The sequence below is a fragment of the Peromyscus maniculatus genome, chromosome 13 (genome assembly GCF_049852395.1).
Source record: "Peromyscus maniculatus bairdii isolate BWxNUB_F1_BW_parent chromosome 13, HU_Pman_BW_mat_3.1, whole genome shotgun sequence".
Lineage (NCBI taxonomy): Eukaryota > Metazoa > Chordata > Mammalia > Rodentia > Cricetidae > Peromyscus > Peromyscus maniculatus.
Window position 1 is genome coordinate 53,403,994 of NC_134864.1, and position 72,089 is coordinate 53,476,082.

General features: G+C 42.4%; 1 protein-coding gene, 1 long non-coding RNA gene and 1 pseudogene across 2 annotated transcripts; all 3 read right to left on the reverse strand.

The window, feature by feature from the left end:
• Window positions 1-13,878: 13,878 nt before the first annotated feature.
• Cd28 (CD28 molecule) lies at window positions 13,879-43,795 on the reverse strand. The gene is made up of 4 exons (XM_076550272.1): window positions 43,638-43,795; window positions 24,950-25,306; window positions 22,806-22,921; window positions 13,879-18,146 (listed from the first exon to the last, which is right to left on the reverse strand). The coding sequence occupies exons 1-4, from the start codon at window positions 43,693-43,695 to the stop codon at window positions 18,018-18,020; spliced, it is 660 nt and encodes a 219-aa protein (XP_076406387.1). The 5' UTR covers window positions 43,696-43,795; the 3' UTR covers window positions 13,879-18,017.
• An 11,964-nt stretch (window positions 43,796-55,759) lies between these two features.
• On the reverse strand, window positions 55,760-65,019 carry LOC143268369 (uncharacterized). Its single transcript, XR_013044224.1, has 2 exons — window positions 64,633-65,019; window positions 55,760-56,044 (listed from the first exon to the last, which is right to left on the reverse strand). It is a non-coding gene; the product is annotated as an uncharacterized LOC143268369 (long non-coding RNA).
• Window positions 65,020-71,295: 6,276 nt separating this feature from the next.
• LOC143268370 (small ribosomal subunit protein eS6-like) overlaps window positions 71,296-72,089 on the reverse strand; it is a 3,273-nt pseudogene continuing 2,479 nt past the window's right edge.

Sequence of the window (72,089 nt, forward strand, 5' to 3'; positions counted from 1 at the left end):
CACTGACTCTCCCTCTTCTAGCAGCCCTCAACTGTCAATAGCTTTCATACCGAAAACTTGAACTGGCATGATCTTGTGCTGGTAACTACAATTGCTGGGGGTTCATGTGAGCGACAGTCATGCCACATCATGCCAAGAGGACGGCATTTTAAAGCACTCCCCCATCCTCTGGTTCCTCTCCTCTGCACTGTTATCTGAGCCTTGAGCAAGTGGGGTTGATAAAGATGCCCATCAATGGCTGGACACTCACAAGAACTTACTTGTTCTCTGCACTTTGAGCAACAATGTGTCTCTGCATTAACCACTGTGCATTGCAATAAAATTCTTCTCTGACAAAGGTTGGAAACAGAATCAATCAATGGATATAAACAAAAACATCCAGAAGGTAGTTTGGCGACACAACCACTTAGAAAACACTATCCATGGATTCTCCCCTCAGGTGAACAACTCCCCTTATTGGATTGCAAGACCATAGGTTCCCAATAGCTTCTTCAGGCACACCTCACCTTGCTTTGTCCCTGCTCTGGCCCCTCATTTCCCCATCCCCAGCACCCCACGACCTGCTTGAACACCTTTACCCCCGTTATTCTCCCTCTCTGGTTTCATTTCACCCATATTATGGTAGTCTTCCTCCCCAAACGCATCACTCCCCACCCATGGCCCATTTCTAGTTCCTTCGCTTTCACATGTGTTTAGGCTAAATGCACAAAACAAAAGACAATAAAATAGAAACCACACATTAGAGAGAACATGTGAGGCTTATCTTGGAGGATCTGAGTAACTTCATTCTGAATAATTTCTCCATCCATTTACCTGCACACTTCATGGATTAAATTTTCACTAGAGCTAAGTAATATGTGTATTTGTGTATGTGTACCATGTTTTCATTAGTTCATCTGTTCATCCATGAACCTTGACACTGATTCCGTTTCCTAGCTATTGTGAATAGAATAACAATGTACAGGGACAGGTGAGGATCTCTGTAGTAGGATATGGAGTCTTTATGTATATGTGCAGGAGTAATAAAGTTAGGCCATATGATAGACGCATTTCTAGGTTTTTTTGGTTTTTTGTTTTTTTTTTTAGAAAACTCCAGATAGATCTCCAGACTACACTGGTTCACACTTCCACCAACAGTCCATAAGTATTCCTCTTTCTCCACACCCAGGCATTTGCTGCCATTTGTGATGGCCATTCCGACTGGGATGAGATAGAATCTTAAGTAAGTTTTAATTTGTATTTCCCTGATACTTCAGTCCAGGACTCCAAACACAGAGAGTAGCGCTGTATGCTTTAAGGCTGAGTCTTCCCATCTCATTTAAACCAATTAAAATAACCCCTCACACAGGGCTGGAAAGATGGCTCAGTGGTTGAGAGAACTTGCTGCTCTTGCAGAAAATCAGAGTTCGGTTCCCAGTGCTTGTATCAGGTGACTTCACAACTGTCCAGCTCCATGCGATCCAATACCTTCTCCTGGCAAGGTCAGCCTCCAACTGCAAGAAGTGATTATGGCAATAATAATAGTATGTGGCCATTGTCTTGTGCCGTAAAGTTTAGGATAGTTTGTCACATGTCAACAGATAAAGGAATGGAGGCCCAGAGGAGAGGAAATCCCATGGGGCTGAAGAGATGGTTCAGTGGTTGAAAGAGAAAAGCGGTCTTGCAAACTCCAAGTTCCCAGCACCCACCTCAGGTGGCTCACAAGCCTATAACTCCAACTCCAGGGGACTCAACACTCTCTCTGGCCTCCTTGGGTACCTGCGCTTACATACCCACACCCATACATATACACATAAACATCATTTAAAAGAAAGCAAGTCTTTAAAAATAAATAAAATCCCTTATATCTTTTAGCATTATTTGTAGGGATAGACAACCACCCCCACAAGAAGCCACTGACCCCTCATTGAGCGTGTAAAGAGAATACAATACAAGTTCTAACTATTTTTTTTTGTACCTCTATGCATTTTATACCAACAGAAGAATAGAAGATGCTGATTTCCAAAACACAAGTCTTTAGTCCATTCCTTTTCACCTAGTTTATAGCACTTGACTTCTCACATCCTCTGAAGTTCCAATTTGTGGTTTCAAAAGTTAGTACATTATTTGCAGGAGTTCTGTTTGGTATTTGGGGGACATTATACAATAGTAAATATTTTAAATAACTCCAAAATGCGTGCGCGCGCGCGCGTGTGTGTGTGTGTGTGTCTGGATACAAATGCATGCTGCTGTGTCCATGCCATTGTGTAGCTATATTACCTAGAGAACACACTCTGAGATTCTGAAATTTGTTTGTGTTTTTACAGAAGAACATAATCAGAAGATAAGGGTGGAAGGGGAAGCAGGAGTGAGCGAAGGAGAACTTGAACTCTGATGTAGTTTTAGTTTAAACAGAAGCCTTGGTGGATACTGAGTGGAAGTTCTGCAATGGGGAAAGATGCCTCTTCTCAACTGCCTCACTGGTGGTACCCCCAAACTACCCAGCCATTGGACAGACACTATTTCAGGAAGAAGCCGTGACCTTAAGTGAGGCAGCTGCCTTCAGAAGAAGACAGTTCCCACAGAGGGACTCATTTGTGAACCATCAGGAGCGAACACTTTGGCAGCTGCAGGAACCACTGCCTTGGTCTACAGGGAATCTGAATGCCACATCCCAGTGCAACCACATCTACATCAGCACCCAGCATACCAAATGGCAGAATTGCAAGTATTTCCACTTTTATAAGACTATTAATCGTTTACTTCAATCACAACACTAAAATAACTTTAGCTTTATGTTATTTTTTTTTTAATTCTCAAAGGAAGGTCTGTGAGAATGGCACTTTCATAGTTGGAAAGAAATACATACCAGACAGAATTTTGGCTCCAAACACAGAAGCTACAGATGATTTTAATTCTATTGGGTCCTAGAGACATGTCATCAAATATGCATATTGTATGAAAATAATCAGTGGTAATAAACAGTATTTTACAGATCTACATGACGTCAAATATGCAGGTAATGATGCTGTTGTATGAAAATATTCAGTGGTTATAAACAGTATTTTACAGATCTACCGGAAGATAGAAATACTGATGGAACATGCTTCAAAGATGGTCTTGCAACTTCTTTGAATGCATGATTGGTGCTATGTACTACATCTTTGTGTTTTATCAGAAATTGCTGTGTTGAACCTTTCCCCGATGATATGATGATATCAGCAAGTGGAGCTTTGGGGAGTCACTTGCTCACAAGACTAGGGCCTTCAGGGTGGGATTCGAACCCTCATAAGAAGAAGCTCCGGACAGTGTGCTTCCTCTCTCTTGGTCTTTTGCCATCTGAAGACACAACAAGAAGGTGTCCACCAGCAGTCCAGAAAGTGAGCCCTTACCGACACTTCATCTTGGACTTTCCAGCTTGCAGAAGAGTGAGAAAAAGATGTCTGTTCATGGTAATTTGTCTTGGCAGGGTAAACTAAAGACAGAAATCCAACGAAATATTACTAAGGCAATTAGATGGAACCTAGACAGATGTAGGATGCATTTAAAGTATAGTTACCTCAGCTCTAGTTGTTTGGTATGAACTTGTTAGTTATTACAAAAAGAAGCAGATCTGGATCTTCTGTGTTTAAAAACTAAAGTACCTTTTTAGTTGGAGTAAATAAGTTTTCCATGAAAAGAAGCTACATGTGGAAAAAACACATTATTAAAATGGCCTTTCAACAAACATAGGGAATTAGAACAAAAAAAATATTTGCATGGACATGAAGGAGCAGATTCGCCTTTAGATAATCTAAAACTCATTTCTCTAGCGACTATTTTCTGGCCATCTGAGAGGAAGACAAAAATCTCCATCAAGACAAAGAACCATGGTTAATGTTATAGTCACTGATGCACACATTATGTTTAAAGTCTTTTTTTTTTTCAAATTCTATTTGCGGACATTCTTTTTTCTAGTATGTATCAGTTATACAAAGGAGTTTCATTATGACATTTCCATGGAGTGTAACATTATGGCATATGTATACCTTAAACTTTTTAAACATTCGCTAACCATGCAGAAAAGGATACAAACTTAATATGTATAGCTCAGAAAATAAGTAGTAACCAATACTGAGTTCAAGAAGCCAGGCGTTATACCTTCCTTAATTGTATTGCTCTTCCAATCACGTCAGACCATTAACCGATGACCTGGACATGTGTGGTATCTATATCCATTTATTATTTTCACTATATTCACTTATTATTAATTCATTAATATTTTGCCAGTAGTCTTACTTTGCATCTATTTTTGTCACTATGAACATATATTGTCCATGTAGGAGAATATATCGACAGTTTGCTGTCTTCTGTTTGTCTATGTAGAGGGTCCCCATGGATTATTCTTTAGATGTCACAGACTAGAGTTGAGTCTGCCCCATCATCTTGCTGTGCTGGTGCCCTCTGCTCACAGCCTCCCCAGCTCCTCTGCATCCAGCAGGCTTAGGCATAGAGAAGCTGTGCTGTCCATATGTTTCCCACCCACCCCCTGGTCTAAATTTGGTTCATACAGCTACTCTCTCACATAAACCCAATTTTCTTTGGTAACACCTACCACAGTCTATAATTACATACATATGCATGAGTTTGTGTGTGCATGCTGATCATCTTCATCGGCTTAAGAGCTCCATAAGGTGAAGGAAGTCCCCCGTTCTCTTACCATTTTCTACCCAGCATGAAGCTCATCCAAGGCATTCAGTGGGTGTTTAAGGAAGAAAGGAAGGGGAGGAGGAAGGCGGGGAGGATAAATGAATAAACTATACCTTGGTGACCGACTCACAGATCAATGCCTCCCTAGTCTCTGCTCATCCTGTGTTCCCCAACTCTGTGTCCCACTGACCCACAAGGCATCTGTAGCTGTTCCCGTAAGTATATCAATAGCCAAGTGAAATTTCTCATTTTTCCTCCATCTGAACTCAGCTTTCTCCTTGTGCATCCCTGTCTCGCAGTGTGAAGCACCACCTACCAGCTCCGCAGCCAGAATTCAGGAGTGACCTTCCCGCCCGCTCGCTTTGAGTGAGCCAGCCCTCACCTTTCCCTCAACCATGCTCTTTCCCATTCACCCAATCCTCCAACCCGTAGCCTCGCCGGTCTACTGCACCACCTGCCAAACCTTCTTATACACACTAGCCAAACTATCCTTCCCAGACACAGATCTGACCAGGTCCCTCTGTGCTTAAAACTCTTCCGGAAACTACATGTGTGGGAGTTAGGCAGAAGCCTTCCATAGTAGAGAATCAATCCATTTTGTTAAGCTTGACAAATCAAGGGATATAGACATCCTCAGAATTACAGAGGAATAGGAACTATTTTTAAAATGATAGCTTGTAAAGGACAAAATTAGAGAGAAGGAGACATTTTTAAAAAGAAGATATTTAGTTTTTATTTTCTTGGTTCAAATCAGTTGCTGAGTGAAGCCTCTTTGGTGACTGTTGGGCTAGGCAATGATCTATGAGTGTAGCAGAGTATCGTTAGGAATCATTTGCCTGCCCCCCCTTTTTGTCAGTAATATTTGGTTCTCCCCTAGCTCTCTGGGCTGTCCAGCCTCTGGGCCCTGCCCCTCCAGGCATTGCCAGAGGTGGGCTCTCTCTCATAATATGGGTTTCAAGGTGGACCAGTCATTGGTTGGCCAATCCCATATTTTCTGCACCACCTTTGTCCCAGCATATATTGTAGGCTAAAGGGTTGGAGATATCAGGAATACAAGGAACATACCTAAATATAATAAAGGCAATATACAGCAAGCCAACAGTCAACCTCAAATTAAATGGAGAGAAACTCAAAGTAATTCCATTAAAATCAGAAACAAGACAAGGCTGTCCACTCTCTCCATATCTATTCAATAGAACACTTGAAGTCCTAGCTAGCGCAATAAGACAACTAAAGTAGGTCAAGAAGATGCAAATTGGAAAGGAAGAAGTCAAAGCATCACTATTTGCAGATGATATGATAGTATACATAAGCGATCCCCAAAATTCTACCAGGGAACTCCTACAGCTGATAAACACCTTCATAGAAATGGCTGGATACAAAACAAACTAAAGGGAAAAAAATCAGTAGCCCTCCTATATACAAATGATAAATGGGCTGAGAAAAAAATTAGGGAAATTGCTCTCAGCATTCTTTAGCTGCCTGTAGATCTTTGTGTGGAGTTGAGGCCTTGTGAGTTCCTCCCACCCCCCAATACATAGTAGCATGTTGTAGTGGGTAGCTGTTCCAACTTTGACCTGGAAGTACTACCAGTAGTAGTACTTCCAGGCTTCTGGTAACTGCCACACCTACCTATGACCCACCCCTGGGGCAGGGCTGAGAGGGGAGCCCCTAAGACCTGAGATCCAGATGTGCCAACCCTTTTGGTTCCTTATGATTCTGGATGCTGGATGGTAGACTGGGCAGAGTTCTCCGGAGAACCCCACTGGACTGTACCTCACCTCCCCCGGATCCTGTAACCAACCCCTTTACGGGCTTTAAGCTACCCCAAAATAAACCTCCTTTTTAACAAAGTGGAGTTGCCTTGTTAATCCCCACAATAGCATGTTTGGTATTGTTCTTGTTCAGCTCATATTTAGGCAGTCATGTTGGTGAGACATTATGGGCATAGCTCTCATGAGGAGACACAATTTCTTAGCAAACTCCCTGTTCCTTTGGCTCTTAAATCTTTCCATCCCCTCTTCCACAATGACCCGTGAGCCTTAGGTGCAGGAGTTGTACTGTAGATGTATCAGATGGTCCGAGGCTCCACAACTCCGCCCTTTGATGGGTTGTGGTTCTCTGTTGCAAAGAGAAGTTTCCTTGATGAGAGGTGTATTCTAAATACATTAGGAGAAAACTAGGGATTATGCTGGGTTAGTAAAGTAGTGGTGATGGTGGGTTTTAAGAGGAGAAAACCCGAATGATTGCTTGAATCCTCTGCTCTTCTTCAACGTATAGTAACCTCAGCAATGTTTCGAAGGTTAATTCCTCTAGGAGTCCAGATGCCCCTTGAAGATACAACAGTCTAAAAAAAATTTAAAAAAAAAAAAAAACATTCTTTTTTCCCCAAACATGTCTTTTAAGAGCAAGGGAAACCAAACCAGAGGTCATTGGGGCACACCCTCCTTATTGGTTAGAGTTGTATCATGAGTCTATGCATGTGTCAAGCAATCATGGATAAGAAGTTCACTATTGCTCTGGCTTAGTGGACCATTATCCACACCTTGGAATTCCTGGAGAGCATACAGAGGGAAAATAATACAGTCAGAGTTCTGTTTGTTACCAAGTTAGAGCAGACAGATTTCGATTTTGAGTGCCTGAACAATGTCCTAAGATAAACAGTATTAAAATACACTTTGACATTTTAAGAAATTGTAAATTTTATCAGTAGTTTTCAAGTTTCCCAAGACTTTTCATAATACCTAGTTTACCAAAAGACAAAACAGCTTGTGTGTGTTTTTCAAATGAAAGGTCGTCCGTTCATTTATTCACCTCTTTCTTCTTAACAGTTTGTTCACAGTTAAGAGGTTTTGAGCACCTATATATTATACTCAAGACATAACCAACTGTGAAGAATCTGAAGGGATTGTGTCAGTAATCCCTAGGATGGTACTGTCAAGCAGCTTATTATTAGGGAAATGTTGAACTTTTAAAAAACAATGAAATAGTTTTTTATGCTATTATGTGAAGGTGACTTTCAAATTAAGTCCACACCAGAAAACCCACAAGTGTCACAAATATTTCTAGTCTAAATCCACAAATAATTCACTATTTCTTTAAGAAAAAGTGATTCATAGTTTTTAATTAGTGAATGTAATGTGTACAAGAAATTGTAGGATTATTCAAATAGTCCCAGCTGACAAATCTCAAATATGTGTGTGTGTGTGTGTGTATGTGTGTGTGTGTGTGGTGTGTGTGTGTGTGTGTGTGTGTGTGTGTGTGTGTGAGAGAGAGAGAGAGAGAGAGAGAGAGAGAGAGAGAGAGAGAGAGGAGAGAGAGAAAGAGAGAGAGAGTCATATTATGAAAAAAACAATTGCAGTATAGAATATGAAAAGTATTAGGCATAGAAATCACTTTGTCTAATCCTTTCATGCACAAGTAAGAAAAAAATAGAGATCTACCATTATGCCACAAAACCTTATTGTGAACAGTAAGTTTCAAGGGCCAGTCCAAGAATTAACCCCGAACTTGGTACTCTACAGGACACAATTACTCTTATTTTCCCTCTGAGAGCTAGACTAGAAAGTTTATTTTTGCGTTTCTAACCTTACCAGATGGTGCCAAAAGCCAAGCCATGGAAAGAGAGCAGAGTTAAGGGCAGGGGAGGTTTTAAAAAAACAAAAAACAAAAACAGGCAAGGGGTGTTTATAGTCCTCAGGACCCCTCCTTTTTCTGTTTGGTTTTCAGTGGTTTTCATCCTAGGTCATTTCCATTTGAGGATGAGAGTGTACCTCAGTAACCAAATGGCAGGAAGATCTCACTAGGCCCCATGTGAAGCCTGGAAGATAAGTACATTCTCCTTTCATAGCTTCCTAAGAGGGGGGCTGAACAGATTGCAGGCTTTCCTATCCCTTCTCTAGAGGCCCCTGTGCAGGGAACATACATGGTAATAACATACACAGTGAACAACATACACAGAAACCCTACACTCTATGTAAGGAAAGTCTTGGAGTGCCTGAGGCTCTTCACCCAGACTTTAGCTTGAATGTGTGTGTAAAGCCAGGATACGCCCTTCTAACAAAGGCATGTCCACTCCTGGTATTCTAGACTGTTGGCATAATAAATCTTAGGCTTCTGACCTTTGGGTGGCAATTTCCTATTCTTGGCTGCACAAACGAAGCTGAATCTTACATTTGACCCTATCTTTAAAATGTCCAGATGGTATGAATGGGTGTACGGCTCAGAACTCCCCCATAGGCTACACGGTTTCCAGAAAGAACTATTTGTACCTTGGGTGTAACCAGCAGCTGTAGGCAGGCAGGGTGGTGTGGTGATAAGAGAGGGCAAAGGTCAAGCCAGTGCCTTTTTGATCTATGTAAAACTGATTTTACCATTTCCCTCAAGCCAGTGCCTTTTTGATCTATGTAAAACTGATTTTACCAGTTACCTGTGAAATGCTAAGACTTAGTTTGGCCTTTGGCGGGGGTGGCGGGTGGGGTGACTGTTCCTGGTCACCTATAAATAGTAGCTAAATTTAGATTGAAAAAGTCATGGAAAGGGGTGGGAGGCCAGTCCTGAGGCAGCTGCTGCTTGCCACCCCACCCACTCTACACTGGGGTGGCGCGTGCTCCATATGGAAGGATTCGCAGGGCAATCAATCTTTTTCATTACTTTGGACAAGGGCCATATTCTTCCCCCTGCCGACTGTGAATAAAAATTTACTTTGTTTCCTTGGAGATTACAAGGATTTGATGGTTAGGCAAGGAGAGAGAAGAGCAAAGGAAATGTAACAGTAACTCCCGAAATTTTTAGGCTTTTAGCACTAATTTCTGGAGGACTCTCTCTCGTCTTGAGAGAAATTCTCGTTCCCTTGACTTAAACTTCCTGTTTCCTCTCCCCAGGACAGCTGTCCCTGAGGTGAAGCTTCTCCTTCATTCTCGGCTGAACGACACCCTTCTCTCTAAACAGTTACGCGGACACTCACCACTCCGAAAGGTCTTTACACAAATCTAGACCGCTCCCTTTCTAGGTGGTGGCTGGCATTCCAAGATAAGCTTGAAGCTTAAAAATGCTAGCTTGGTTCTATCTTAGAAGCCTACAGGCCAAGTCTAGGCGCTGTCTGACTTTGTACAGCCCATGAGCTTAAGAATGGATTTTACATGTGCATATGACGAGCAGGAGAGTGGAGGACTCAAGGAAATTATAACATCTGACAAGAAAATTCTATGAAAATCAAATACCAATATCCACAAATAAAGGTTTGCTGGAAAGCAGCTAATCTTCTTATTTACATATTTTCAGACTACAATGACAGATTGACTAGCAACAAGAAATTATACAGTTACCAACCCTAATATATGTACTATCTGTCTCTTTACAAAAAAAAACAAAATCCAATTCCTGGTCTAAGAATGTAAAGATGTTAGAGATATTAAACAAAAATATTTCAGGCAAACCGGGAAAGCAAAGGCTAGCAAGTGTATGCACAGGATCTGAGCCCTACAGTCACGACTAGGTGGCTGCCGTAAGGAGCAGAGTATAATGAACGGGGCGTGGGAGGTGAAAGGCTATAAAGCTATTCTCTGTTTGGTACACGCAGAGATCAGAAAAACAGTGTTGCTCTCTATCATTTCTCCCGTACCCAGCTCACTTTTCAGTACCGGGAAGTTGTTGAATGAAAGAAGAGGAAGACTGAAGAGAAAAAGCCGAAAGCGGATGAAACTTGAGTCGCACACTGTTGGGAATGAAAGAGCGTCCCTGTGACAACCTCCAGTTAGTCTACTCTGTATGACATACATCACGGGTTCCCAGAAGTTAGCAAAAATCCCCACTTTGGAAGCCAGCATATCCAGTGCTCAGGGTGTGCACCAGAGATTGAAAAAAAAAAATGTCTCTAAGACTCTCGTTAACTTCACTGATGCTAATTCAACCCCACCTATTGAACCCCTTCCCACCCACCCCCTCCCTCCCTCCCTCCCTCTCTGCTTGCAGGTGACGCCCACACATATCCTTCAGCGTTGGCAGAGATGCTCACTCAGATAATGACTGGAGTTCATGCTGCACATTTTCATCTTCGTGTATCACCGTCACCTTGTAAAACCACAACTATAGGAAAACAAAGCTGTTTGCTGCTCTTCTGCCTCAACTGACATTTCCACCCAGCTCACAGTTTGCCCTTTGGAGACAAAGGAGATTATCTGTCACCGAGATGCCTTTGCATAACGAAGTCTCCTTTCTACAGCTTTTTGCCCTCCTTGAGTTTGTAGCCCATCTAGTCCCTTCACAGAGTTCAAGTGGGCAAATGAAGAAAGCCCGGCCCAGCCTGTGCGAAGCAATGATCTGATCTTTGATTTGGCCCCAAGAATGAGGACAGCTCAGGAAATCTGGTATAAACTTGGACACCCCCCCCCCACACACACACACACATACACTCTAACTTTCAATGCAAGTGATTTCAAGCATTATGTCCAATGTCAACCCTGAAATGAGCAAAAGGCACTTACACGAGTGTTTCACATCCTGCTCTGGACAGAAGTCTAGAGTTTGAAGAGCCAGAAGCCCGTGAATCTTAAAACAAAACAAACAAAAACAAAAACCACACCTTCCTTTGAGCATTGCCAGATGAGGAAAAGCGTGTTCCTGAAGCACCAAGCTCCCAAGTACCACTGCCGGCATGTCCATGGAGCCTTAGTTGAGGGGAACTCACAGAGCTTAGGAGACGCACACTCCCAGCAAGTCTCTTCTGAGTTGGTCCCTGGACCATCTGTGTGCAGCTTCTTACTGTGGAGGTTAGACCTCCATTGCAATGAATCTAGAAATTTCTTTGATTTGTCTTACCTATTCATTATTTCTGCTCCAAACACAATGAGAGAAGACAACAGGTACCGCTCAAATAGGAATGTGGGTCTAGGGAGGGAGCCCAGTCAGGAAGGGACCATCTGCCCAAGCACAGGACCTGAGTTTGGATCCCAAGCATTCACATGAAGAGGCAGGCATTGTGGTGCTTGCCTGTCATTCCAGGGCTGGGAAGGTGGAGGCACGAGCTTCCAGGAGTTAAGCTGAGTTCCAGACTGAGTGAGAGTCTGTCTCAAACTGTAAAGTGCAGATCATAGAGGAAAATCTCCAACATCAACATGTATATGCGCATCCATGTGCTTTATGCACTCACACACACATGCAAGTACATGAAGATGCATACACATATTACTCTCCCCACTCTGAAAGGAAATTGATCTGGGCTGGGGATGCAGCTCAGCTGGCTGTGTACTTCCTACATGAAACCCTGGACTTCATCCCCAACAAAGGAAAAGAGTGCACTTGGGGTTGTTGATGATTGTAAATCATCATTTGTACAGTTAAGGCATGGCAGAGGGATCTGTCTGTTAACTGTACTTAACATCATTTGTACATTTGAACAGTTAAGGCGTGGCAGAGGGGTCTGTCTGGTGAGGTCATGAAATCTGTATTGTGTTCCACCTTGAAGAGGAGTGTGAAGGCACTTGAACTTTTCTTTTCTTTAACAGAAATGGGTTATACCATTTTCAGCAGTACAATAAAGACATCCTTACTGAGATTTGTGTAGTCGTTGAATTTTTCACATACACCAGTTTGGTACCTTTCCAGTTGCTCTGATTTCCCTGTTGAGACTAGCTAATTCCAGTCTTTCTTGAATAGGAGCAGGCATGGGAGCTCATCTTTTCCACGCTTTTTTACATTTAATAAGTCTCATTGCAACAAAAAGAAAGTGCATGTTTAAAGACGAATTAATTATACACTCTTTTGATTCCATGTCATCTTTAAAGTAAACCATGAGGCCAAATAGAAACAACTACATAGATTATCAGGTATCAGACAAGCTCTTCTGTCTGTGGTTCAAGGGCTTACTCCCCACACACGATTCTCTTCCTCCCCATACCGCCCCCCCTGGTGACATGTGTGTTACACACTGGTTTGGTATAAATTTTCAGCTTGCTACAAGTGTTATCCGTTTGTTGTTCTCTTGTGTTGAAGCTGTTGCAAGGCTTTCAAGCACCCAGTTATGTCATGAACGTGACAGGTGGATATATTGACATTTTCTGTCTTCTCCATTGTTCGAGATCTTTTTGGATCAGAGCCCAACAAGGCATTTGTAGACTTCATTGGGATAAAGTCACTCCATAAAAAAAAGAGTAGCAATTCAGTTGTAGGGCGAATTTTAACTACAAAAGCCATATTTTCAGAAATCATAAGCTAAAGATAGGTCTGAAGCATTGACAAAATGCTTCCCCCAGAAAGCCTGGGTTTTAAATGAAAGATCTCAGTGCCAGGCATAGGCTACAAATTATTAGTCAGGGAGACTACAGGGCTCTGTAAAGCAACACAGGCTACTGTCATTGCTCTGGGTTGCTCACCTTAACCGCATGGTAAAGCCCTGTTGCTGAAGATACAGCATGCTTTGATTGCAGAACAGAGAAATCAAGCTAGAACTGAACTGAGAACTCCTTTCCAGCTGGCTAACTTTCATAGTGCTGAGAGGTGCTTTTTAAGGCCACTGGAGTGGGGCAGGGGAGGGGATATAAATGGTCTCACCTAGAAGTGGACCCTGAAGGCCACAATGTCAACCCGCCAGATGAGATGTGCCCACAGATGCTAGACTGGCACAAAGGTTATGGGAGCAACCAGCTACTTTCTGGTTAGATTTGAGCCCTACTCCATAGGAGGGAATTGATGCCTGATACTGTAAACCTGGTCCATATAGCTCATAGGTCATAGGTCATAATAGGGAAATGATTACTGCTGTTTTTCTGAATGGATGTGTCAGACATGTCCATTCAGACACTGCCTTCTAAATATTTTTAACCCTAGATTACTGCTGCTCTCAGCTCTGGCCAAACAATGCAGAGATTCCTGGCTGGTCATATTGGTGAGAATAAGTGACTGTTGGGTCCTCGAACCCAAATCGGGAACATTCATATCAACCTTTCCCCCAAAGCTCAGGGGGTTTCACAGAAGAGGCAACTAAAAGAATGTAAGAGCCAGAGAGTGTAGAGGAGCACTGTGAAATGCTGTGTTCTAGACGTGGCGTTGATCGCGTGAACCCACAGCAGCTATGGTTACCTGCACAAGACCCGCACAAGGTCAAGCTAACAAGATTGGCAAGCATTCCAGCAAGTGGCAACTAATTGGATTCAGTGAGCTACCAAAATGAAGAGGAAGGAAAAGGGAAGACATGAAGAAGAGGGGGGGGGGTGCCCTGGGGACTGCCCAGGGCGATGTGGTGGTGAGGAGGAGGGTATGGGTGCTATCAAGACACATAATATACATACATAAAATTGCCAACAAATAAATTATTTTTATTTATTTTCTGTGTATGGATGTTTTGCCTAAATGTACGTCAGTTGCACCACGAGAGTTCCTGGTGTCCGTGGAGGCCAGAAGAGAGTATCAGATGTAGGTGCTGGGAATCAAACTCGGAGCCTCTGGAAGAGCACCCCATGCTCTTAACCACTGAGCCATCTCTCCAGCCCCATTAGCAAATAAATAAAAAGTATCCCCCCCCCAAAAAAAAACAAAATAAAATAAAACATTATCAACAATCTATTAAGAGAGAGTTTGGGAACTTTCAATAGAAAATCAACTCACTCCTAAGCGGTTTATTTAGAATAACTTTTTTAGAACGCTTCTAACTGTATTTATTTTTCAGGCTGCACAAAAATTTCTTAACTGTAAATGAACTTATATAAATTAGCTGTTCTTCCACCAGATTTCTGTGTGTATGCTTTACCTCTTGTGATAAGAAGTAGAAAACAAAGAAGTAGAAAAAAGAAGGAAGTGATTCTTAGACTTAGTTAGACTCACCATTCATTCAGAAGCCCATGTGAAGTCCGTTTATTCAGCCAATAAATACTTAGTGCACGCTAAGCATTATTCTAGGCAGTGGGGATACAGCAAAACAAAAAACAAAGCAAATGGAGTTCTTTCCCTCTGGAGAGCCAGTTTAGATTAGAAAAACAAACAATAAACCAATAAATAAGGAAAACATCTAGTATAAGAGATGGTAACGCGTCATAGCGAAAAATAAGGCAGGAAGACAGGTTGAAGGGGTAATTAACTATGGTTGAAAGTAACATTTAAGCCAATGTGTCGAGGAAGTAAGAGCAAATCAAATAGATGTCTAGGAAATAACATTCTAGACAGAGTGAATAGTATGTGTAAAGTTCCTGAGGTGGGAACAAGCTTTTGATATTTGCATAAACATACCAGTGCAAGAGAGATTTAAGCTTCAGCTGGCCTTGTAGAGGGCACAAACTCACTCACCTAAGTCCTGGAAGAATCCACACCATTGTGTTTAACCTGGGTTCGTGGTGGCTAAATGGAAGGGACTATTGTGGTTTCAGGTCCATCTCATGTAGTTGAGTTTAACATTTCCAGGTGAGACTACAAGTCCCCTGTATTCCCATAGGGCAGGACAGAGGCAGAGGTGAGGGATCAGACGTCCACCTGACCATCACTCTGCCCATGAAAACAGCCATGCAGATTAGTGGCTCAGTTAGTGGACTAAATGACTGAAGAATTAAATGACTGAAGGCTCAGTCCAGTTATAGCTGTCCCATGGCAGACATATCAGCCAGACCACATGGGTCAAGCCAGCTTGACATCTCAAAGAGGCAAAACGTTGGCCTGTTGATAAACTAATACTGAAGCCAAGCAAAGTTGTATTTCTTCCGAGAGAAACCAATGTTTGAAAATCTGGAGAGAGAGAGAAAGAGACAGAGACAAAGTCGAGGGAGGCAGGGAGACACACACATACGAGAGAGAGAGAGAGAGAGAGAGAGAGAGAGAGAGAGAGAGAGAGAGAGAGAGAGAGAGAGAGAGATACACAAAGATTTATGATATACTCTTTCAAATAGCAAACTATCTCCAGATTCGCTGCATACCCAATCCTGGGGACAATGTTACAGCACAAGTTTAAAAACAGGCACATGTTAGTGTGGTGATTTTATCACTGGATGCAGAAACAAGGTACACTGATTCTCTTTAAATTGGCACGCTCAGTCCCAAATAGGTGAGCTCACAATTAAAAATGACAGGCACACCTTCAATTCCAAGACTCTTGCAATAATAGCAGCAAATGACACAGTTTTCTTCCTGCACACTGCATCCCCCAAACGGCAAAAGCTGTCCTCTTACCCAGTGTTTTCAAACCGTTTGTTGGTTCACACCAATAGTGAAACACCTATGACTCCTGTGCTTTGGCTCTGTTCGGAGCAGTTATGAAACATCTCAGGTGTGATTCATCTCCAGTAACCCTCCTTTTCCAGTTAGAAAACAAAGTTATTGATTACCAAAGATCAAATCTTTCCATTTAAAAAAAAAAAAGTGTTTGTTATTTGCTATTGCCCTTCCTAAAAACTCTCCAGTGACGTCATTTTCAAAGACGATTGCATAACTTGAATCAAGAACTCTCCATGTCAAAAGGCTGGCTGCAATCACAAGGGCCAAGGTCAAGCCAGCAGGCTTTCAGCATACAAGTCGGGCTGATCTTGGCCTTCACCAGTTTGATCAAAGGCACAGAGTAGAAGCCAACTTAAAAAAAAAAAAAAAAAAACTATCAGAGCACAACATTGTCTGTCTATAATTAAAAGATTCCTATCCCTTCCTCTTCTTCATATTAAAAAAATGTTTAAAGATATCTTTATATATAAAAACAACAATAGGGAAATGCCTTATGTTTGATTGCAAGATAAACTATTCCAATTAGCTAGAAAATTGGTGAAGCGAAAAGATCCTCATGGGTTTGGGCTTAAATGTCCGTTACAAGCTGGGCATGACTGTGTACTCCTGTAACCCCAGCACCTGGGAGGCAGAGGCAGGAGGATGGCAGCAGGTTTCATGATGCTCATTTTGCAGTTGAGTAGTCTTAGATGAACAGTGCCTTGCCTGAGGCCATTCAACTAGTGATGAGATTTTTATCAGGTCTACCTGCCTCTAAAACCTCGGAATAATTCAAAGCACTGAACAAATGGTGAAGACAGCTGTAGACATTCCTTAGGGTCCCCAGATATATTCCAGTTGACCCAAACTGGAAGCAAATTTTTAAAAGTCCATGTTCAATCCAGTATCGGGCCTTTGCAGGTTCTCTTGAGAACTATGATGTTGTCCCTAAAGACACACTCCAAAATAATTTGTCATGTCAGTGAATCCACAGGGTCCCAAGCAGCTGAGCTCACAAAATCCTGGAGTTCTGAGCCCTAGAGCATCTACAGTCCCTCTAAACTTTTGAGTCTAAAGGAACTTATGCTGGGCTCCCTAAGATACTGCCTGGAAAATAATCACCTCTTTAGTGCCCGGTGAGAGTTGCCTCATCCCCTTCCTCAGAGGAAGCTGCTTGGAACTCATCCTTGCCACCTGCTAAATGCTAACACCCCCTTTTCACAGTATCATGACTAGCTCTATATAGATGCAATTTCAGTATTCCACTTCAAACACCCACAAAGACAACAAGGAAACCAACCGTGGAAAGATGAAACTTAAATGGTTTGCCTGTAACAAGCTACTAAACAGATGATCCTTCATAGCCTTCAGATATTTTTTTCTTAATATGTAAAGTGACCTTATTTCCTCTCACATTCCTCCTGGTGTGGGAGGGATATTTAGTTCTGAGATCATGTTGTGACTATTAATAATATTGAATTCCCATGACAGGGAATAAGGGAAGTAAGCCCTGGGGTGCTTTGAGGGCATTCCATGGATGAAAGTGATTAAAAATGGTCAGAATTCATTAAAAATATGTCCACAGCTTTCTAAACTAACAGGAAAACACTAAACAGGAACTAAGAGGCTCCTTTCCTGAGTGGGCAACAGTGTTTTAATTATTTTCAAACACTTAAGTACTATACTCTGTGACTCTAACCTATTCCCACCCTAAATGCCAACTTAGCCAAAAAGAAGGCTGTTGTAGCCTTTCTACTCTATCTAAAACATCTTTAGCTGTCACACTTCAGGTGACTGAAATGTGCCGGTACGTGAGAAGGAACCGGGCTCGATACAGCCTGGAAATTGTCTTCCACGGCCGAATGAATCCTCTCACTTTTTGTTTTCTCTACTCTAACTTCTCAACCAAGTCAATAAATATACTAAGCTTAAGTCTGGGTCGAGGCATGCAGAATTTAACCTGCTGTGGAAGCTTCTCTAAATTCATTCCCGAGTCTCAAGATGATCGTGATGTTAGATCTAGTAGACGCTCGCTCCGAAACAATTAGCAAAGGTGGTCCAAGAAGAGGTCCAAAGTGGCCGGCTGACGATGAGGCTATCCTTTCCTATCCAGAGCAGTGGTGTTGAACAGGTAGAGCGGTACCAGCCGGCTGGCTTCTGGATAGGGGTCCCTGTCAGGGGCGGTAGGCTGCAAAGTCTCTCGCTGGGGCATAGGGCTGGTAATGCTTGCGGGTCGGCCCAAGTCTCCGGGGTGTCATGTTCATGTAGTCACTCTGAAGGAGTCTGTTCCTTCTGCTATTTGTCTGCAGGCGGGGGGAAAAAAAGTCAATGTCAAAGGACTTGGAGGAGATATTATGGGAGGGGTCCTAAGATGTTGGGGTTAGTTATTCAGAACATCAGCTGCCAAATGACCCTGAGAGTCAGTATTGCATAAGCGCCTTGGACTGTGATCATGACTAAGCAAAGCCTGGCTATTAGTCGACTAAAAATCGAAAGGAAGTTGTGTTGTAGAAACGGGTCCATTGCTCTCAACGTTGTCATCTAATCCAAAGCTCAAGAGCATACTTAACATATTCATCACTGAGCCGGGCGGTGGTGGCGCACGCCTTTAATCCCAGCACTTGGGAGGCAGAGCCAGGCGGATCTCTGTGAGTTCGAGGCCAGCCTGGTCTACCAAGTGAGCTCCAGGAAAGGCGCAAAGCTACACAGAGAAACCCTGTCTCGAAAAACCCAAAAAAAAAAAAAAAAAAAAAAAAAAAAAAAAAAACATATTCATCACTGATATTTAAACACATCTGAAAGCCCTTCCTGTTTGGATAGGTTAAACACTCCCATTTTAATCATTCATTAAGTAAGCTGTCTTTCCATAATTAACCCCCCCCCCCCCCCGAAAAAGAACCTTTCAGTTCTTTCAGGATCTGAAATAATAATTATAAATTTATGTCAGTAGAGGCCAAATGAATGAGGGTTTCTAGTTCTAGTTCTGAACACTACATTCCTATCCCCTGGGGGTATATATTTCTGCAAAGGCAAGAATGGCACCCGCCACTGTTTCCCAGGAGCAAAGAGCGAGGAATGACATTGAACCTGGAGCTTGAGATAACACTCACTTTGAATCCTGACCAAGGTTTGGACTGGGGGTTAGGAGCATCATTACCAGATCAGTGTGATGGTAAAGTTTTCATTTTGACAAAAGACTTGTAGAGTTGCCAAACGCAGAAAGCCATGTGGATTGTCTGTTATGGAATTCTATCATGGATTCTCTGCTATGAAAAACCAATGCCTATTTCTAAGCGCAGAGGCCCGATGCACTGAGTATGAGTAACAAGCTTTCCCAAACAGATAAATGAGAGAGTGACTACAGCCTTGGCCTCGTTTCTACGTGCCCCTGCCAGAGGCCTCAGGTAAGCAAAGAATGCTCTGATGCTACCCAGGCAAGCATTTTCAACACTGACACTAACTTTTAGGGTTTCCCCTGCCAGCCCCCAAATGTTAACCCTTGCTTGTGGATACTCCATTGAAACTACAGCTTAAAGAAAGGCCTCAATATGGAAGGTGTCATGGCCCTGAGGTTCCCCAAGTTACACACAAAGATAAAGAAAATCTGTTACAATCAGCTCCCATGCCTACCCCAGCACCATGATCAGCTATCAGGGCTTAGCTTGCATCAATCACCCTGACTCTAAACTAATGAGATAGAAAAGGCTGGGAAGCCAATCCAGAACCCACAGCGCTCATGTGCACCCACAATATGTATTTATGTATCCATAGTACCCACCTCCTGTGTCTGTGTATCTTTGTCACTCACGACTTCAGGGCCACTCTACCCTTCCTCCACCTCAGCCTTACCCACTTGTTTTCTAGACAAGGCAGCAGCATACAGGGCATACAGAAGCAATGTACTTAAAATGGTCAAAAATGTAGTAGATTTCAAGGCCGATGTTACCTGGACACACATTATCCACACACTGTGGTACACACTGGCAGAGAGTATGTTAAAAACAAAATAAACAAACAAAACCTTCCTCTAAGCCCAGAAAGAGAAAGCAGTTTAACAGCTCATCTGAGTGAATAGGGAATTGAGAGTGACAGGTGGCAGCCTGTGGCAGCCTGTGGCAGCCTGAGAAGCGTCTTCTTTACTCAACTGCCAACAGCAGGTCAAGCACAGAGACAGAATCTACGGTTGCTCCTAAACCCACACATCCTAGTAGCACGTGACAGGTTCTCAGGAAGCTCTGGAAAACAGCTAACTTCTACCAAGGCACACCGCTGACCAGCCAAAACTAAGATCCCAGAGAGTGGTCGAGCCCTGGGTGTCCCTAGATGCCGAGCTCACTCAGGTGCCTATTGATCAAATGACAGAGAGAGGAAAAGATGAGCCCAAGGCAAAACTGTTCTATTGCTCTGTGAGTGTAAATTATGTTTATGTGCCCCATGTGGTCAGAGACCTGGGTTTGAGGTGCAAGTAAGTGATGTTCTTATTAGAAAACCCAGTTTGACTCCCAAAAGCCACAGATGACATGACATCAAGCACTAAGACTGTCCAAGTCACAGTGACCTTGTGAGATAAGCCAGAAACAGCTCCCTCAGGGCAGAGATGACTCTTACCAGGAATTATGGGGCTGCCAATGAAAAGCTCAAAGCATCTATGATGCCTGTTTTGGAAGGTGAATTCTTTTAACTCACTGAAAGTGAGAGGCTGCTTGTGTCGTTTTGGGGTAACTCCAGTCACTCAGCAAATTAATGTCTCATTTTCGAAGCGGGCTTCCTGAAGCATATTTACCATACGTTTTAAAGTGGTTCCTGTGGGACCACTGAAAGATAAAGCAGTTTCCAAAACTACTTCCCACAAAGCTAGTAAATTCCTGTTGACCTAGGTCAACATGTAACGAGGGAGCCGCCTTTCTGGAAGGGGACCCATAGGGCCACCACACCTGGCCTTTAGATTAGGGAATTGAAGTTCTCAGAGATCTGGAAATCCACACAGCAAGCAAGAAAGCCAGTGATTGAGAATTAGAAAAATCAAGCCAAACCTAAGGTTTTGAAAATCATTGGCAACCAGTGTCGAGCTACAAGACAGCAGAAACTCATACTCTGAAGTCCAGAAGGAAGAAAGTTCTCAACTAACACCAGAGTCAGAACTTGGGCAATATGTTCCTATACCAAGCTTCCTGTCACCATAACTGGATAACTTGGATATCATAGTTGGATAACTTGTAGAAGCTAGGCAGATTTCCAAAATGATAGAAAGAATTCCCAGGAACGGGCAAACACTATGTCCCCTACTTTATAGAAGTTATAGATTAGTCAAAAGGTAGCCTGACAAATGTCCACCTGCCCTCTGTGGTCTTGTGAACTACAGGAACATGTGGGGAATAGTAGAGAGCAACTTTGGATAAGAAAATGAACAATTTAGATCTAAGAATGGATGACAGAACTTCATGACTTAAAACTAGGGTTGTCCTGTCCCCATACCAAGACTATAGTAAAAGTAAGATGGCATCACATGGCCTGACTTCCAGAAGTCCCTGACTGTACATTGCCTCGTTAAATAAATGGATTATGCCTTGAAATGGGTATCGTATTTCAAGCAGGCTTAGTTAGGTCTTTATTTGGTTTCTATGGGGATTACCTATTTAGTAACCCAATAAAAATTCATTAAATCTTAAATGTACTTAAAGCAGATGGGTGAAAATATCAAGAGAAATGGTTTTTTCCCCTTTCACACAGCATACATTTCTCATTGAATATTCACCCAACTTCTGGAAAAAATTCAGAGGCACGTGAAATCAATACATGAGCTGTTCTGTTCCTTGAGTACTAAGAAGTTTCTAAGGAAAGGGCCCTTGCTAAAATGGTCCCTTCTTAACAGTTAATGTATCCATTAAAATGTGTTCAAAAGAGGGTGGGAAGGATGACTCAGAGGTTAAGAGCACTGGCCTCTCTTCCAGAGGACCCAGGTTCAATTCCCAGCACCCACATGGTGACTCACAAATATCTGTAACTCCAATTTCAGAAAATCTGATGCCCTCTTTTGGCTTCCGTAGGCACCCGACCCACAAATGGTGCACAGACGAACAGGCAGGCAAAACACTCAAACACATAAAACATTAAACATTTGGGATGTGTTCAAAAGTCAGACATGGTGGCACACACCTATAATGCCAGCACTCGGGGGGCTGAGACAGGAGGATCACCATGAGTCAGGACCAGTCAAGATGGTATAGTAAGTTCCAGGAAAATCTGGGCCACATAGTGAGACATTGTCTCAGAAAAATCAAACAAACAAACAAACAAAAAAATTCAAGCTTGGATCAAAAATTCAACATTGAGAAAAGTAAAATTGTGTGTGTGTGTGTGTGTGTGTGTGTGTGTGTGTGTGTGTGTGTGTGTGTGTACCAAACTTATTGCACAAACGTCTAGGGCCTGGCAGGCTCTCTTCAGTGGGGAGAGTTCCGAACAGTCTCTCTCCCTTTATGCTTACATAATGGCAGCACCATGCTTAGCCTCACACAATGCAACTGCTTCAGAAGAGACAGAAAATAGGACTCACATAAACAGACCTGTTTTCTTCTGGTTTGAATACACATTTTCAGCCGCCTACTTTCTTCTGGTTTTTGGCCCTGCGCCAAAGCTGTTCACTGGCTTCAGTTGCCTGGTTTCCTGATGGGGCTCAGTATGTATGCATTTATATGCTTTATATGCAATTATTATGTTGCAAAAATAAGGATAAGCAAGTTAACTACCTCTAATCTCCCCCATTTAGTTTCTGATTCTTTCTGGCCACTTAGTGCCTTCTAGAAAACAGAACTCACGTCAGATCGTTACTTCACATAAGGTTGAACAGTCTCATAAACATCACCTATTTCGACATCGCAGTAGAAAAGATACAGGCTGGATTCTTAATATAGTCAGAGTGCGTGTGCAGAGAAGTTACATAAAAGCAACGTTGCTCCTCTTACCCAGACGTTATAAAGAACCACTGTCACTAGCAAGCCATAAAATAACAGGACTCCAGCAACCACGATCGGTGCCCAAAACAGCTTCGGAGTTGCCTGATCATGACAAAGATGTTTCTCTGAAAAACATAACAGAGTGGGTTATGATACAGCAACAGCAGCTGAGTACACGTCTGTCCTGAGAAGAAGCTGAAAGTACTAAAATGTGCAAAATATCACCAGTTTAGATGATCTCTGGTCTTGCTCTTTGGGACTTACTCAAGGCTACCACTGATGACAGCCTGGTCAGGATACAAGGCTGAGGTGGCGAGCCGTTGCCTCAGAGTGGCACACTGCTGGCATTGTGGTCACTGAATCTTGTTGAACACTGTACAATTCAAAATGGTGACTTTCGATGACTTTAACCTGACCCCATCCCCTTACCCCCATCCGAAGCTAATTTATCTGTACACTAAACTCTATCTTTGAGACAAGTAAAATGATAAATGTTTTTAAACCTTAACATGGCAGTCAGAAAACTAGCCTGGAAAAATTAAAGAGATAAATATCTAGCTCCAACTCCAACAGTTTATCTGATGCTGAATGAGTCACATTATATCTTTAGTATCAGAAAGGGGATGGAAAAAAACATGCAGTTCTATTGAAACTCATAGAAAATTATAACTAGGAAGAACACTTCACAGTCATTGAAACGTATAGACTTTGGGTCTGATTATTTTCAATGCATGACATTTTTTATTTATAAGTTCTTTATAAATTAAGTTGTAATAAAAATACATAAATAAAAAGAATACCAACAACTCTGTAGTCCATGAAGTTTTACTCCTGGCTACACACTAGAATTATCTGACAAGATTTGAAAACATTATCTAGTTCCCTTTTCTCAAGCCATATTGATTAAGTCAGAGGCTCAAAGTTGAGTGCAAGCATTTTTCTATTTACCTACATAGGTTCATAATATACAAACAGGGTTGAAAGCTCCTGAGTACAGAATCACTGTATATTTTCCAGTTCTCTTGAATGCATATATGTGTATGCACACATATAAATTACTTGCCTAAGTAATATATCATTTATATGGAAAAAAATGCTTTGTTCTTGGCTTCCAAAATAGGATATCTTTTTGACCCTTTGACTTAATCCAATCAAAATATTTTGCCTGAGCATTACTGATATTAGAAATCTGAGTTCTCACATTAATTGCCTCTGTCTTTGCCAGAACACAAAAGCTACTCTGCCATATTAAGATAACAATTCTTTCCTTGTTTGGTATTTGATTTTTCTCAAGGACCGCTTTGCTCTGCCATAAAAGAAAATGCATTTATTGTAATTGTGCTAGAATTGAATATGAAGTGGAGCATACTTTTCTTATTTATCACTCTGTGGGAAAGAAGAGTTACAATATAGGCACATACAAAAAAATCTACCTGGCCTCTCTTGGTTTTATATGTTAATGCCAATAACTGTATCCTGAGTTTGGGAATCCCATTATTTTTCTCAATAATGTTTAGACAGAACATCATCTCAACATAAACATAAACACTTATTGCTACTGATTCATGAGTACTGCTTAATCATATTGAGTTTGGGACTATTAACTTACTCAAGATCACAAATTAATGTCCCCTAAATTTCTAGTTCCTTTCTATAGCATCCTTTCTATGTTTTGGAAAATGAGGAGAAAGTTAATGGAGGAAGACCATGGACCACAAAAGAAAAAAGAGAGAATTAATTTGATATTCAACTCATTCTTCCTGAGCCCTGATCCATCGGGCTATGCTTCATCTTAGTGGACTCTATGCTCAATTTTATACGTGATCTCAGCCAAAAGGCATAAAAACAAACAGCAGACTTGCATTTTAATAGTAAACTTTTTCCTGACATGACCTATTTGACTCGAGAATAATATTATAGGCTCTGTTCCTTCCCACGGACTATAACTCCTTCCCTCTCTCTTCCACATGTCAGTGAGGAAAGGTACAGGCATTGAAAATACAAGCTGGAATTATTTCTAAAGGAAAAGGAAAACAGGCTTAGACATGATTTGTCTCTGAGTCTCAGATCACTGGTGTGTGTTCTGGCCTCACCCCTTGCCCCAACCTCAATGTCAGCATTACCAAACACAAGGACAGTCAGTCACATGTTACCTTTCACGTGAATAATAGTCCCATTGCTCTTCTCATTGTCTAGGTAAGGAGGAGGGTACAGGATCTCGATTCTGCAGAAGTAAATATCTGTTTGGTTAACGTGCAGATTCCGGAGGTAGAATGTCACTGTTTCGTTGTCCAGTTTCCCGTCACAGTCGAACCCCACGTTTGAGTGAAACTGAAGCTGGGAGGAGAAGTTCCCATGCACAAGGCAGACTTCCACATCGCTGTTGACTCCCTTATACAGGGACGCGCGGAACTCCTTTGGGAGAAGGTTATGTGAATATCTGCAGCTGAGGGCGACTTTGCTGTTATCCACCACAAGCTTGGGGGACTGCTTGACCAAAATCTTGTTTTCTGAGGGGGAAACAAAGTAGTTAGGGGTATCAGAGTAATAATTCTGTTGTCCTGAAATCAGAAGGAATGAATTAGCCAACTGAACAGATCTCTAACAAAGTTAGTCTCTTGGCAGACAAAGATACAATAATAGCTCTTCTTGGAGTGATAACATCAGCAAAAGTTTTGAAGTTTGTTTCAATAGTGTTGGCATCCTTTTTTGAATGGGAAAATAGAGCGTGTTTCCACCTGGAAGGCAAAAGGTGACCTTCTGCCAGCACGGAGCACCAGAACTATGCACTAGGAATTTTTGAATCAAATTGAGATTCCTAAGATGTTAATCAGGCCTGAGGCTGACTCTCTGATTAAGTGATATGTTTGGAAGCAGCCTGGCACTGGTGCCCACACGAATTTGCTTTCAGTTGGGTGGCAGGTTTCTATAAAGGAATTTAAAAGTTTCAAAACACTTTGGCATTGCTTGTTGACCAACCCAAGAGCGGGATAAAGAGGTGAGGAGATCTGTAGCTCCAAGTGTTGGCTTTCATTTCTCTTCCACAGCAAGTTTAGAGAACAGCCTCCCAAGAGACTTGCATGTCCACTCTCTTAAACCAAGAAGAGTTCTACCTTTATGCAATAAACAATCCAAAAGCTGGATATCGTCTGTTCAATTTCTCACTTCAAAAGCAAAGTGAAACTACATTATCAACTCCATTAGGGAGGAGACCACATTGATATCGTTTTTTTCCAGTGCATCCCCATTTCACAAAATATGCTCCCCAGAACACAAAAATAGTCCCTTTTAAAAAAAGTGATTATTACAATTTTAAGTGTGTGTGTGTGTGTGTGTGTGTGTGTGTGTGTGTGTGTGTGTACACCACAGCACACAAGCAGAAGTCAGAGGGTAACTTGCAGGAGTTAGTTCTCTCCTTTCCACCTGGGATCAGGGTTTACAACAGGTACTTACCATATGTTTAGCTCTATATTCTTTTTCTAAACAAACAAACAAGCAAACAAAGAAAATAATACAAAACAACAACAACAAAAATACAAACAAACAAGCAAACAAAAAAAAAAGGGTTCTCACTCTGTAAACCTGGCTGACTTAGAACTCACTACACAGACCAGGCTGGCCTAGAACTCACAGCTTCACCTACCTCTGCCTCCTGAGAGCTGGAATGAAAAGTGTGGGCCACCATGCCTATATATTCCTTTGTGAGGGGAGGGGGAATGTCTGAATGATGTCTAGAAACATGAATGGTTCATCTAGAGTCATTGAAGACATGGTGAATAAAACCAGAACTGAAACCAAATGCCACACCACATAAATAGCTGACCGCTTAAGCAAGGAGAATCAGCGTCACAGATCAAAGACCCTACAACCGTTTTCTGAAGCATAACCTCAATTTTTTAGAATTAAAAGAATTTCTGTTTGTCTGTGGAAGAAATTTAATATAAATAAAAACAATTCTTGCTGGGGGCATGCTAATAATTACCTAGTTATGATTTATTTTTTGGTTGTGAGCCTAGCCTTAACAGCTGAGCAATCTCTTCAGCCCCGTTTATAATTTTTAAAAAGTTATTTGTACCCCAAAGCCAGCTAGAATCAGAAGTTGTTAAAAATAAAATTTGTCATTTAAGCTGGGATTGAATTCATGTACATAGGTGGAGGGGTTGTTTGTTTGTTTGTTTGTTTGTGGTAGAAAGTAGCTACACAGCATTAAACCTCTAATTGCTTTTGTCTTCTATATAATTCTCAGTATTTCTATACATCAAGAACATTAAAAGAAAACCCATATCCATGCCTCTTGCTCCCAGAAATTCTGATATGTTTGGCATAAGTTAAGATGGGGTTAGTGTTGATATCGGATTTTGGAATAACCTTACTAAAGTATAACTCACACACTATAAAGTTCTCCTTTTAAAGAGTAATACTCTGGAAGTTGTGAGTATCCCACAACTATCTGTTTGTAAAATATTTTCATTACATGAAACAGAAACGTCATGCCCATTAGCTGTCACTTCCCATCATTCTCTATTCTCTCTCTCCCCCTCCCTCCCTCCCTCCTTCCCTCCCTCCCTCCCTCCCCCCCCTCTCTCTCCAGCCTCTGGCGACCACTCATTTACTTCTTGTCTTTACTTGCCCGCTCAGGACATGTCACATGCATGGAAACACAGTATGTGTGTCGTTTTGTATCTGGCTTCTTTCCCAGGACAATTTTCAAGTTTCATCCGTGTCATTATCAAGTATCAGAACTTTATTCTCTGGGTAGATAATAGACTATTGTGTAGATATAGTACATTTTGCATTTCCACTCAACATTGACTATTGTGAACAATGCTACTATGAACATCTGTGTGGGAGTTGAGAGGGAGGAGCCATAAGGGAAAGGTGTGGCCCCAGCATCCAGACTCCAGCGTTCATTTAGTGATCCCTGTCTGATTCAGCAGGTGACATCTTCCCAAGACTCACATATCCGAGAGAAAACTGATTTCCTAAACATGAATTCCTTGGGCAGTTCACAGTTTAGTAAGGAAGAAAATGTATAAACAGCCAGCTAATTTTGAGACAGTAGACAGTGACCTGCAGGTTCTGGGAGCAATTGAAGAACCAATCGCCGATTCCCTACACATGAAGACTGCTGGTCTGAGAGGTAAAGGATGATGCCCACATCGATGGACAAATGTTTATCAAGTAAAAAGTTAGCCTGGCTAAGACGTATCGTCCCGCTGAGGGGACGAGGTCAGTGTGCGCCTGTTGAGAGTAACAGTCAGTTGGAGAAGTGAGGAGTGGGGAGAAAAGAGGGAAAACAGCAAAGAAAATAGGAATTGAGAACGAGTGCGGCACTCTGGAGGGAATTCCAGCTCCTCCATTCTTTCTGGCCAAGGGTTAGGAGAGACAAGATCGGAAAAGCAGGCGCTGCTTACCACATCAGAGACCTTGGTCCCTCTCTTGCCAGTGATGGAGACCTAGTGAAGGCTTTTAAGCAGAAAAGTAGACATGCACAACTTTTTCATGTGTGTAGACCACTTTAACAAGAATGCAAGTGGTTCTTTGGAGTGTTCAAGAGTGAAGGCATGGAGAGGAGGCAAGATTGAGCTGTCTTCTGGGTCAGAGGTGAAATGAGAAATGTTTACAGGCTAACACTTACATAACTTGACAGTAATTTAGGTGTGGTTAAAGAGAAAAGGAAGAGTTGAAAATGACTTCCTCAGTCACACAGACCAAGGAACAAGTAGCTATTTTTCTTTGGGCCCACACCTCTTCTCCACTCATTTCTACCTCATTGCATGGCCAGAGTAGACAGATCCAAAACCAAAGCCAAGTTTGGACATGCAGGCTATAAAGAAGACAGGTTTGCATGACCCTCGGGGGTCATGACACAGGATGGAAACTTTCAGAAGGAAGAGGCCACAGTCACTCTCTGAAACGGTTTTTCTTCACAAGGAGTAATATAATAACTAGAAGGTAGCTTTTTCTCCTTCCCGTCATGGGGCCTCTGAGTTCAAGCCTCAGCGTGGTTGGGGTTGTCTGATTTCTTCTGAGCCCATTTGACCTCAGATTACAAATCTAGAACGTTCTCACCAAAAATTCAACGGCCCCTGTGTCAAGACTGTCTGTGACATGTCACTTTTCTGATGACACAAGTGGCCACTGAGCAAGAAAAGGGGAAAATACTTCATTTTGCGACTATGCCAGATTTTGTTGAGAGTTTGGAAACAGCTATGAAAAGATGGGCGATTTATCTGTTTACACGTTTACTCTTTTGTGTCAATGGATAATTTTTTAAATGAGCTGAGGCTTTAAGAGAAATACTATATTTGAGGTAATTTCTTATTTTATGCTGATAAGTGGCTAACAGCTTCCTAGCTTAGAATTCAAGCTGATAAAACCTCTTTTTTTTTTTTTAATGTTAATACCCTTTCTAGGATTTGGTCCCACCTTAATTTATTCCAACGATTCAGAAAAGTCCACATAAGAAGCTGTCTGACAGGACCAGAATCCACATCTGCTCTGGAGACACACCGAGTTTATGTCTGGGATTAGAGGAAGATTACAGTCATCCTAAATGATGTTGGCATACGGTCATCCTAAATGTGTGATCATTGTGGTACCTAGAACATACGATACTTCTAGCTTCTTTTAATTTCCCTTAAAAGGGAGCATGTGTGAGAAGACACACCCCTCACTCCACAGCAGTAGAACACAAAGACACAGATAAACCAAATCAAGTGATGGTGGTCAGCTTGGCTATGTATTGCTTTTGTTGTTGTTTTGATTGTTTGTTTTTGAGTGTCTGGGAATCTGCAGCATTTCAAATAATTTAAGGGAATACTATAAAATTTAAGGATATACGGAGGCTTAGAACAATAGTTCTCAACCTGTGGGTCTTGACCCCTGTGGGGTTGCATATCAGCTATCCTGCAGATCAGACAGATATTTACGTTACAATTCATAACAGTAGCAGAATTACAGTTATGAAGTAGGAATAAAAATAGTTTTATGGTTTGGGGTCACCACAACCTGAGGAACTGTATTCAAGGGTGACAGCATTAGAAAGATTGAGAACCACTGGCTTAGAAGAAGCTAGAGATACATTCAGCTTTCCAATACTGGTTTCTGTCTGAAGATTTGCTGTTTTCCAAATCATGCTGGGAATGACCTTTCTATTCCCTCTGCAAATACTTGATTCCATTTTCCTTCTTGGGGGTAGTTTACCTAGGTTCTACCTACTAGAAACATTGACAGCCTCCCAACTGCATTTGCCTGAAGCAGTGAAAGACCGCCTTTGCTGGGGTGTCTCTGCTAATCGGTGGGTTGTTTTGATGATGAATTTAGTGCTTTGCTTTTCAAAGCCTCTCCTAGCAGCTCAAGGTGTGGAGACAGGAAGCAGTAACCTCAAAACTCTTTCCCTCACAACTCCCGCTCAACAACGGGACCCGAAGAGCAAGAGCAGAAGATGAGAAGGCACTTATCTGCAGCCCATGGGCAAGGCTGTGAGAACCAGATTTCCCAGAGATAGTCTGTGAAACTTGTGGTAGAACCGGCTTCTGGAAGGTTGAACATTGATTGTGTTTCCAAGAGAAGGGGGTGCTTACAAAAGCAACTTTTTTCCTTCTCATCAATTCTAAGTGGGTCAATTACTATATTTAGGAACCAAGCCAACCTCTGCACAGGTGCTGTGGAGAACCATCTCTAAGGTGCAGCTCCTAACATCAAAGAACCTTGGCCTTAAAAGGTTGAGCATGCGCACACCCCTTTCAGCTAAGCTAAATTTTATATTTACAGAGTATGAAGTGTAAAGTACATTGTGGGGAAGGTATTGGCTTAGAATTCATGAGGCTGCAAAAGGATTTCAAAGAGTCCAAAGTTCGGGACGAATAAGTGACCTCTGAGACTTGAATTTGAGCCTTCCAACAGATCTTGATCTATTGTTCTTCTCCCTCGGCCACACTACGTCAAAATTCTAACACAATTTCAGTGCTTGGTTCTACATCCTCTCGAGGCTGAACTTGATGAAGAAGCCGGTACTTGGGGTTTCAAGTGAGAGCCAGTGAGACTGCATTTGAGTACTGGGTAAATTGAATGGGAGGAGGCCTGGACCAAAGCAAATATCATTTTCTCCATCATTTCAATGGAGTACTATATGCAAAAATACTTAGCTGGAAAGAACTGAAGATTATCTAAAGCCAATCCCTTATTTTATAGAAAAGGTTATTGAAAACAAAAGCAATAAATGACTTTTTTTTTTTAACAAGGTCACACAAATAACTGAAAAGCTAATGTGTAATTTATTTGTGTAGGTATAAAGACTGATGTTTTCAATCATGAATAAAGAGGGAAAAAATACAACTTTGTTCATTCAACAAGATTGAGTTGATTTTGTGTTCATATTAAAAGGAAGTATGTTTCCAACTAGTTCTTCCTTGTCTATGACTTTCCTTTCTGTAGTCTTGGTTACCCAAAGTCAACTATAGACCCAAAATATTAAATGGGAAATTTTAGATATAAACAACTTATAAATTTGAATTTGCATCATTCTGGGAAGGGTGGTGAAATCTAATGTCATTATCTCTTTGCTCAGTGGTTCTACAGTGCCTGTACTTCCACCACGCCCACCAGCTAGCCACGTAATCGCTCCCTACAGTATCAGATCAACCACTAGGCATCTCCCTGCTTTTGTTCAATCAACCATTATTTTACTTCACAACGGCCTCCGGTGTAAGGAGGGTGATTCTGGCAAGACTCCTACACTTATTAAAGAGAGGAAAACACCACATGCTGGGGATGCTGAGGTCATACGCTGAGGGAAAGTCATGCTAGTTTGGTGCTATACCTCCAACTGTAAAAGCTGTAGTCACGGTGCATGGCGGGCTTGGTGAAGGTGGGAAGATTCGTTTACAGTTTGTTTACCTGAGGTTTCCAGTGTCTCCTGAGGGTCTGGAACATGGGAACATGTTCCAAGATAACGAGGGATAACTACTCACGAAGAGTTTGCTCACAATTTGAGAGACTGTCTAAAAGTCATAGATGAGTCTCAGGCAAGACCTACAGACAGTATTATAATACAAAATGTCTCTCACAAATAATTTCCATTTCATAAGTGGTGATTATCCACGGCAGCTCTCCTATCTCAGTTTGGCCCCAGGTGCAAAAGGATGCCAGTCAGCTCATAAAGTCACTTTTCAGTTCAACTTCTAAAGGCTGAATCCTTAACTGAAAAATTACAGTTTTAATCACATCTAGTTTTATAATATTCTATCTTTTCTTTTTTACATCATAAGCATCGTAGTGAAATAAAATGGCCCACCAAGACTGGTGGGACTCAAGATTGAAGGATGCACCTGGGAAGCTAAAGAAGGTACTAGAAAGCTATAATGCATACAGTTAGAAACTGATTTTTCTTCTAGGAATTCTGATGGATTCCATTTATTCCCATCACAACGTTTCTGTTACATTTGAAGAAATGAAGTCATAGCTTCCTAATTCTGATGCTTTTTTAAAAATTCTAATTGAACAGAATATGTTGTGTTAGTAACATGTTATGTATGGAATGAAAAAGCAAAAAAATGGTTTTCTACCTTCGACCATATTGCACTCTGGTGTTTGTGAGCCAGCTGTGAAGGTGCCTTTGGCTGCCCTGGCAGAGAACACCTCTGTTCTGGCCACAGAGCCTATTAAGTTACTGTAACTTCCCCCTGGGTTGATTTCCTGTTTGGGACTAGGATGTCCTTCAACTTCTAGGCCCCTGACTACCTGCTTTGTTCCAGACTCTATCAGGCACACACAGGCTCTCTGAAGAGCCAATCCAGAATTTACTCTGGAAACTCTAAGTCGAGCTGTGGCCTCAACAGCCCCTGGATCAGTAACTCTAGCTCAAAGCTAAGCTTTATTCAAATGTCAAGAAAGAAAGCACAAATGCCCACCAGACTACAATACCATTCATCATACTCCTTGGTCTACTAAAATGGTAACACAAAACTATTAATGACCTACACTGCTTTGGATGACCCCAGACTCTGAAACTCATATTTTTTAAAAAAAAATTAATGCAAGTCAAAGTTTCAAAATAACTATGGTCATTTTCTCTCATTTCCCATTGACTATTTTCTTGAAAGCCTCCTCATTTTTGTTTCATAACAAATCATGGTATAAGTAAAGAATTTCCAAGAGAAGAAGAATTTTAACAGTGTGATATACAGGTTTGTATGTTGTCTCCTTCAGGATTCCAACAGAAAATAGATGGTCTATTCAGTTATGGGCGCCAGTAGGTGGGCTTGTTTGTAAAAGATGCACCGTTCAAGGTGTGGAGAGCAGAACCCCTTGGGAGCAGGGAACACCTGTGGCGTGGAGCGGCACAGCTGTGACCACTCTTAGATCTGAAGAGCGGGGTTCCAGAGCTAGAAGGAAACAGCAGTGTAGCAGAGGCCACTGGGACAAAGCATAGCTTCTAACCAACTAAGCTTGTCCAAGCCTGTGTATGGCGTACCTATCAACTCTATCAGGGACACTAACTCTTATCAATAGAACATAAGATTTTTAAACAAAACTTAAATATCACTCAACTCAAACAATAGCAAATGATTATAGGTGGCAATGAAAACAATAATAGAAGCCTGGTGAATGAATTTACTAAATGAGTTACTTTAGACCATCATTGATCTAAGCCATACCCCTAACTCTGACCTATGTTCTTATACAGGCAAACACAACAATGTAGAGACACTTGTCTTGGCCTCTTTAAAATTTTGTTGTCCTGAATGCAGTTGTCAGAAAGTAACTCAGAGGTCAGATAGTTTGGTACCAAAAAGCACTGAGACATAAAGCATTCATTTCTAAGATAGAACAAGTTCCAGAATAATTAATGTATATACTCTGAAACAAATTTTGATTAGTCAGAAAATTGTTCTCTGGTATACTGAATTCTTACATGACAAAATCTTTTATTCAGCAAATAAGTAATGGGTAATAGGCTCTAACGTGTTTGGTTCTTTGGAGATGGGAAGATGTAAGAGAAATCCGGTTAGGTACACAGTTGTGCTCCAAACCTATGGATGGTGCATGAACCCCATAGAGAGTCACTGACAGTCACAAGTAAAAGGCTCTGGTCACAGATGGAATGACTCTGGAGGCTTCTTTCTATACAGAACAGCCTTTAGCTGGATCATGAAGTCTACAGCAAATTTAGATAGGGTAAGATTAAGGAAATGATCTTATTGCAAGTGTCTATTAGAAGTAGCAAAGAATTTTAATTATTTAAGGAAGAAACAGGTAAGATGTCTATACCAATCATGAGGGACCTTTAATGACAAGAAAAAGCACACAGATTTTACCAGAAAGGGAAACGGAGATTCTCTACAGCTAAGTGAGAAGGGAGCCTCCTGGGGAGAGTTAGCCCAGCAGTCAGGAAGGCATTAGTTCACAGTTGGGTTAAGAACAATTCAGAGACTGTTGCCCTAACATAGACAATTCAGAGACTGCTGCCCTAACATAGACATGAGCTGGTAGGGCCTGAGCTGCAAAGTGGAAGCTGGGGTGAAAGGGATGAGCCAAGCACTGGTCTGGACTCATAGACAGTGAGCAGGAGTGGAAACTGACATGAGTTCAAGGCCGGCTAAGAGCAAGAAAAGAGGCGCCATTGACAAAATTGGTTAAGTTAATAAACAAACTCTATTTGGAGAAAAGAAACTGATGGATTGTTTCAGAAATGTTAGGCTTGAAGGGTAGATAAAGCCTCCTAGAAGGAAGATCAGGAAGGAAACAGGATAGGACCAGAGTTTAAGGAAGCTGCTTAGGGGCTGACATGTACTTAGGTCACCGGTGTTGGGGTGAGTGATCATTTTAAGATGTCTAGAAAGTCGTTGCCTCGTCCTGTATCATCCATCACCACCTCTCAGGGATGCCACTACAGAACTGAAACTCCTAAATATACAACCTCATAAGCCTGAGAACAATGTCACCTGCCATTCACGGGGCAACCATTGTCCTCTCATGCCCTGGAGCCAGGAGGACAGCACAGCAGAGCAATTTAATTACATGGAAGTGGTATCATACCAAATACCACTGAATCAGTCACAAAAGTCAAGTTGTATTATCCTAGGACCCAAAGAGTAGGTAACATTTATTCACTTTCTACACAAACATTTTGACAATAATTCAATTTTTAAATCAAAGAAAAAACACAGATATAAAGGAATTACTTACATCAATGTAATATTTTTAATCACTTTATTGTATAAATTCAGAAATGAGAAGATTACACAGATTAAGTTAGGGTGATTGCCCTAATCTGGCTACCTTCATATGTTGTTTTCTACATGTGTGTTTTAATCTAATGGCCAGATCTGGGGAGTCCTGAGCCATCATCATCATCCTGAGCTCTTATTCGAATCACCTATGTGAAGAAGACAGCAGAACATTTCTCTGCTCTGGTCTCTGTAAGTCTTATACCTTTGAAGAGTTTGCTCAAGGTCACTGTGGCATCCACAGGCTCTTCTGGGTAGGTGGAAATAATTACTGTTTTGGACCATAACTTTACACTGGAAAACAAGGTTCAGCAATGGCAATATTGCTTCCCCAAACCCTGCAGTCATGTCTCAGCACATTAGCATCTAAGGTCCTAAATAACAGATCTAAGAAATTGCAGAGATATCTGGCTTGCAATTCTCTGCATGTGCATGCGTGCATGAGTGCATGGGTGCATGAGTGTGTGGGTGCATGAGTATGTGGGTATGTGCGTGTGTGTGTGTGTGTGTGTGTGTGTGTGTGTGTGTGCGCGCGCGCACGCGCGCACGCGCGCGCGCACGTGCACGTCCTCTAAACCAATGTATTGGATGAGCAAACTGGTACCTATGTATATCATGATATGACAAACTAAAACTTCTAATCACATCTCCCTACCTTGAGAAATCCTTAGCTTTACATTTTGAGTTGAGGGTAGAATAGGAAGAGGAAGAAAGAAAGAAAAGAGAAACAAAAAACAAAAAAGGCTTGATCTTCCCAAAGTCTAGATCAAGCAGCCATGCCCTTATTCAAAACAGAGAGAGAGAGAGAGAGAGAGAGAGAGAGAGAGAGAGAGAGAGAGAGAGAGAGAGAGAGAGAGAGAGAGAGAGAGAGATGCTAAGATTAATGTTCCTAACTGGAAACTGGAAGCCTGCCCATGATGTTGGTTTGAACTTGGTAACCCTGTTCTCAGCCAGGAGCTGAAGCTGAGCCCAGCCACACTCTTTTTTTTTTTTTTTTGGTTTTTTTTTTGAGACAGGGTTTCTCTGTGTAGCTTTGCGCCTTTCCTGGAACTCACTTGGTAGCCCAGGCTGGCCTCGAACTCACAGAGATCCGCCTGGCTCTGCCTCCCGAGTGCTGGGATTAAAGGCGTGTGCCACCATCGCCCGGCAACCCAGCCACACTCTTAACCAGAGGAATTCCCCCAGACTCTATGCAGCTCCATTTTCCTGCTCCGTTTAATTGGCCTGCCTCTCCTGAGCCTTCTGCTCCATGTCACAGATAAGCATTTCGAAGTGTGTTCTTCTTAGTCACTCCAACTGCTTCAAGACACCTTGAAAATCAAGTCTCAACATTTCTATCCGTACTCAGCCCTTTATTTAACCTGGTTGTACCCTACCTCCCTAGACCTCCAGGTCTGGCTTCCCAGACCATGGAGCCATATTCCTGATTTTGTTTCCTTATTAATACTCCTTCTTTCTCGAGCAACATAACCCTGGAAAGAATATAAACTCTGAAACAATGCCCTGGATTTTCACATATTTCATAGCTGTGTGATGGCAAGCTAGTTGTACCTACTTGGCATTTCAGTTTTCCCATCTATAAATTAATATAATTATGGTAACTACCTCATAGGATTTGGGGGGAGTTTGAATGACTTAAATAATGGAAAACCAAGTAGAACAATGTCTACAATGTAAGTGTAGACTAAATGTTAGCTAACAGTTTTCATCAATAACACCATTTATTATAATCCTACCTACCAATAGCATCAATTCCCAACTCTTTATAATGACTTGCCATCCTACATTAATTTGTTGTTGGGGGTGGGGGTGTTGAGGCAAGGTGTCATACTGTACCTAGGCTGGCCTGAAAGTTACTGTGTAACCCACACTAGCCCAAAGCTCATGGTACTCTTCCTGAGTATTCGGATTCCTGAGTACTGGGATTTGGGACTACAGGTATGAGGTACCACTCCCAACTCCTACACTAATCTTGACAGAGTGTTGCATGCTTCTCCATTTTGAGACTTGCATGTTCATTTCCTTTTTCAACAAATATTTGATTAGTTCCTACGTGTTTCCAGGATTGTACCCAACACCAAGTTTACATGAATGAATGAGACAAGAAGAGCCTGTTCCAAAGAGCTTATAGTCTGGTATGCTAAAAAAGATGTTATTAATCCACAATAACATTTTTAGGAACTCTAAAGAGAAGTCACTTGTTTTGATATTGGGGGTCTCAAGAAAAACCTTCAAGTGACAGATAGAAGGGGTATTCCAGACTATGAGGATAGTACAAGCATCATATAGCACCATGTGGTAAGGTAGAGGAATGCCAACTGTCATCATGTACCTGTTTCCAGATGTTGTATCCTACTGTACAGTTTCTCAACTAAATTGCTGAGTTCCTGAAAACAGAGAGAACCTCTGATGTTGGCAGGTTTTGTGTGCTGTGTGTCTGTGCTTCTTGGCCTTCCCTTCTGTTTCCTTAGACGCCATGAGGGGTGAACATACGAGAGGTCTAATAAACGTGTGTTAAAGTGAGCTATATTACCATTGGACCACCTCTACAAGTCCACAGTAAAGGCAGAAGTTTCCTCAAGGAAGTGAGTCTTCCACAAAAAAACTAGTGTGACCAACAGTAGATCCAGAAGAGCAGGGCTGGGGGGTGGTAATCACAGGGAGTACAGCCTCAGTGAGGTCATTAGGGGGTGCAGGAGTGTGACACACGGAAGGGTATTTGAGGCAAGAGTCCTTTATTAGGGCACAAAAGAAATTAGCTTGGATAAATTAAGACAAGACCCCTCTAAAGGCATCCAAACATGCCAGGACACTTGACAATGTAATCTTTCTCTAACATCTTCTAGGGACCATCTACACAGCTTTTGTCTCTGCAAATTGAAAAATCTTTTTCCTCCCATCTGTAGTTTATAGTTGTTTCCACAATAATAAGTTAGTGTGCATAGAATACTATTCATAATTGACCTAAGGGTAGTGCTCTTTTTTAAAGCTTTCATAGGAACCAGACTAGTGTCATGCACATAGAAGATATTTGATAAATGCCTGTTGGAGGAGCACATGAGTGAAAACTTGTCTCACCAAAGCACATGAAGGAGCAGGCACTTTATAGAAGAGAAGCCTACAAGCACTCTGTTTGGGGGTCCCGGGAGCGTCACAGAGGAAGAAAACATTCTCCTCCTATATGGCCTTTCATACCCACACTGCATAAAAGATAGAATCTGTGTGTTTCACTAGATCCCTGCTGATCTCAAATTATGTATTAGTAGTACTCAATGTCAAAGACAGTCGCCAGGTCCCAAACAAGCTGCAAATACATCTAAATGTATGTTCCAACACAACCTTCAGCAATGAAAATCACAACCTTCTACTTGATTGCTGATTTCAAATTTAAATTTTTGAGGATGGGGAGATACCTCAGTTGGTAAAGTATTTGCTTTGAAAGTGTGGGGACCCAAGTTAAATGACGAGAACTCCCATTAAAAACAACAACAACATCAACTAGGTGTGATGGCATACACTTGTAATCCCAGTGCCAGGGAGACAGACGGTATATCCCTAGTGTTAACTAGCCTTCCTCGGAGGCCTTCTTGGCAAATTTGGGGCCAGTGAGAGACTTCTGTGTCAAAAAAAAAAATGTTGGTCAGCACCCGAAAAATGGAATCTGAGGCTGCTCTCTGACTTCCACACACATGCACACATGTGCACATACACCTGTAAATACACAAGCATACACACAACAAAATATGAAAACCAAAGAAAAAATTCAAACGCCCACCTACATTCTCAATAAAAGAACCTGTGTCTTGCTAGAATGAGGGGCATGTCAACTAATGCAGATGTCTAAATGAATTAGTGGATGATGGAGAAACCTAAATGTTGTGATTATATGTTATATGGTAGATTATGAGCCAACAAAGTGATTCAGAAGCTTATCATGATTAGATAAGAGACTGATGTGAACTGTAAGTAATTCTGAATGACACCATTACCCTGGTTCCCTTGTCAACCAGCATCCCCAAGATAACTGAGATGGAGACAAAGAGGTAACCGTAATCATGATGTGGAGATAAAGGAACCCAAAGTTAAGCAAAAAAAATCCTCCACCACTGTGGTGTCTCCTACGCATGAAGAACACAAATACAATTTGCATAATGATACACAGACAAAACTATGGTTCCTATGACATTAGTACTGAATCACTCAAGCCAAAGAACACTCTTCCAGAGTCTCTGCCGAGAAACTGAGGACTTCTTGATCCCACCCAGCAAACCTCTCTGCAGGGTCATCAAACTGAAAGTCACAAGCAAAAACACGAAAACCTACTTTGTGAATTTCCCCCCACCCTGAGGCCTGAATGTCTTTCCTCCCACCTCCCAGTTTCAGGGACTGATCACCACTCACCAAGTCTCCTGCCAAAGTATGGGTGTATTGAGTTTTTGTTGTTTGGGTTGGTTAACTGGTTGTTTGGGTGGGTGGATGGGTGGCGGCAGGTGGTGAAATAACCACATCACTGACCAAAGAAAGGAAAGCCTCACATGACTTAGAAAGCCAGAGACCCCTCCACTGAGCCACAAAGGCACCCAGGTGCCGTCTGTCCCCAAGTTTGAGTAAACCCTCAACAGAAAAGTTGCAGCCTCTGTGAATGAACTTCTTAAAGAAAAAGGCAAACTGTAATTTAACTGAGAGGCAAGGAGAAAAGGGTTTTTCCCAGGAAACCGCCTACTGTGCAGTAATAGTCCTTTTCAGGAGCCGCCAGCCTCCGAATCTCTAGACAAGTGAACCCCGAGTCTCCATCGCCATCCTGCTAGTGAACAAAAGAACTACGGCTTCAGATGACAAACGACACGTGAAATTTTCTTCTGGGATGTTGGGGGCATAATTTTTTTTTTCACTTTGTAAAGGTCCGCACACTTCATACAAGCAATACTTAAAGGAAGAGCTCCACACATGACAAATGTCAAGTGGTGATCACAGGGAATTTCTTCACTGGTGAAAATAGATTTTAAAAAAAAGTCATTGAAAAGGAGAGTCCATATCTAAGGAAGGGAGGCAGTAAGATCCCCTCCCCCACGGCAAAACTTTGCATGTGAGCACTTCACAGCTACAATCACAGATTCATTTCTTCTGATCTGTCTGTGGTGATGACTCACTTTGCTTCTGGGAACTGATAAATCGATATTAATTTTAACAGTCCTTGCCATTAAACCTTTGCTAGATAGGTTGTCTTTAAAAGGGGAAAAGAGAGGGCATGGTAATGAACCAAGTTCTTAGCAAATTTTGTATTTTGGAAATAGCTATCAAATTGACTTCAAGTGACAAAACACCTGGTCAGCTTTTAAGAGTCAGAGAAGCTGGCGACAGTGTATTAAAGCTGTGTAGATGCAGAGGTCTGCTGATCACATCACATTCTTCACTGGTCATCTTTTTTAATCTTACTTTCCGAAGCCCAGACTCAGAGCAATGCTTAACTGTGAGAGGTCAATGATTTCTTTCTGTGCATCTACCACAGAGGAAATTGTTTGCCTAAGACTGAGCCAAGATAAAGTTTTTAATTACTTTGTTTTGTAGATATTACTTTTTATCCAATGTCAATCATTTATAGTGCCTCTCTAAGAAAAAGAAGGGCTGAGCAGAACCCAGCACCATTGGAGAAATCATTCTGGCCTGAACTGGCCACTTTGACATAGTTTATCAGCTAAGATTTGGAGAGAAGTAAAAAGAAAGGATCTCATGGAGAAGCAAGCATATTTTCTGATTTTAGTCTCCATACTATGTGGTCAGTTTGCTGAAAAAAAAAAAAAAGACAAATACTGGCTAGAAAATATATATGACCAATACACTCCTACCATGGAACACAGATGATTTTGCTCTCACCTGCAGCTACAAGCTAGACTCACACTCTGAAGTCCAGCAAAATCCTGTCTTCAGATCTCACTAGTAACATTATCCAATATTCATACAAAAAGCTCTAGCAGAGGAAGTGTCTAAGGTACAGTTTCCTAACTCTTCCCATATCTTACTTCTTTAACTGAGCCTTAAAGATCTTTCTGCAACATCACCCCAAACATGAGAATTGGGTTAGACTTAACCATCATCAAGTATGTTAATCTATGCTGTGAGCCAATGAATCAAACTTATTAAATTAATGAAAATAAAGACCTGCCCCCATACACACACACACACACACCACACCACACATACACACACACCACACACACCACACACACACACCACACAAACACACACACACACACACACACCACACACCACACACACACACACACACACACACACACACACACACACACACTTTAATGCAAATATCATAGCAGTTTCTTATACTTCTAGGGAGATCAAAGACAATTGCTTTAAAAAAAAAAAAGTCTTATGTAGCCCAAATTAGCTTCATATTTGTTATGTAGCCAAGGATAACCCTGATCATTCTGATCCTCCTGCCTCCACTAGATGACAGGAATGTGCTACCACACCTGCTTTATGCTGTGCTGGGATCAAACCCAGGGTTTCATGTAAGCCAGGCAAGCACTCTGCCAACTCCGCTCCCACATCCCTAGCGTGGACAATAACGCTTGGCCAGGGAATTTCCTTACGTATAATTTCTTTGTGGGAGGAGTAAACACGAAAGGAGAAACAGCACACAGAGGCTTTGCACCATTTTGCATGGGTCATGCATTTTTACATGTAGTAATTATCTTCCTTTTCTTTTTTTCTTCCTTCTCTTAAGCTTCCTCACTGAAAGAGGCATTTCAAAAATGTACTCTCTACCTCCACTGTGTCCTACTTCATTAATGGCCACTTGGCATCAAATCCTAAGAAGCGGCAGGAAAATGAATTGGTGTCTAAGAAGTAAATATATCTTAAGGCAAATAAAACCAATGGTCTGCATGCGTGAACGTTCCAACTTCTCTTTTAGCAACCCTGCTAATAAAGTTTCTAAGGGAAGAACATGCAAGGCTTTGAGTCCAACCAAAAGAGTTTCCAAAGACAGTAAATGATTTTGTGACAGATGGCTGTCCACAGAGGGCATCAGAAAATCATTTTGTGTCCAATTATCAATGCTGAATAGCTTTCAATCAGGGTAAGGCTTTTATTGTCTAAGAAATTGGAATGTCTTAATTGTTCCTTTAAAAGAAACTTGAGACCCCTTAAGCATGAAGCTCAGAAACTTTTTCAAAATCAGTTTTAAAGATTCTTTAGCTCTAAATGTGTGTTGCCAGACACTAGGGTGTAACTTCCCACCAGGTCATGTCTTTCACTCCAGCAGCACTTTTTATAAAGATACACGATTCATGGTCACTGACACATCAACATCTATGCATACCTCTATGGGTAACTATTGTGTTTCCTCAGATGTGAAAATGATACTCTTTGGAGAGAGCATTCATGGTGTTTAAGAATAACACCTACCAATAATGCATCTGCACTGTCAAAATGAATGAGAAGAAAACCAAAGACATTGGCTTCATAACGCATCTTTCCCGGAGAAATGTAATTATCTAAGTATATCCATGGACTCCTTGCCTTCCAGTTTCACACTGAGTGGTACCCTGTTCTATTCCACCAGCTAATATAGATATCTCTTTCTGTAAGGGACTACGATTTCTAGAGATAATGTAACCCTGAATTTATCTGAGTCTGTAAAACTACAAATCTTAGGGTGCTAGCTGGAAGAGCATTATGGTCAAGGGCCCTGACTCTCCAGTCAGACTAAGGTGCTTTGAAATCTGCAGCCAATAACCTGCATCCTCTGGGGAAATTATTGAACATTCTCTTTAGTAGATGGCTTCCATCAGATGGTCTCTTCATCTGGAAGGGAGTCTATGACAATAAGCAACTCCCAGTTGTGATAACTGAACGTTCCTCGGTGGGGGAGCTTTCTAATGGATAGGTATAGCCCCCTTGCCATTGTTATCGGAAGAGTGAAGGATTTTAACCTAAATAAACATGTTGCAGCCAACAAAGGAAACTTACTAATATTTGTACCAGCATCTGCCCTTACTACCAGAATCTTCTGCCAGTTCAGGCAGTACTTAACTCAGGCGGTACTTAATTCAGGCGGTACTTAAATGAACACCACGCTTCCTGGCCAAGCAACTGAGTAACCTAAGCATTTCACAGCAATCGTTTAACTTTATCTCACAATGAAATTGGGGTGATATTTACTAAGAGTCCCATTTTACAGAGATTTGGGTGGTTTAAATACTCGCTCAAACTCAGCTAGAAACACTGAAGTCTGAGATATGAACCCAGGCAAGCTATTCCAAAGCCTTCAGAACTTGCCTACTTATTGGAGTTTTCTAGGATTTAAAAAATTAAAATCTTGAGTATAAGATAAAAGTTCTTGGAACATGATCAGCGAGTTGTTAAACAAAATGCTATTTCTTTCCAAAAGACTTGTGATAAAGTACTATATACTGTATTATGAAATTTGTTAGTTTCTAAATAGGAGTTTATCATATTAGAACAAAACACTTTAAATGTGTTCAAATTTCGCAGTTCACTACAGTTTTAAAATAAACCAGGCTGACCACACAAACACAAATTTAAAAAAAAAAAAAAAAAACTTAGAAATAAAATCAAAATCGTTTACCTGTTACTTGAACTGAGGAGAAGACGTTGAGAGCCAAGAACAGCAACGTGAGTGTCATTGTCCTCAAGAGGGTCAGGGCTGCAGCCCCTCCTCCTTGAGAAGAGCAGAGTATGATGTGAACTGAAGTCGCACCTGCCAGGGCCTTTGAGTCCCTATCATCCAAGGCCACTTTACAGGGCACGTGACCAAGGGGCTCAAACCACAAGGCTTCGTGACTTTCACACAGGATATCACATTGTTTTTGATGACTAGACTTTTACTTCTTTTAGCGACAAGTCCTTTTTTTTGTCACCGAAGAGTGTCACTCACAGGATAACGTGCTCAGGAGAGTTATTTGCCGATAAGTATCATCAACGCTGTGAACGGTGGGTGACAAGAGCAGACAAACAAGGCATTCTGGAGAAGAGAGAAAACCTCTGGCGGGAGAGAAGTTCTCACAGGGAGTGACGACAGGCTGTCCCAACTGCAAGGTTGTGTGGGGAGTTGGGAGATTTCCACCTAAGTGTTTAGATTCTACATAAATGTTACGGAATCCATGTTTGTTTGTGATAGTCGTAAGGTAGCCCTATGGAATGTATGTACAACTCACCTCTACGAACTTCGCAAAATGCTTTCAAACACCTGCTTGCTGAGCACCCAGGCATCTGAGTGTCTGCAGAAGTTTCCAAAGCAAAGAGGAAGTCGTAAAAAAAACACCATATTTTCTTAGGGAAACAGGAAGGCAACCGAAATCCCCTCGCTGCCTCATGTTCTCTGTGTCCTTCAAAGAACCATTCTAGAAGCAGAGCATGAGAAGATGCTCCACAGAGGCATCCCAGGGCCTCTATAGCCCCGACACCTCTCCCCAGCTCCTGGCCTTCTGTAGACAGGGCTAGTGTGCACCAGTATGGCCAATTCCACATTCCTCTTCTGGAGCCTTCCTTGATCCCGCCGCCCTGGCCAGCATGGATACTCAACAGCTTTCCTGATAGTCTGGCTTTTATATAAGCACCCTAGTTTGTGGTTCTGTGTATCTTATACTCATTAGGTTTTTCAAAACTTTTCTGATAATTACTTTTTCATTTCCTCGTCATCTGGGCTTTATGTAGCCAGCCTCATTTGTGATTTTGTGTTTATTTGCAAGAGTGATTTGCATTGCTTTTTATTCTGACTACACAAGTATGAGCTATATTGCATACAGAAAATTTAGAAAAAGAAATATAAATGTTAAATCGAGGTTTACCTATATTCTTATCACAATGGTAAAAATACTTAATATTCCGAGCCATTACTCTCCATGAAGTTTTGTTTATTGTTTTCAACAGATATATGTTATCACTTTTTAATATCAAATGCATCTCTCTGTGACATAGGTATTTTTATTAAGTTTTAGTTGGTACATGAAACTTAAATGTTAAGCATATTAATGGAGCACCATATGATGTTTTAATATAGGTACACATTTTTAAATGTCTAAATCAGGTTAAGCATTATCTCTTCAAGTATTTCTTATATTGTATGTGCGTGCGTGCGTGCGTGAGTGCGTGCGTGCGTGCGTGTGTGGAGGTCAGAGGTTGGTGCCGGGTGTTTTCTAAAGTCACTTCTCCACCTTATTTGTTGAGACAGAGTCACTCATTGAACCCAGAATCCACCTATAACCACTCCTTCCCCACCATACAACACTGGTGTGTACACACGTGCCATCCTGGGGAGCTGGCGATCTGAATTCAGGTCCTTATGCTTACATAGAAAACACTTTACAAAGTTAGCCATTTCCCAGCCACATCTAACATTTTTTTCATGATCAAAATATTTAAACTTTTTTTCTTAGCTTCAACTTTTCATTACATTATATATAGTCATTCTATTTTATAGTAGCACACCAAAATTTCTGGATTTTATCTAACTGTGGCTTAGTACCCATTAATCAACTTTCCTCTCCTCTTTTCCAGTCTTTCCTCCCATTTTCTCTTCCTGTCTTTTGATAACCATGGTTCTACTCTCAATTATTTTTAAATAAGGACTCCATATGTAGCCCTGGCTGGCCCAAACATGTAATCCTCTTGACACAACCTCTTGCATGCTGGTATTATAGATGTGGACCCCAATACCTGGTTCTACTCTAGTTCAAGACAATCAATGTTTTATTATATTTTAAATTGTGTGTGTGTGTGTGTGTGTGTGTGTGTGTGTGTGTGTGTGTACATTTGAGTGCAAATGCCCAAAGAACTGAGAAGAGAATGCCAGATCCTTTGGAGCTGGAGTTCCAGGCAGTTGTAAGCTACTCAATGCGGGTGCTGGGAATTGAACTCAGGTCCTCTGCCAGAGCAGCAAGTGTTCTTAACCACTGAGCCATCTCTCTAGCCCCCTAACTTACTTCTCTTAATATAGTGATCTCCATTTCTGCCCACACGACAGCATCTCATTCTTTCTCATCGCTGGATCTATGTGTACCACATGCTCTTCAACCATTCACAAATTAAGAGACACGTAGGTTGTTCCCACATCTTGGCTGTTGTGAATAGCGGTGCAGTGTACTTTGGAGTGTAATTATCTCTTCTACTACTGATTTAATTTCCCTTGGATATACACCCATTAGTAGGATGTCATGTGGTGGTTCCTTTTCCTGTACATCCTTACCAACATCTGCCATTCTTCTTTTCAGCAATGTACTGAAAGGGTACCTCTCTATGGCTTCAATTTATGCTTTCCTGATAATTAACGATGTCCAGCATTTTTTCTGTGTTTGCTGTCCATTTACAATGTCTTCTTTTGAGAAATGTCTGTCGAAGTTAAAAACTCATTATTAATTGAGTTATTTACATTTTTCTCCATTGGATGTTAGAGTTCTTTATGTATTCTAGGTATCAATCCTTCATCATGTGCACATTTTGCAAATGTTTCCTTGCATTTGATAGGTAGATCATTTCTTCGCTTTGTTATTTCCTTAGCAGCTTTTAAGTTTAATACAGTGACAGTCACCTGTTTTTGCTTTTGTTTTTATATTTTTGAAGTCTTCTCCAAAATGTCTTTGCCTGCTCCAATGTCCTGAATCTTATTCTTTATAAACATCATTTTAACTGGTGCATAAATTTTAGTTCGGTTCCCCTATGTGGTTCTTCATTTTCTATTTTAGAATGTTATAGTGAGTGTGTGTGTTCCATGGTTCTCTATGATTTATAACCAATATGCACATATACATATACATACACATATACATGCCACCGTTCTCTATGGTTTATAACACAAAGGTAAAAATAAGTTAACGTTGTTCTCAAGCATATTAGAGACAGTGAACGGCGTCTGGTTCATATTACACATATGGTGACGCAAAAATGAATCACGCTTACATGGGAATGAAAAGTGCAACTGATAAGGTCTGATTCCTCTATTGCACAGGGTAAGGTGACCTACACAGATTTTAAAAACCAGCAATTAAGTATACTCAATTCTTTAATCAAAAAGATTTGATTCTATTTATTTATGTATGCGAGTGTGAGTATGTGTATGCCACGTGTGTGCAGGCGCCATCAGAGGCCAGGAGAGGGTGCTGTACTCCTCTGGAGCTGGAGTTACAGGCAGTTGTGACCTGCGTGATCTGGGTGATGGAACCAAATTCTGATCCTTTGAAAGAGAAGCGAGAGCTTTTGATTGCTGAGCCATCTCTCCAGCCCTCCGTGCACTGGCTGTTATCCATGAACCAATAGAATTTTGTTTTCTTTCTTTAGAATAAAAAAAAAAAAAACAAAAACAAGCTGACATTTGTTCCTTCACCTTTCAAAAAAAATATGTATAACACTGAAAAACACTCTATAGCCATATCACCTTGAAGTCACAGGATCTCCTCTTTTAAAAAAAGCAAACTATTTATTTGTCGATTGCTCTTGAGATTCAGTGGCATTTATGGAATTCTCAGAAGTAGAAATGACTGAGATGAAATAAGGAATCTTAACCCTATCAATGAAAAGCTACCCTGCTATGTGTCTGAAAATAATGTGCACCAATGTGTGTGTGTGTGTGTGTGTGTGTGTGTGTGTGTGTGTCTATAGACCAGTTGAGCACTAAAACAGCACCAACATCTATGTACCAATACTCTACATTCTTCATGTTATTTGACAGTCAACAGGAACATGTAACTACCATCTGAATTTGCAGAAGAGAATACTGATCCCAGTGAGGATTAAGAAGACTCAAGAGACAATGGGGTCAGGACCAGAATCTAGGCATTTCTAACTCGAGTTGCTATCATGTGACCAAAGCCCCACACTATACTGACTGTAACTGTTAACTTACTCTGGTATCAAAGATTTCTTCAGGACAAAAAAAAAAGGGTAATATTTATAATATCATTCAGCTGGCATCTAACACGTTATCTTATCAGTAACACTAGTCACTCAAGTAGAGGAGAATGGTCCCAGTAACACTTGAAAACTTCATTAAAATGTGTCGGTATGTTACTAAAATAATTCCAGATACCGTAAGTCCACACGTTCTTGAAAATTAAGAACATATACATAGTGGTGAAGTAAATCACATTAATCAATCAACTAGAATATCCAAATCCCAAGCACAGCCTTCACTGAAGAAAACATATATATATAATAGAAGGTGACTAAATTCTACATGTCCTTTGAAACATAATAGGAAGTAAGCTTAGGCATAGCCATGAAGGGGGTGAAAATGAATTCCGGAGCTTTCTCCACTCATTGCTGGCAGGCTAGTATGTTTCTCTTCAATCTGTCCAGGTAACTCATACTTTTTCTTCCAAGTTCAGAGTAAATAGGGCCCCTTCAGTCATGTCTGCTCTAACCTACCAACCAACCAACACACACACACACACACACACACACACACACACACACACACCACTTCCAAACTGTATAAACCTCTATCACACTACTTACAGCAGGATATAACAGCACAAAGTACCCACAGATTCGTGTATGCTGTTGTTTGTCTAATGCCTCTCCAGCACCATGTAACGATGAGGACAGAAGCCACATCTCTGAACATCTGTGTCACATGCAGCTGCATCCCTATGTCTAGCACTCAGTGGATGCTCAGTAAGACACTGAATGAAAAAATAAAAGGCATGAAACCCCCCACCCTGCCCCGTGACTCTCCTGATCTTCCAGTCAATAGGGCTGCAATCATGGATTGCTCTATCTAGTACTCTGATCAGCTAGCAAAGACTATTGGGGTCCAGCCCCTTGATAGTCTTTTCCCAGGATCCATGGGAGAATCTACAACCAGCTGATAATCTAATCTTAGACGATATCAAGTGAATCCATGTACACGAAACTCTTTAGTACGTTCACTTTATTCTTCTGAGTCAGTTCTCTCTCTACACGGCTTCTTTTCTGCTCTCATACTTAGCTCCTTTCTTGTCTGATTCTCTCTACACTTTTTTGCTGTTCTCTTTAAGTTCTATCTTAATCCTCCCATCTAGATCTTCCCCATCTAGTTCTTTCTCGTATTCCATCTCACTCTTCTCATTGCTCGGTCTAGTCCTTCCTCAGTCTCTGAGGTTTTCAGTTATATACCCATGCAATAGCAATACTCTGGCTAAGGCCAGGTCACCAGGCTTGCATTCCCTCAGGGTCAAAAGGAGGGGCAATAAGATCCACACAAAGAGAGGTAATTGTCAGCCATCAATTGCAACCCAAAAGGGAAGTGGATAATGGGGAACGAATCAACTGAGGGCTGAATTTGGTTAATAGATCTAAGAAAGGGGATATATATGCTCAAACTATATTCTTAGAAGCGGTTAATTAAAATGTTGAGTCTATTATTATGATAAATCCACATGAGTCTACTAAATGGGTAACAGAATTTATTAAGATATAAATTGAGGAAGTAGACTCATGCTTACAGAACGGAGTAGACAGCAGATCATCCTCTGATCTGACCAGGAGCGAATCCACCTCGCAGCCAGGAGAAGGGGGTCTGTGTCCTTCTCCGGCTCCTTATCAGAGGTCACGTACCAAGGCAACAAGCACCACCTCCTTTGAGCCATATAGCCTAGGGTCATGGGCGGAGCAAATACCACTACAGTCTATCAGTCACGAGTGAAAATAAAACTGCTTTTTTTTTTCCTATGGCCCCAAATCTATCTTGGCTGTGCTGTTTTCTGGAAGGGTGGGGGAAGTACTCAGTAGCTAGGCAACTTGAGTCACAGCCTGGCGTACCTGGCATGTAAAAGCCCTTTGGTTATGAGTTAACTGTTAAAGGGAGATCTGGAACTAAAGATAGCACTATGGAAGAAAGAAGGCTAAGCTTAATTAGCATATCCACCAGGCCTCAATGCAACTCTAAGCAGCTGTCTTAGTTTGTTTCATCTGGAGAAGGTCCTGGCCAGATGTTGCTAATGACGATAATTACAGAAAGGCCTGAAGTTAGGGGTCTGGCTGTGTGACTGCTATTAGAACAGTTGGGAGATGTTATCCAAATACTTTAATTGTATAGGGGGAATTGTGCCGAATGAATGATCAAACACCGTCTTCTAGGAATGGAAAAGCTACAATAACACATGAGAAAGTCATAGCAGGAAACAGCTAATATTCAAAAGCCGATATCACCAAGACTCCTTGGCTTTATCTTCTGGAAAGGCCCTTGGCTTCTTACAGGTATTCTTACTAAATTCCTACTTCATATGTCTGCATCCCACAGGAATCAGCGAAGTCTTTACCCTGACTGGATTCTTAAACACCAGATACCAAGAATACTGCAGAATAAAACACACCTTATCTCGAGCTAGGACCTCACATGATATTCTTGTCTGCTTCTCTACCCTATGATGTCCTTTAAGATGGTAGGAGTCTCAAAGACCTGCTTCCTTCATAAATCACTCATCTTGCAGCCAAAGTTAGAGTTACACCTAGCCACTCAGTAAGCCCTCCCCCTCTCTCCGGGACCCTCTGTGGGTCCCTTATGGTTTGGAGAAAATGGGATGTTTCCTACACAGGACACACACTCAAGATTTAATTTGCCAATTTGGATACAGAAGGGGATTCCATTAGCTAAAAGCACAAAATTCGAAGCTGCACAGAATTAGGAGCTCTATATTCTGAGAGAGCTACAGCCTCAATCTCTCTTATATAAAAACAGAGATAAAAATATGTTTTTTAACATAACTCAGTATGTTGCTCATATTCCACACAGCATGTGAATCTCCTCCACCCTTAAGTTAGAGATAGATTTCACACTGCTTGTAGAAGCTGAATAAATGTCTGTTGGATCCATCAGAACAGATCATTGAGTGTAGATGTGGTCTCTTTAGATGAAGTCACTCTACTACACTGGGTGGATTCCTCCAGAACTCTGCTTTGGAAATTAGCATTATGTTTCTTCTTGGACAGTCCTGCAGTTTTATCACATCTAGGTATAAACTACAAAGTAGCTTTGAAAGCTTCCGAGAGTTACAGTTGCCAAGTTGCAAGTTGTTATCAATGAGACCTGTAGCTAGCTACTGGCACAGGGAACAAGCCAAGCAAGATCTGGATTCCAGCTGGAAGCTTGCTATTCGTTTTCCTTCCTAATTTTCCCTACAGTTCCTCCTTACAGAGGTTGGAATGCTCCCATGGTGGTTGTAGGAAAATAATGAAACCAGAGATTCTGCCTTTGGGCTTTATAGCATTATGCCAGCTACTAGCATTTTTTAAAAGAACTTGTTTAAATTGATAGACAGTGGTGAAGTTAAGAAAGTTGTGGATATTATCACAAACCAGCAGAATCAAAGCCTTACAAAAGCAAGAAAATGCTGCTCCATTGATTGTCTAATCCCACTGAGTAAGCGAGCGTTAAAAAAACTTTTGCAAGAACAACTTAGGAGGTTTTTATCTAGAATTACATGAAACAGTATTGGGGGAATTTTCTTAGAGCAATTACCTAAACTTTGACCACTTAGTGAGGTAGGCTTATCATGCTGATAAAAGGTGTAGCTAAAATGTATTAGAGGCTTCCAGTTGCATTGTGCTAAGCACAATGCATGGTTCATCTCACTTAATCCCCACTAGCACCCCAGGAGGTCAGGACCATCATTATCTCCATTTTATGGTTAAGGAAACAAAAGCTCCGTGTGGTTAAGTGATGTGCCCACAATGCAACTCTAGGCAGCTGTCTTCGTTTGTTTCATTCGTCTAAATGTGACTCTAAACCAGTGGTTCTCAATCTTCCTAAGGCTGAGACCCTTTAATACAGTTCCTCATGTTGCGGTGACCCCCCAACCATAAAATTATTTCATTGCTACCCCATAACTGCAGTTTTGCTCCTGTTATGAATCATCATGTAAAAATCTGATATTCAGGATATCTGATATGTGACAGCCAAAGGGTCTCAAACCACAGGCTGAGGATTGCTGCTCTAAAGCCTTCTTTAGTCAGGAAGGCATGGTTTGCAGTACTTCCGCGCTGACCTTACATTCACGTGGACCCCCATCAACAGAGGAAGCAAAGCCCGTACAGTCTTGATAGCATCTTAAAGGAAGTTGCCCGAACCAGACAAAGGACTCACATACTGTCAGAAAAGACGGATATATTGTGAGCCCCTGACAAAAGGTTCACGTGCTTGTCAGTCTGAAGAAAGCAAAGGGGCGTGGCATCATGAGGCTGGAGAAAGTGTGCTGCCCCTGGATTCCCGCCAGACTGTTAAAACAGGGTAGACTTAAGTATCTGGCATCATTCGTTAAGAAGATGGTTGTCAGTGAAGTGGTCGACTAGTCCCAAAATTCTGTGTTTCTGAAAATCTGATGATTTCACTGAGGTCCTCTAAAGACGCCTACCTCCGGGCTGACATGACACAGAGGCAGCAAGTGTCCTGTGTCTGGCTGATTTGCCATTAAAAACAAAACTAAACAAATGAAAAACTTGGGATATTTGGATATTTTCTGGAGCTCAGAATGGTAATTAGATATGACTGGGAGTGGGAGGCAAGGTAAGGAACGTATTTCACTTTGCTTCTTGTGGTTGAACCTGGCTTGACCCTCTTCTTTTCCTGACCGTACAGTCAGCGGGAGGATAAGCAGACCACCTCTGACCTCTCCAGGAACTGCAACCCTGTCCCAGTCTTGGGAAAACTGTCGTGCTCTGGCTTCCTCGGCCACTGCTACAATTCTTACAGCCCTTCATCCTCTTAACATATTGCTTTAAAACAGCACCCCCAGGAAATAAAGCTGTTAACTTCAACATTGTTCTCCGTGGTCGCTCATGTTACTGACCCCCCCTGGGAATCAGTTCCTCCTCCCCACAGCCTCGCTGTGGCTCCCTGTCTCCTACCCTTTCCCACAAGTTCCCACACTCACAGAATAAGGAGGGTCAATCTGAACACATCTGTCCGCTTTCCGGAATGTCACAGAAGAGTAACAGCTGTTGACCTCTGTTCCGAACACATTATCCTGTTTGTCCCAAAGGCAGCTTGGATGAACTCCAGCTAATATATACAATCTCTACTTCCTACAGGAAAACGTAGGGCCAGGACAGTGCACTCCCCAGGGCTTTGATTGTGGCATAAACGCAGCCTGCTTTTAAGAACTGGATCGTACTACTAAAATTAATTATTATACCTATGGCTAAAGTTTGTTAAGCACTTGCTATATGCCCGATGTAGGACAAAGCTAGAAGTATCTCAAAACTTTAATATTTAATTTTTCTAGAAAAAAAGCAGTATTCTTTTCTTCCTAAGTGACCATGCTTAATAATTGCGCGTGACTACAAACGAGAGAGAGACAGAGTCTTTACTAATTTCCCATAGGTACACACAATGAAATTGAAATTATGTGCTTTCTTCTGGAAACAGGAAGGTGAGGTACCTGGGAAGGGGAGAAGGAGCTGAGCAGTGACATGAGAGAATATAGAAGCTATCATGAAGGAGAAGCAGGCAGATCAAGAGTTTGAGTGCTAGCCTGGTCTACACAGTTTTGCAGCCAGCCTGAGCTACATGATGAGACCCTGTCTCTTAAAGAAAGAGCAAGGAAGAAGAATGGGAGAATACTATTAAGAACTAAGGCAGAGCTGGGTGCTGGTGGTACACGCCTTTAATCCCAGCACTCTGGAGGCAGAGGCAGGTGGATCTCTTGAGTTCGAGGCCAGCCTGGTCTACAGAGAGAGTTCCAGGACAGGCTCTAAAGCTAGAAAAAACCCTGTCTTGAAAAAAAGAAAGAAAGAAAGAGAGAGAGAGAGAAAGAGAGAGAGAGAGAGAGAGAGAGAGAGAGAGAGAGAAAGAAAGAAAGAAAGAAAGAAAGAAAGAAAGAAAGAAAGAAAGAAAGAAAGAAAGAAAGAAAGAAAAGAATTAAGGCAAGGTCCAGGTGAATCTAGCGTTTGTCTAGAAACACCCATAACACTAAGTAGATACGGTCATTGTCTTTTACACGTTGCCTTGAGAACAACTCCAGACTGCTTTTGTGCTCACAGAATGTAGCTGTCCTGATAGCTCAGGCTGCTCAGATTGGGAGTGCCTGGCCCCTCACTCTGTTCATTGCAGACACAGGATGGAGACTAGAAATGTGGGGAAATCTCATCCCCGGGGAGTTGGCTCTGGGCTGATTTCTCCTGCTCTTGCTCCTAGCGGGGACATTTACTCATGTTTGGGACACCAAATCGTTACATGTCTCTTCTGGAAAAACTGCAGTCATGCCGCTGACTCGTAAACAGAAAAGTAAGACTAGAAATGTCTATATGTCGTATAAGTCATCTTAAAAATGCATTCATTCCCCCCAACAGACTGGTTCAGAGAGCATCCAAGGAAGATAAAGGGTATCCCCTTATCCCCAAAGAATTTATACCTTGAGAAAACATCCAGGAAGAAAGCCCTAAGCTACCTGGAGAGGCTTGTGTGGGCAGGATCACCATGGTGTGGAGAATGAGGAGAACTGTCCAGACCACAGGCAGGAGGTGAACTTACTTTTCAGGCACAGTGTATGCTACCAATAAAAGCCTAAAGCTAGCCGGGCGGTGGTGGCACACGCCTTTAATCCCAGCACTCGGGAGGCAGAGGCAGGCGGATCTCTGTGAGTTCGAGGCCAGCCTGGGCTACCAAGTGAGTTCCAGAAAAGGCGCAAAGCTACACAGAGAAACCCTGTCTCGAAAAACAAAACAAAACAAAACAAAAAAAAAAAAAAAAAAAAAAAAAAAAAGCCTGCCTGGCCTGCTTGTAGACCCACAGAGAGTTCAGTGGGCCCGCGATGAAAAGACACTGAGGAAGGACTGAGCTGTGGCAGGCTAGTCACCATGGCTCCTCATGCCATTCTTAGAGCTTCCTCTCTGAACTGAGCTCAGTGAAGAGGCCCCGCAGTATGGCACAGCACACACACCTGCTTCTCCGTCACGGACTTAGAAGGCATCAGCATCGCAGATCCAGTATTGAGAACATCTGCTTCGTATGATTGGCATCCATTGCCTTAAGCTCTGGGCCCAACCTGACTTCTGAGCGCTCGCAGCGTGGGAACTGGTGAGCGGGGCTTAGGCGGTGGCACTCAGGGGACCCCAGCTCAGGACCGCAGCAAGCTGCAAACTCAGCTCGGGTCAGATTGCAAACTGCTCCTCCCCACCTGTCCCTTAAATCTTGGCGACTTTCCACTGTGGAGGTTTGGAAAGGATAATCAATTACCATCTTTCACTTGCTAATTCGGTTTTAAGTCAAGAAAGACCAAGGAAGGCAAAGGAGCAAGGCCACTGGGCAGAAAACGATCGCCGAGAAAAACTGCTGGAGACTGGGGCTGAGACCCTGTGGCCAGCAACACGAACCCCAGAATTCAACACGTCTCTCTGGCAGCCGTGGGCATCCCTGGGAAACCACGGGCACTGCCTCCAGGGATCCGGTCTTTACCGCTAAGCTAGCGCGTGGTACAGAGAAAGGTCGATGTCAACAGTGAGGATGAGAGCCAAGAGAGCCAGGGGAGATGTGAAATCGGGGGTGGGATGGGGAGAGTTGTTTAAGTTGATAGAGAAAGCAGCAAGATTTCAAATCGACGACGAGATACATCAGAGAGAGGAAACCGGGAGGCCTGAGAGGGAGATGGTCTCGGGGTGAGGGTGGGGGTGGGTGGGTGGGATTAGGAGGAAAGGAAGTGGCCCAGATCATAAGCCAGTTTCTTAGTATTCGTTGTCTAGGAAAACAGGAACTACAGACCGACAAACACATTGATCAGGTGCTTTTCCAGTTCACCCATATAATCTAAGAAAAGCCTCGTGTGGGAGCTTTTAGTGCATTTAATTGATGAAAAGACCTAGATGAAACGTCCACAGAGAACTCAGGCACACTGCTCCTGGCTCTGAAATTGTGATCTAGGGGATGCTGGTGAGTGCCTTGGTTTCCTGCTCTTTGTCATTGAAGCATAGTTTCTCCTGGGCTGTGTGGATGGACAGGAGACGGGTCATCAGAAACCAGCACTTGGGTGTCAGATGCTGTGGCACACGTTTAGAATCCTTATACTCCTGTGGAGAGAGAGTTCAAAATTAGACTGGGCCGAATAAGACCAGGAAGGGAGGGAAGGAGGGAGGGAGGGAGGGAGGGAGGGAGGGAGGGAGGGAGGGAGGGAGGGAGGGAGGGAGGGAGGGAGGGAGGGCGAGCTGATTAGCTCATACACTGTGGAGTATAATGGTTGCATCGTCTGTTAATTTTTACATCCAGTTTTAAAATCTTTGATGACATGATCAGACATTTCTTCTCTCTTGTCCCTCCCTCCCAAGTGCAGAAATAGAAGCATTTTCATTCCAGCAGAGAGAGTGAGAACATAGTGATTAATTCGGGGTGCCACCTCAGACATTCGGCTAACCTCTCAGACTTGCTGTTGCTGTCTTTGCTGAGAAATTCAGACTTCCTAAAAATAGACTCTGTAAGGTGGCTGAGCAGTGGGAAGTGGCAGACTGAATAAGGATTCGCACTATGTCTTCAGATGTGGTCCCTGAGGACTCTGAGGCTACAGCCCAGAGGGACTGGAAGGGCTCTGGCTGGCTGCTGGACTTTGTCCAGGTCTTGGAGGTCATAGCTTCAAAAAAATAAGATGTCTACGCTTCTTTCAGATCACTACTTAGAGAACAGTTGCGGAAATGTACAATTTGTACCCGAGATTATGGGCACAGTCTCTCGGATCTGTCTAATGTCTCAATCTATCCCTCTTTCTAATTCTTGGAAATCCAGTCTCTGACTTGGTCTACAAACTGGACAGAATGTGTATGATGTATCCATGCAGATGAGGGGTTCACAAGTACTTCTCGACTTTTCCTTTTTTGCTACCCAAACTCAAGTAACAGATCATATGGAAGTGAATATGAGAATGAGATTTGTTTAAAATGCAACACCCCTATTACATCCCGGTAATTAAGCCTGACTATTCTTAACCTTTGTGTCCAGGATCCCTTTACTCATCTGAAAGCCTTATCTCAATCTTTTTAAATGTATAAAATAAAATACATATGATTGTGAAATAAAAAACCCACCTAAACTATTAAAACACAGTTTTCAGCAACTTCAGATGGTGGTGCATACCTTTAGTCCCAGCACTCGGGAGGCAGAGGCAGGCGGATCTCTGAGTTCGAGGCCAGCCTGGACTACAGAGTGAGCTTCAGGACAGCCAGGGCTACACAGAGAAACCCTGTCTGGGGGAAAAAAAAAAACAACAAACAAATAAATAAAAACATGATTTTCAAATATTTGAGGGAAGGGTCAGTGGTTGGTTTGGTAGGTGGGTGAGTGGGGGTGGGTAGGTGAATGGGTGTGGGTGGGAGGGTGTGGGTGGGTGGGAGGGTGGGGGTGGGTGAATAAGTGTACTGCTGGGGCTCAAACTTCAAGCCTTGTGTGTGTGTGAAAGTACTTTAACACTGAGCTACATCCCCAGACCCCCATTTAGTTTTCTGATACAGGATTTCACTGTATAACCCAGTCCAGCTTGGGTCCCACATCAGTCCTGTCTCAGCCCTCAAGTGCTAGGACTAAAGGTGTGCGCCTCAACACTTGGCTTTAATTTTTTTTTTCCAAAGGAATATTTTGCATCAACATCCGGTGGTAAGAAAATATCTGTGATTTCTACTGATGACAAAGTCACAAGTTAAGCTAAAATTACCGTGGTTCGTTGCCTAAATATATCAGTGTTAAATTTCAGCTAGAGGGGATAGTGGAAATGAAGATGTAATTTTCCTCCCGACCAAGTTTATAGAGACCCCGAGCTAAAAAGCCCCAGGGAAGACAGAACATCTGACAACCATCAGTGTGTCATCTACCTACACATGGGTGATAAACGCACACTCACGCACACACGCCAAGCACTGTACCATTTGAGAACTGGAATATGAAGGCCTCCTAACGACATCCATGAGCGAGAATGTCTCCCAGATGGTTTTTATGCTAAAAGATCACGAAACAGACAGCGTACATAATATTATACGCTTCAGCCTCAGCATGTTCACAAACCTCCATTCCCAAAGGCTGGCTGAACATGGATGGCAACTCCCACCGTGGTTTTGACGCTTGAGGCAGAACCACAAGCTCCACCAGTTCCTCGTCCAGGACTTGTTTTCTTCCTTGCATTTTAGATGAAGTGCAACTTTCCATTCTGACCACTGTTAATCAGCTGAGATGAGAACTTAAATCCATGGTGAGAGGACTTCCCTCAAGCTCAGAAGGGAAGACCTCACTCAAGCTTTTTTGTGTTTCTGTGTTTGATTATTTTTTATTTTTATGTGTATGTGTGTGTATACACCATGTATGTGGGGAGTGTCTGTGGAGGCCAGAAGAGAGTGTTGGATCATCTGGAACTAGGGTTACAGCCACCCCTGAGCCCCACAATGTGGGTGATCGAAACCAAACTCAGGACCTCTATTAAGAATGGCAAGCAGCCAGGTGGTAGTGGTGTACGTCTTTAATCCCACCAGCACTCAGGAGGCAGAGGCAGGTAGATCTCTGTGAGTTCAAGGCCAGCCTGGTCTACAGAGAGAGATCCAGGACAGGCTCTAAAGCTACACAGAGAAACCCTGTCTTGAAAAATCAAAACAACAACAACAAAAAAGACATCTGCCACCATTTAGGACACACGACCCCCTCATCCCACAGGAGACTCCTGACATTGTGTCTCCTTGTGCTTTCTCCTCTAAAACACCACTTCTTTTTAGCCCTTGGGTCCTTCACACGAGCTGCTGCCTCTCTGTGATGTTCTTCCCTTTTCTTGCTCCCCAAAGCTTGTGTCTTCTCCTGGCAGTTTTTGATGATGGGTTTTTTTGTTTTGTTTTTTTTTTTTTTACTTTTTCTTCTTTAAGTTGTCTTCCTTCGTTTTTTAAAAAAAAAATATTATTCTTTGACAATTTCATATATGTATACAATGATTTTGTTCCCTTTTACTGTGCCAGTTAGGTTTTTTGTTTTGTTTTGTTTTTGTTTGTTTGTTTGGTTGGTTGGTTGGGTGGGTGGGTGGGTGGGTGGGTGTTTTGTTTTGTTTTGTTTTTGTCAATTTGACACTAGCTAGAGTCTCCTGGGAAAGGGACCTTCACCTGAGAAAATGCCTCTATTGGATTACCAGTAGGAAAGTCTATGGGGCATTTTCTTGATTAATAATGGGTGTGGGGGGGCAGCCCACTGTGGGTGGCACCACCCCTAGGCAGGTGATCCTAAGTTCTATAGGGAAACAGGCTGAGCAAGCCATGAGGAGCAAGTCAGTAAACAACATTCCACCGTGGCTCTGCTTCAGATCCTGCCTCTGGTCCCTGTCTTGAGTTCCTGCTCTGATTTCCTTCATGAGGACTATATAAGCTGTAAGATGAAATGAACCCTTTCTTCCAAAAGTTGTTTTTAGTTGTGGTATTTATACAGCAACTGAAAGCAAACCAGGACATTTGCATTCACCCATGACAGACTCTCGCACCTCCTGCCCATTTCTGCTGAATTTCTTCTTCTCAGAGAGTCTCCTTCTTGTTTTCATGTGTTTAACTTGTTTGTTGGAAGTAGGGGATGTGACTCATGGAGTCTAATTACAATTGCCTACATGAACATGGGGTGGGTGCATTTTCTGGAGCATGGTTAACTTAACAGTAGCTACACCCCTGAAGAATATGTGTCTCCCTCTCCTAGCAACCACTGACTACCAATAACACCACAGGAAGAGGTGGCAGCCTCATGATATAATGTGATGAGTCTTCATCTTGTTCAGGTCTTGTGCAAGTAACCACAGCTGCTTAATTTGTGAGTATAAAGCCTATGTGATGTGCACAAGACAGCATTTCATTCCTTCTAGCTCCCCACCCCGTGTTCACTTCTGCAATGTTCTTTCATCCTTGGAGAGTGTAGTCGGAAGTTTTCCCGTGTCGTGCCCGGTCCCGCAGTCAGATGAATCTCTCCCACCCAGTCTGCAGCTGCTTATAAAATAATCACTCAGAGACTTATATTAATTACCAACTGTATGGCCTATGGGTCAGGCTTCTTGCTAGCTATCTCTTATGTCTTAACCCAATCCATTTCTATCAATCTATATGTCGCCATGTGACCGTGGCATTACCGGTCTCCTGGCATCTTGTCACTCCTTAGGCGGCAGGCTGGCACCCCCCAACTCTGCCCTTCTTCTTGCTGTAGCTCTGCTTGGATTTCCCGCTTGGCTGTAAGCTTTCTTGCCATAGGCCCAAACAGCTTTATTTATCAGCCAATCGGAGCAACACATATTCACAGCGTACAGAAAGACATCCCACAGCGGGGGAGAGTGATCTAGATGTCCCACTTAGAGACAAGCACTCAAAAGCTGTTTACTCTCAGTGCTTGAACCAATTTTGAGTCTCTGCATTAAGCACAGCTCACTGAAAAGAGGAGCTTCTCCGACCAAGGCTGAAAACAAAACCGCTTTATGGGTATAGACACAGATACTCAGAGGCAGTTCAGCACCATTATCCATTTAACAGCTGTAGGTTGCTACCGCTAGGCCTCCTCCCAGCCATGGGCTTTTAACCAAGTTTACAGTGCCAGGCATTAGTTCTCTCCGGTGGAACAAGCCTCAAACCCAACCAGGAAACAGTTGGTTATTACTGTACCAGGCATGTCATGCCATTGTGCCAGTGGGCACATCTTGCCTTGACAGTCAATTTTTTACCGCCTTGTGAATTTCCATGTATTCCCTACCTCAACATGCAGTTTGTTTCCCATAAATGAATACAATTTAGAATTAGGTCATAGATTTTTTTTGTCCTGTGCTTATCTCCTCTGTTAGAGGCTAAATTTCTTACAGACGGGAACCACACCTGATTTGTTCACGTCTGCATTCCAGCACCAATACACGGCCGCACCTAACAGACACTCAACAACAACAACAAAAATGGGTAACCACTGAACATTCTGTATTATAATATGAAGCTCTACAAACTGCAATGCATATTCTAAGCTCCTATAGCATAGCAGATGAGGAAGCTGAGCAGAACGAAGTGTATCGGGCAGTGTGTGTCCAAAGTCCTCTGGCAGATGGACCGGAAGTGGAATCCTACTCGATCTGGTTCGATGGTCTGTCACCTGTTGATCCAACTGTCATGATCACTCAGCATGCTGTGCCAGTATCCCACAAGGTGTGGGCAATCCTGTGCCTACTTCTCCGATTCTTAGAAGGATGGACATATGAAACCTAGAGTTACTTAATCTCGGAAATAAGGAAGCTTGTTGCCTGAGGCAAATTCTAGTCCTGGCTAGCAAGGTAACCGTTCAGCCAGAGTTACAGTACCAGGACAGGTTAGATTGGAGGTAGGCATCACCCCACTGGAATCTACTTCCTTGGCAAACCATTCATTCATTCAAGAGTAGTTAATGAGGTTACTACAGGCCCGTTAGCGCAGGCTAGGAAGAGAAAGGCAAACAGAACATCTCAAGTGACTCAAGGCAGACAAGTACAAGGTAAATGTCTCCTTCCAAATTGATGGAAATAGGACATGTTATATTCTGGCTCACATGGAATTATCTTCCTAGAACATCCATACATTATGTAAATGAACCCACTTTATAAGTGCACCCACTGAAACATGAATGAGACTATGCAGATATATGTGTACAATCATGTGTGTTGTCTCTCGTGAGAAAAAAAGAAAAGAAAAATGAGCCTCTTTCCCGCACACATACAAATCAGACTTCACCATTTACTACAATGACTGTTTCTTTAAGGGACGTCTGGAGTCACTGCCCCGCCCAGCCCAATAAGCACAATGGAACATTTTCCTTGAGATTACCTCACTCCTGCTGACCCACACAGGAAATAATTATTTTGGTAGTCTCCCATAAACAGTAAAATATACTTGCCTGAAAAATAAGCTCTTTGACCCTGTAAGTCGGTGGCTTCATGAGCATACTAAACCTAGCATCCTCCCAAATCCAACATTTTTGTATGTAAATGGTTCCTTATTCTTGGATTGTGGGTTCCCAGACCCAGGCTGCCCTTGAGAGTTCTGCCAAAAAGCCACCACAAACAGTGGTTTCCTTGTATTTCTGCCTAAGGAAGAATGTAGCATCAAAGAAAAATTATATTTCTTTCCTAAGATAGAATTTGGAAATTCAACAGATGTCCTAGCAACAAATTCAAACACTGTAGTCATGGCTGAGAAATCGGTTTTGCTCTTGCAGACATCCCTCCTAGGGTGTGCCAAAGAAATGCAGCAACATTTAAAAGAGTGACGGTTAGGAGCAGTTTTGGAGTCTAGGTAAAAAAAAATCAAGATCCCCACCCCCTATTCTAACTGAGGCTAGCTATCATGGCCCTTCCTTTCACTATAGAACCCCCAAAAGGAAGCCATGAAGACTCCAGGCAAGCTGTCTGTGAGAGAAGTTAGGCTATGTGTGGAAAACAGAAGAGTTGGAGCCATAAGGACATGCTCCCAACTGAAGCTGATATTGTTGTTCTCAACTCCCAAGTCACCAGCTTGCAATAAAAGCCTGTCAGGCCTACCTGATAGATACCCAAACTGATAGGAGCTAACGATAATGGGTGTGTTTTCCTACCTCATTCAACAGTCTGCAACTGAGCAGCTCAGGACTCAAAAGGTCACCTCGAGAGCCGGAACTCAGTTACCTTCCATCAACTGGCTACGCCCTTCTCTCTCAGGTCACAACCCAGACATCGCAGCATCTCTGCTTATTTCCCACTGACCAAAGATTAGTCGCATGGCCAACATAGCGTCACAGTGGCTCCCATGCATGTACTCCGAATTCTGTGACTATGAGCAAAAAGAAAATCAGTGTAGGAGACAGCCAGGAGTTTGCCACACTTGTCAGTTTTCAGATTATTTCATTTCATGATGGATAAGTCGTCAGAAGATGTAACCTCTTGTCTTGAAAAGTTATTGCTGTGCCCATGCCTCCCAAATGACTCTGTGTATCAGACCCCTCATGCTAGTGTTGCTGGCATGCTGAGGAGTGAAAAAAACAGAGCTGCGGTCCCCATGAACAGCTGTGCGGTAACAGCGGACCAGATGTGTAAGCAGGCTCTCCTCCCACCTCTGATCCTGTAGACCAGACTCTTCCTTGGTGACCGTAACCCAGCTATTGCCCACGTGGTCGTGAGGGTCGCCTGGTCTCATTTTGTCGTCTTCTATTTATAATTGGAGAGTTATCCAACAATGAGTCAGGGACTTGACTCCCAGACAATTTCAACTTTGGAAAGGAAAGAGAATGTCTCCAAAAGAAGGCAAATTAGCTCAAGAAAGGACCTACGTGTCAACTCGGGACTTCACTGAGAGCTTCTGAGATTGTTCCAAGGAAGAGGTTATATACAGAGGAGGCTTGGGAGTGACCGAACCAGTGGTCTTTTTGTAGCATTTTGGAGTGAAACTTGCTGACTTCTAAGGTATAGAGAATTCCTCACAGGGACTTCCCACAGATCTTCATTCACTAAGGAGGAATGAAAAACGGCCCGGTACTGAATGGATTAGAATCCCACCTGGTGTTTACACCAGACTACAGGATGTGTTTAATATCCTGGCATGAATAGACCATCACTTGGCGGCACTGAATAGCACCTGCTTACAGAGTCCACTCTGGCCAAATAAACTTAACAACACTCTTATATCGAGTAATGTAAGAATACAGAGATGCTCGATATTTCAAAGACACCCTGAGAGACAAATCAGTAATGGGAAACAAGTTCTTCCTGGAGGGATGAGACAGAGAAGTAAATTTACTTTGTGCTACTAGCAGAAATCATATGATGTTGCTACTAAATTATTACTGTCATGGCAAAAAAAGAGAGAGAGAGAGAAAGTATTTGAGGTAAGAAATATTGATAAACAACCTTTACTCAACACAGACCTATAAACCATAGAAATGTGAAGATTTAACCAGTCATACGCCTGATGCTTATGACTTTATACGGCACATTTATTATGACAGATGAATACGGATAATACATATATATGCCATAGAACCCTAACAAGATTTTCATTATACAACTATCCCAAATTCCAACTTAGGACTCTAGTCAGGAAACATTAGCACATCCTTTTCCTGTTTCTGCCTTGTCCAAAAGCTGGAACAAAACTCTTGGAGGGGATCCAGGGTGTGAGGAAGAAATTATTTTAAGTGTTGTTATGTATGAGGGGGCAGCAGAGCAACATGAGTTGACCTCCATCTCTGAGGCTGTGTTTAAAGTAATCATATCGCAGGTCCTAAGAGGACTCTGTTATGCTCATTTCTGGTAGGAGACAAGGGAATTTGTACAAAAGCTGACTCTCAGATCTGTTTAGTCACTCCTTCCTCCATAGAGCCCTCCATTAGCACTTACCTCATGTGTTACACTGTAATTATTTGTTCACAGGCCTGTGACATGATGGGAAGGAGGTCAGAACACTAGCTCGGGAGCCAAACTGTCTAGATTTGAATCCTAGCTCTGCCCCTAACTAGCTTCCCTGACCCTGAGCGAGCCCCTTCACGTTGCCAAGCCTCTGTTTCACGATCTGCAAAAGCCGAGTTAATGATAGGTCATTAGAGTGTCAGCTGTGACAATCCCAATCCCATGACGAATGGGCGAAAGACACTCCCTTCCTTACAGAACGTCTCCAGCAACAGTTCATGTTCTTACTTGGGGTGAAGCCGCTCATCTGTGGGTTCCCATCCGTGGTGTGCCTAACTCCTGAAAGCATGGGAAAAGACAAACGTCTCCAGTGTCCTCACTTGTCTGCTACAGTGCTCTTGTAGGACTTCTGCGCTGGGTACTTTGGAGAAGAATAACTAGGCACATGTGGCCCAGCTCCGGCCATTTTCTTCCTAGACAAGAGATGCCCTCACAGGGTCCATCTCAAACACTACACTCCTAGCTTAGTCCCAGTGGACAGACCCACTTTTTTCTCCCCAACATAAAACAAACATTCTCTGCTTTCCCTCAGGAGCCGGCTCTCCCACCTGCCTTGGGGCTATCTCTAGGTCTAGGTGGGAGATATGTAAATTCTGGGGCCTGCTGGCAGATTCACAGGACCTCCCGCTAAGTCCCTCCCTGCAAACCTGAACTGACCAATCACAAGCAGGATAGCTTGGCTTCCAGCTATCATTCAGTGCGTTATTTCCTGACGTGTTCTATCCATTGCACCTTCTCTAAAACTCCGTGGCGTAAAAACAAAAAGGAATTTTGCATCCAGATGGTGGCACACACAAGCAATCCCAGCGGGGGGGGGGGGGGGGGCAGGGCTGAGGCAGGAGGAACACAGGTTCAAAGCCAACCTAAACTACATATCAAGACCCTGGTCTTGAGAGAATGATTTCAGATGTCTAAGCTTTCAGAATTTAATGAAGACTTCCTCTTGGGAGGAACTGTAAGGCAGACTTTTGAAGAATGGAAGAGTTGAAGCGACTAGGTTTGGTTTGCTCTGACCACTTTAGATGACACAGCCTGGGCTCTTGAACTTCTGCCTTCCAATTGGATTCCATCAATCACATGAGACTCCGTGGGTAGGAAGAGAGAGAGAGACCTAAGCATGTGTCCTGCCTACCCGTCTCCTGGCGGACTAGGTTTGGCGGGTGTGGGCAGCCATCTACGCGGCCCTCTTCCTGGTTGTATGACCGTTGCCATAGAAACGGTTCCTGCTGGGTTCTCTCCATTCACTCCCCTGGTCCCCTCAAACCTACAAGCAGTAACAGCTGCCCAACATTACTAGTCTCTCTAGTCCTCTGATTCCCTCGCTAGTTCTATTATCCCTCTCCACGGTCCTTTGTTACAATCTCTTTAAGGATGCTGAACATGGTGGCCCATGCCTATACTAATGGCACCTGGGTAGAGGATCACTGGAAATCCAAGGTCAACCTGATCTATATAACGAGTTCCAAGTCAGCCAGCGTTATATATCTATCAAGTCATGGGGGGGGGGGGGGGACACACAACATTTAAAGCTAAAAATAAAGTCTTTTCATAGAAAACTCATTTTTGTTGCTGTTGTTGTTGTTTTTGTTTTTTCAAGACAGGGTTTCTCTGTGTAGCTTTGCGCCTTTCCTGGAACTCACTCTGTAGACCAGGCTGGCCTCAAACTCACAAAGATCCACCTGCCTCTGCCTCCCAAGTGCCGGGATTAAATGTGTGCGCCACCACCGCCCGGCAGAAAGCTCATCTTTTGACTACCAGAACATCGCTGAAATAAGCGACCAAATACAAGAATAGATCTGAAGACTGCTGGAGAGGAAACACTGGACCTGCACAGGCTGGTGTCACTGCGCGTTGGTCTCATGAAAACAGAGCGGTCCTTAGTCTCATCACACCTTGCTCGAGCATCTTCCTGGCATCTTGACTTTCAGCACTGCTGTTCTGCTTAAAGAGACAGTGCCTCATCAAACCAGCCCTACACTCGGTTACTTGCGACAGGTCTGTATCTCTTCTCAAATCAATAAACAATAGTAAGTGGGAAGCCAAAAGGAAGTAGAAGTGACAGAATTAACTGTTTACCTCTAGTTCAATGGGGGAAAAAATCACAGGTTTGAAGACGTGACATTCTAAGGTAGCAAGCATGCAGAACAACACACAAAGATAACATCTGGAGTTTGTAGGGAGGCAAGCTTCTGAGACTGTCACCTCTAAGTGAATGTGGATACAAACTCGGTTTTTGTTTTCTGGCTTTCTATAGAGTTCCATCTTGCCTTTCATATTTTCATGTGTTTGACTATTTGTCCATATTTATAACTGTAGGCACAGCCTGAAACTTCATGTGAGAATGAATTCGGGATAGAAGGACAACATCAGTCAAGATTAGCCCGTTGAGAACCATCGAAAGACAGCAGCCTAACCATAATTGTTTATCTACTAATAGTAAATGGCAAAAAAATGAAAACACCCTCAGTTCAACATCTGGACTCCCTCAGCCTACAGCCGCCCTACCTCATGAACTCACTGACACAATACGGCGAGTTCCACCTACCACTCAGCTTTAGTGCATTCTATGACCCACGATCTGAAACACCGTCCCCAGATCTTTCCTTCTACCCCAGCCTGACCTTCCAGCCCTCAACACTCATTTGTAACCCACACCCTCAGGTGTGGCCCCCCCAACGCTTTCCATCATGATCTCATGTAATGAACATTCTCTGTCCCCCAAGCACGTGGCTCACTCACGGACTTGTCACTCAGTAAACTGCATTTTTGAGCCATGCTGTTGTCTCTCTCCAGCTCTTTTGTCTTTTTTTTTTTCTTTTGTCTTACTTAGGGCTTCTACTGCTGTGATAAAACACCCAGGACCAAAAGCAACTTGGGGAAGAAAGGCTTTATTCGGCTTACTCTTCCAGATCACAGTTGATCATCATGGAAAGCAGCCAGGGCAGGAACTCAAACATCACAGGAACCTGGAGGCAGGAGCTGATGCAGAGGCCATAGAGGGGAATTGCTTACTGGCTTGCTCTTACGGCTTGCCCAGTCTGCTCTCTTATAGAACCCAGGACCACCAGCCCAGGGGGAATACCACCCACAATGGGCTGGGCCCTCCCCTGTCAATTAGTAATTAAGAAAATGCCATACAGGCCTGCCTACAGCCCAGGCTTATGAAGGCATTTTCTCAACTGAGGTTCCCTCCTCTCGCATGACATTAGCTAGTGTGAAGTTGACATAAAACTTAGCCAACACGCTTTTGCTGGGGCAGTTCTTGGTGATTTTAATACCCTTTCATTAGTCTGATGTCTTATGTTCTCTTAGTCAACCCTCTTGAAATGGCCTCTTCAGAGCAACAAGCAACTGGACCGCTTTGCCATTTTCATTAACTGGACCCCCTTCATAATCTTAATTTCAAACATTCCATCCTGTGGTCACAACCGCCAATATCTCAGTATGACTCTGTTACCCCGGTGACCTTCAGTTAACTAAGCCTATATTTGCAGTTTCTTACACCCTTCACAGTTTCCTTTTTATTTAAATAGATATAAAAATATAAAAATATATATTTAATTCCTGTATTTTCTCTGCTTCTTTTATAATCCTCTGGTAAAACCCCAAGCTCATCTTATCCAAAGCTCTAACTGCTCCAAGCCTGTGTTTGACTATGGCTAAGAACAAGCGTACCACCATCTTTGCTGTTCTCCGTACTGACTCTTTATAAAGCATTCAACTTGCTCGTTGTAGAAACTACAATCCTATGTCTTTTTCCACACACTGGTTGATCTGCTGTCTCATTGAATAATAAGTAATGTGCCAGTAAATGCAAGTTGGATATACAGCTCAGGGAACAAACACACCGAGTCTTGGTAAGCAAAGAGGTCAACCGAAGAGATCAGAAGTGTAGCGTGTAACAGTGAGTCACCCACCAACATAGAGTGTTCAAAGTGACATGTGCCCTGCCTAGGTATACCACAGGCATAAATAACCTCCATTAACTCAGCCAGACAATTAAGTAAGGGAAGCTAAGAGAACATCTACTGGTCATGTGCACAACAAAGCTGTAGATTCTGTACAGGTACAAAGGACTTTACCTCCCCTCCTTCTCTTTCCTACACTTCTGGAGTTTGTAGCAAGTCTGTTGATGAACCTATGTATTTGCTGTAAGCCTCACTATCATTTTTTCCCACACTACCATTTTGCTTTATCCCATAATGTCCTTTCCCAGTTGATGTTGTTGCATAAATATCAAGTTACTCGAGATTAAGTAGCTTCTCCAGAGGTGAATTATCTTCTCTACACAGCACGAGCCGACCACTAAGATAGCATTTCTCAACCACTTGTTTTCATTATTACTCTCCCAGGAAAGAATCTTTTTTTAGACCTTTTTTTTTTTTCCTAATTGCCACCCTATAGATTTTAACCACAGTTATGCTATATACTTGCTTATACATTGTATATATATATCCATGCTTTATATATTAAAAAGTAATTTTACACACACACATAATCAAATTTCACCTCCGGGGGTGATTTCTCATCTGTTGAGAATGCATGATTTAGACAGCCCAGAGGCAGTACATCCTGCATATGGCTGTTAGCTGTGGCTGACAGGGTAGGCACAGACAGGGCACACCTTTGGAGAAGTGTCTGCTTTGGTGGTAAAGTTCTTCTCTTGATACTTCATTTCATTTCTTTTACTATGTCTTCTTCATCTTGCTGTCTTTATTCGTAACAACTGAGTTCATGTTTTTCATGAAAATGATGTGTGCCCCACTACCAGAGTAGGACTAAGGAGCTCATAGTTTGGACTTTTAAAGTATGATATTAAACCATTATAGCAAGCCATCTTTTATTTTTTTTAATAAGCAATTTCTTTAACCTGAGACATTAAAGTGTGTATGGATAGTATTGTCCAGTATTGTTGTACTATTTTTTCTTACCCCATCTTGCCTCCATCCTGTTTTACTGTTGATAGCATATGTATTATTAACACCAGCCTCATGGTTCAGATGACACCATTCAGAAGAAGTATGAAGGTAGAAATGAAGGAATGAAAGAAAGGAAGGAAGGAAGGAAAGAAGGAAGGAAGAGGAGAGGGGAGGGCGAGGGGCGGTGGAGAGAGGAGGTGAGGGAAGACACAGCTTCTGTCTTACATCCCAAAATTCCAAAGGGCACCATGAAACACCAATGTGATAGTAGAATATTGTTCTGTTGTATTAGAAAGGTCAGCTTGCTCCTCCAGCGTTCATATCTAATATTGAGAAGTTACTTCAAGTTATATTCTTGGATCTGTAGCTAGAAAAGAAAAATGCTATTCTGTATATACCTAGTAAGCATCCAGCAGTAATTGCCTGACATTTGGAGCGCAGAGAGAATTCCTGATGCTCATTTTTTTTGTTTTGTTTCATTTTCTTCAATTTTGGCTTATCCTTCTCAGCTCTCGGTGTGCAAGAATAACACTCCTCTGTACAGGTGTTAGCAGTATTAGAGTTCCAAATTATCCATGAAAAAAAAATAGGTTTGACACACTGGATAATATCGGAACAACTGAGAGACAGTTTTGGAGGGAATCTGAATACCAGCTATGATTAACTGGTATTTATATTCCCAAAAAGTGGGTCTTGCTATTAGCAATTGAGCTGGGCCGGGAAGCTGAAGTGTCTAAAGGGACCATTGATTGGTGTCCCTTTCCCAGTAGAAAATTTGCATCTTGAGTATAAAACATAAATTATTGTAGGAGAATAAGCGGGGAAGAATGATATAAATGCAAAATGCAGTTCTCATAGGCATTCAAGAAATGCAAGAAAGTATCTGCTACCTTAGCTTTTCTACCCATTCTCATCTAAAATCATTTCTTTTGATGCTGTAGGACTGCGCTCCTTCTTCTGGTAGAATCGGAATGTATGTACTTAGAAGTCAACATATAAAATTATCTTCCTCTTTGGTACTGTATGCTCCGTAAGAACCAGAACCCTGTGGAGTCTGCTCATCACCATAGCCCATGGCAGAGACAGGGCCTGTACCAAGGTACTTAGAAGAATTCAATACATTCACTGGGGGGAGGGGGGGCTTTTGAAACTACTCTTTTCTCAATGCAAAGATACTGCGAAAGTGTCTGCTACTTTTTCTCATCTGTCTTGATTTTTTTTTTTTTTAATCTTAAATCTCATCCCAGAGCTATGCTGTACTCAACAGAGTTTACCAAGGCATGACCCCCAATCTTCGGTGACTTCCAATCTGCTGGGGCAGACAGACTCAAGCCAAGAAATCACCATACAGCAACAGGTGAGGAACAATGTCTATGTAAGGGTGTAAGGGAAAAGAGGCAGCAACCCAGCTGTCTCCTGCAGAAATCTGAGTTGTGCTTTGGCAGGCAACCGTCCGAGGACGAGAGGAAATGAACCTGGCAGAACTGAGTTTTTGTTTTTGTAATCACTTCATTGAAAAGTGAAGCCTGTGCCGGATAGTTTTATGCCAACTCGACGCAAACTGAAGTCATTTGGAAGGAGGGAACCTCGCTTAAGAAAATGCTTCCATAAGATAGGGGTATAGGTAAGCCTGTGGGGCGTTTTCTTAATTAGTGATTGATGGGCAAGGGCCCAGCCCATGGTGGGTAGAGCCATCCCTGGGCTGGTGGTCCTGGGTTCTGTAAGAAAGCAGGCTGAGCAAGCCATGGGGAGCAAGTCAGTAAGCAGCACCCTCCCATGCCTCTGCATCAGCTCCTGTTCCAGGTCCTGCCCTAGTTTCTTTCAGTGATGGATTACGAGGTAGGATGTTAAGTCGATCCAACACTTTCCTCTCCGCCTTGCTTAGTCATGGTGTTTCACCACAGCAGTAGTAATCCTGACTAAGACAAAGTTAAACTAATTAGAGAGCTTTGCTCATCTAATTGCTGTCAGGTCTTGATTTAAGCATCATTCAGAAGTATCTCCACTGATGCCATTGTGTTCACACACATACACACACACACACACACACACACACACACATACGGTAGGCTAGGGAGCCAACTAAGCCCTTCCACTAGGCTAGGAATCCCAGGAGACCAAAGAATGCCCCTAGTCTCTTGATTACTATCTCTCCAAAGCTTACAACTATTTTTCGTACATAGTAAGTGCTCAGGAAATAGTTGATGAAAAACTCCTTTGCAGTATATTTATTTTTCTCTTTTTAAACCCAAGTTATCTCACTCTTCCATTCAACTAATAGAAAATTATTTCCCCCTCTGTTTGCCTTTTCTTTCCATTTTTTTTCTCTTATCGCCCCGGGCACTGTCATTCAATAACTGGGAATGAATTGTGTCTGATGCCTCTGCATCCAGGGAAGAATTGACCCTGACGACTCTATTCAAGGCTGCTTCCTCAACTCTTGCCAAGTAGCCACAAGAAGCAGGTCTGTCTGGAGGCTCCTAGATTTGTTTCCCCGTGGGGTTTCTCTTGCCTCCTGTATACATAGCATCCAAAGAATTTAAGCTGAAAAAAGCAAGAGTTTCTTTTGGAGAGTAATTAAAAGTCATGTTCTCGGGGGCAACGGCAACAGGTCAGCATTTGCTTTCTGTGCCCAAAATTCATTCTGACCCCATGCTTTCACTTACACAGAGGAGGGGGAGTAAGGTCCTGGTTTAAGGCTTAAAGTGGTCCAGAGGTTTAAAAACAGAAACGGGAAGGACCCTGAAAGAGGTCTCGTCCTAAGGC

Coding starts and splice junctions, on each gene's coding strand:
- Cd28 (XM_076550272.1), bottom strand. CDS start 43,695: ATGACACTCACGTTGCTGTTCTTGGCTCTCAACGTCTTCTCCTCAGTT. Junction 25,307..43,637: donor CTCCTCAGTTCAAGTAACAG/GTAAACGATTTT, acceptor TTTCCCCCTCAG/AAAACAAGATTTTGGTCAAG. Junction 18,147..22,805: donor TGGTTCTTTATAACGTCTGG/GTAAGAGGAGCA, acceptor CCCCGCCTGCAG/ACAAATAGCAGAAGGAACAG.